Consider the following 72,089-nt stretch of genomic DNA (forward strand, 5'->3'; position numbering starts at 1 on the left):
AAGGATATTTGTTGTTGTTGTTGCTGTTGTTTATGTTGTTGCTGTTGGTTTTGGTTGTGTTTGTGCGTTGACTCTGTTTTATTGTGTTAGAGTGATCTGATTAGGTCATTTTCCATTGAGAGATTTAAAAATGTAACCTTTTTGTTTACCACTTAAACTTAATGAAATTAGAGTAATACTACAATATTTAAAGAGTTTAAATACAACAAGAATGGCAATTTTGCTGGTTATATCAATAAAATACCGAAAGATTACAGATTTTATATGATTTCACAGAAAACAATAGGCCCTCTCATAAGGAATAAAAGGCCATATTATTTTGTCACAATACAGTTTGTGGTTTCATAATTTGTTTTTATTCATAATATGCTCTGATTTTTATGTTTTTTTATATTATACCTCAAAAAAAAATACGAAATTATTTTTTGCCCAAAATCCAAGCACATGTCGTAGGCACCAAAATGCCCATGTACTTGCACTGCCATATAATATGAACTGATTCCTGACTTCACTGGTGCTTACCAAAAAGTGCTTACTTCTGAAAAGTGACAGTCCTTCTGTATAGCGAAATAGAGGTGGGATATCAAAAGCAGTAAAGTGTGACAGCAACCTTGAGTATTCTCTTTTTTTAAATCAAGCAGACACAATGTGGTCATATTAGTTAGTCAGAGGACTCAGTAGGGCAGACTCTATCTACAGTCTCTGTCTGATTTCGAGAAGCTTCTTTAGAATCTGTTGAAAATTTGATTCCGTTATATCAAAACTGAAATGTCTCCTTGAGTTCTGGTATTCACATATATTTAATAAGACGATAAAAACCTGTTATCTATTTATGAAATGGAAGGCCAGTCAGAAAGTAAATCTGACTTGCAAGTGGGTTGGCCTATTCAATTGCCAGGGCACGACCCCCACACCCCACCAGACATGAACGCACACTCAAACACACGCACCATTATACAAGAGGCTCTTGGGCCACTGAGTGCTGTGAAGCCCACCCCTGCACACCCTCCCCAAAACAGCCTCAGTAGATCAGGTGACCCCTTTCACCTTTGAAATCTAAGAAGTGATCAAAAGAGCTGCCATCTCTTAAGATTCAAGAGATTTAGCACAAAGCCTCTCCCTATAATGCAGAGCATGACCCTTGCTGAGTACAATGACTCTCATACAGCACATCATTATCTGTCTTATTCAGCAGAAAACAAAAGTATTGATCTGATCATCAGACGATGCTTCTGTAACCGTGGCCTTAGACTAACCTGTATGGCATTAAAGAAATACATACTGCATAAGTCTTTACAAAAAAGGATATAAGGCAGCACTGCTGTCATACTAAAACTGTTTAGCTTAGTTTTTATGTTTTTCACCAACAAAAATGGTCCATGAAGTACTTGAAATAAAGCCTTGTAATATTAATTTACATTAAAGCTGAGTACAATTTGTAGGTCCTATAAAGTTGCAGTTGACTGCTGATTGTGATCGTTATATAACTTCCTCTCAACAACAACAACAACAACAACAGGGAATTCCTTTATGAATCATTCACACAAGGGATGATATTATGATTGCATTGTTTTAATCAAATACATACAGTGGTTTCATTCTAGGCATCTGTATGGATAGTAATAATTCCAGGAGGTTCCTGTGGGACATCTGCAAATGTGTTGACCTATATCATCTCCAAACTCACCTCCCACGCTCTTCTCCACTCCTCTTCAATCTGTCCATCCAATCCTACCCCTGTCCTCCAGTGCTCTCCAACAGTGAGGGGATAGTGAGATACAAAGAGAACAAGTATTTCAAGGGTCCACAGAGGCAACAATAATGGCAAAGCAAGCCTCTTTTAAACTGTTACATTTAACTTGAAAACAGCTCAGGATACACTTAAATATAATGTCACTAGAAGACCCACTTTTGGTTCCATAAATAACCTTTCAACATGATTGCATGAAGAACCTTGTTTGAAAATGCAATGCGCAAACCATTTTAAAGTAAAGAGCTTTCTCACATATATAATGGTTTAATAGCAACCAGAGTTTTTCCCTAGAAATATATGACCAAGCCAAGAAACCTTTAGGAAGCTTTATTCTTAAGAGTACAGGGCCATGTGTTTGATTAAGGATTAGAGATTTTAAGACATGTTACAGCATTTGCCTCCCATGCCTTCACATTCCTTCAGTGTCCGCTTGGTGCACTGAGGGAGGAGGATCATGGGGTAATTTCACCATTTCTGATCTCGCCTACAGTATGTAGCAACTGAGTAGTTGGATTAGCTTTCTGAAAATACAGCAGCTGAGCTGCTAATCTATGCACTGGAGGTAAACATGCCTAGGCTACACCTGACGGACTGAGACAGGTCAGTAGTGCTCTGAGGTGTTCCACCCTACACTTCCACAGACGGTGTTATGAACACATGGTTGTTTACTGATAAACCTGTTTTTCATCATATTACATCATGTGCTTTTTTAACCATTTGTATTATTGTACTTTTTTTGCTTCTGAAATATTTTAACCCCATTAACATAATCATTATGATAAAATCTGAAACACATTATGAAAAATTGTGGGAGGTTTGCAGTTTTAAACAACAGCCATTTACATTTACTGCCTCCTGCTGGCACCAATCAGTATGAAACATCACTGAGCTCTTTTAAAATTTTAGGAATGCAATTTTTTATTAAAGGAAAATGCCTGATCAAAACATCCCAGGAAATTTTGACCAGACACTGTCCAGTAAGAATTAGCATGCATTCGATTTACTTGTACAAATGCAGTAACAAAATGAAATGGAAGTAAATGATTACATTACTTTTATCTATGTACATTGACTCTTTATCACACATTTACTTTCAGATGCAGTTATCTTATCCCAGCATTATAAGTAGCTTTAGGAAACATTTAGAGCTTCAGTGACAATGTATAAACTTCAATTCCAAAAACGCTGGGATAATGGTAATAAAAACAAATGCAATGGTTTGTTTGATCTGTATTAAATGTATGTATGAAAATAATACACAAAATTGTATGTTTTACCTTAAGAATTTTTTTCCAGTTTTTGCTCCTGCCAAGTTTGATGCCTGCAACATGTTCTAAAAGGTTGTGACAAGAGCATGATTTTATGTAACCAGAATGTTACATTTATGCTTATATTTTTTGTGTTACCCTTACTTCTAACAACATTTAATAATCATTTGAGGAGATTGAGGAGATAATCATTTGATCTGAAGAGACCAATCTATCCAATTGTACAAGCAGAATTTTTGTTTATTCTTACATTAAACATGTCTTTAGCTGTGCAGCAGTACAGTGCCTATGTTGCTGTATTTAACTCTTTATAATGCGTCCCATGTTTTCAAAAGGAGACAGATCTGGACTGCAAGCAGACCATTCTAGCAGGTCATCACACTCTAAATACATTGAAATACTTGCAGAATTGGCTTTAACATTATCGAGTTAAAAAAAAAGCATCGATATCTGTAAAAAAGACATCTAGAAGACAGCAAATGTTGCTCCAAAATATTTATATATTTTTCACCACAAATGGTGCCTTCAACTATGTGGAAGTTACTATGCCATGAGGCTATACCATTGTACACCCCAGCTTTTAAACTTTACACTATTAACAATCTGGATGATGCTTTTTTTTCTTTGACCCTTTGAGCTTCAGCCAGAGGTCCAGAGGTCAGTCATAGGTCCAGAGGAAGTTATGTTTCTAGATGTTGTGCATGGTGGAGTCTTAACTTGTATTTGTGGATTCAGCGACAAACTGTGTTTATTGACAACAGTTTGTCAAAGTTTTCCTGGGCCCATCTGTTTTAAAACATCACACAGCATGCTGATTTTTACTATCTGAGGAGTGGATGGCCACTGGCAGTCAGTTGTGGTTTTCAACCTTGCCCTGTATGCACAGAGATTTCTTTGGATTCCCTGATGCATTTTTGGCACAGTAGCAAACCTTGACTCATCCAACTTGACTCATCTTTCTTGGATGCTCATTGTATACCCAAGCATGATTGCATCCTGTTAAATGTTTTATTTTTTTTCCTTTCTTTTTTCTTTACTTTTCACAGCATCAACTTTTTTGCAATGTGCTGCAGGCATTTGTTTCAGAATGAATTAAGTTGATAAGCAGATTTTGTTTAAATACAGGACAGAACATATTGTCCCATCTATTGAAATGGTGTTTTTTAAATAAAATGATTACAGACATGGAACAAGTTCTTTTGTCTTAGTATTAGTTGGCTGATTAAAAGTTCTTTTTGTAAATTTTAACTATACCCAGGCCCATCTTTAAGCTTAGTGGTGGAATCTCATAGAGTGTATGTTCAGACACTCATGTTCAAACACTACAAATATGCATTCTCAAAACTGAACTTTATATGGCCACAAGAGGGCCATAATTGCCTTTGAAACATATAACCAGCCCAATTGCTTCCCTGACATTCACAATAGACTTTATCGTTCATCCTCGGTGCTCTATGGCTGTAAACCAGCCTGCTATTACAGCCAGCAACCCTCAGAAAACTGCTAGTGAGCATTAATGCACAGCCAGTCAAGTTCTGAGTTTAAATGGAAACTAGGCCTCTCAATCAAATCAGGTTCCAGGTTAAAGGATATTCTTTTTCAATTTCCCCAAGAAGATTTTTCCATAAAGATAGATATAACTAATGTTAAACATTATTATGTCTGTACCTTGTTTTTGATGTAAACCCTCAAGAGGGTGAGCAACGGCTGGTTGACCCACCAATGGCTTGTTAGTGAGGAGAGTAAATTAATTCTCACCGGAGATACTCACAGAAGATGCCAACAACAGATGCACACACCGGCTGCTAGAAGACTCAATTAATTAGTCAATTAAGCTTGAGCTTGTGATGAAGAAAGAGCACGAAAAGCCTAAAGTAAAGTGTGAAGTGGTGAAGCCCTAGCCGCTGGACATCAAACACACAGTGGTGCTCTAAGGTAGACATTAAAATGTATAGTAGTCATTCAGTTCACCAAGCATGCTTATGTAGATTATTCATTTATCTGTCTATTCTATCTATTACAACAGTCATATTAAAAACTTGTAACATTTGAAAACACTAACTACCTACTACCCTATGCACTGTGTGAATGTTTTATGATGGATGAACCAATGGAAAGGTTATAAAATCTCATATTTGTAATTATTAATGCATATTGAAGTTAAAATCACTTATTTATGTGTATTGTTTATTATATATACTGTGCAAAAGTTAAGTTAGACACCACCTGCATTTATTTAATTGCCAGTCACAATGGCCATCAAAATGTTTTGTTTTTCTGAAATCTGAAAAAAAAAAAAACTGAAAACATATAGTTGTCCAAAACAAAAACCATTATTATTGCCATGGTAACTTTACAAGACTTTACATTTAATTGAAATTTGAATAATAATATTTTTATCAAGCGTTTCTGTTGATTCATTCATGAAATGTTAATACAATGTAAATGATGGTGAAAATACACAGAAGCCTCAACAACTAATTTTTTTTACTTCATCTCCAAAATTCAATATTACAAGTTAGTTGTATTTTAGAGAGTCAGTTAACAGTAGAGTAATGTAGCTAAGAAATAACAGTGAGAGTGTCCAGTGCCACAGTATTTATTATTTAACCTTCTGAGAGCTGGAACAGAAAAATAACAGCCTTCTTACAAAGGCCCACACTTTAAAGAGTTTGGGTGGATTATGTAATAAAGCATGAGCATGACTTTAGTATATGACCTGTTACTGTTTTTGAACCAGGTTGCATCATTGCTTTGTCCTCATGCTTGCTTTAACAAGTGTGTGTGCACCCGGTCATATACAGCCCACGGCTGCCTGACTTGCAGCAGACAATGATCCTCATGGTGATTACTTTCATGTTATGGACTTTCATGTTATGGAACAGTAATCCTACCATAGGATCCTCAACAGAAGAGGAAAAAAACTGTGGTGTGAATGTGTTTAATTGGTATATTGGTATAGATTTTTTGCTTGGTTCACACATGTACACTGGTTACACATGAATAAAATAGACATGTCTATCAGTTGACTTGGTGGCAGTAATTCTGCTTATGTAATAGATTTTATTCATACAGAACCAACGTACACATTCAAGTCTAGTATGTTCAAAGGAGTATTCATTTTACAGGGCTTGCGAAGGTGCTTAGCTTTTTTTCATTCTCTTCAAATTGCTTCCTGGATTGAAATCATAAAGAACAGTGTTTATGGCCTCCTATAAAAGATTCCCACGGTGAAGGTGCCCTCCAGATATATCTAGATGAAGGGGTCCAGGTGTGAGGGTGCACAGCTCCATGTAAATTGCTCCCCTTCTGTGAAGTTAACATGCTGCATTCATACCTGGCGAACAGGGTCTTCATGTGATGGAGACACACCATAGATCACGACGATGGCTCGGGGGCCACAAGAGCAGCTGAAGCTACCCACCCCCCACCCCACCCCGCTGATGAACTGGAATATTTAAACCTCCCTCTCTTCCTCTCTCTCAGTCCCATCTGCGCCCAGATTGTTCTTCTTTTCATAAATCACTGGGTTAAGGCAATTGCACACAGGCACACTTGAATGAGATTTTTCTACGGTTAGGCAGTGAAAAAAAGAAGAAAAATCGAGGGCTCTTTATTTGTTGGTGTGAAGAGCATGCTAATGTGCAGGCCAGTATTTGTGAAGTTATGTCTAGACGTAGCACATCACATAAAACAACACATTCTGTGGGGCTATTCTGGGAACCAAGTGGCTTAAATAAAAAAAATAATAATAAAAAAAAAAAAACAGAATGAATAAAATAAAAAATTAAATCATAAAGTAGGCATGGCCCAGAATCTTTGAATATTCCGATAGACATGAAAAAATGCAGTAGTAAACTAGGGGATTCGGTTTTTTATATGGAAATAAGCTTCTCTATAACATATTGTGATATTATTCAAATGCTGCTCACACATTTGACTAAAGAACCATGAGACCGCCAGAGGGCAGTGTAGAGGCTGTGTCTTATGTTTTGGTGAGAGTTTCTTAACTGTTTATCTGTCCAAAGAAGGAATCAAAAGAAAGGCTAATGCAGCAGGCAGACCAGAAAACCTCCATATGTGCTGCTCTGAGGGTCTCTGGTGATGGGAGCAGACAGTAAAAAGTGCAGCTATACCACATAGCAGAGAACACAAACAAGAAGCTTGTGTTCGTTTAACAACAATTTAGTGAATTTGTTTTGTTTGGTATCAGTTAACTAACTCCTCACAGACTCACTGTTTTCAAGCCAAATATATGATATGATCTGACTAGGCGAGTAACATTAGCTGAGGTGACATGAGATTCTTAGCATTTGTCTGTTTAATTTACAAATTTTCAACAGACACCTTTCTCTGTGTAAATTTTGAGCCATATGTCATCCACATGTGGTCTAAGTCTAGGTTTAATGTAGTACAATAATAAGATATGAAGTGATGTCACTTTCGCTGGTGACATATTTTTTGGATAATACCTCACAAATAAATACAAATATTAAATTTGACTTAAAACCTATCTCCAGCTCAATGACTACTAATCTACTCTTAACCTCTCTCAGACTCAGACAGTGATATATAAACAAGCAAACAAACAGGATTACAAAGCCATCCTTCCAATTCTAACCAAACTTATGCAAGTGACTAATAAATAAATAAAATTTAGGGAAAGCAGATTGTAAAAAAAGTCTTTTTAAGGACTTGTCTCTTCTTCAGTAAAGACGTCCCAAAGATCGTTTCACCTTAGATGTCAGTTGGGCCGGGGAGCGGGGTGGCGTGGTGTGAGGAGGGCTGCGGGGGTTATTATGTCTGAAGTTCTGAGCTGGGAACGTGACTGTGCACTTTCAGTCCTCCGTCTAGTATTCAGTAATATCAGACATTGTTGTGGCTCTGCAAAGTCTACAGGGTCATCAACCACGAGCTCTCCTCCTCAACATCATCATCCTCTCCTTGAAGATGAAGGGCACAAATCCCAGTCCTAAATCTAAGAGCTTAGCATCTTATTTATACAACACAGTCTCTTTCTGCCACCAACATCTGCTCTCGCTCTCTCTCTCTCTCTCTCTCTCTCTCTCTCTCTCTAGTGCCAAAACAGAGCTAAGAAGCAGGTCAAAACGTGCAGACAAAACATATGCTTAAATTGCAGCTTACCCTAGCATAAGAATATTCAGTGTGTGTACTCTAGCCATCATAAGTCTTAAGAGATTTTAGTTTTTATAAGCATGTTGTGAAACCCATTACATAGGACAAAAGAAAACAGACTTGTGCTTCATTGTAATAATTATCTGGCAGCTTGCTGGTTTTCAAAATTCAGGAATTTGTTCTTTTAAAGCTCCTTTAAAAAACAACAAACTCATGTTTGCATTTGGCTGATATGTATAGCATTTTATTACTTTACAAACATAAACATCCTACGTTATCCATCTTTCTATCATTTCTGATCTAAGATGATCCCATGTTGCCTTCCTTTTGGGAGGTTCTCATTGACTTCTGATTCCCTGAAGTCACAAGTGTTCATTTTAAAACTCTTTTTAGCTGTTGTTTATGCCCTTCCCATGCCCTTACCAACCTCTTCTTGTCCTGTTCATTTTTATTAGAATGACATTTAAGTGGCATTTAACCAAGACAGAAATGACATTTCCATGCTTGACGACTTTCAAGGCTGCTAGTGTTTAACATGTTGATGCGGATTCTGCTTAAGATGGCTCTCTTGTGCAAGCTTTCACAGGCAAGATCACTGTTTTTGGAATGCTGCCTGAAAATGAAGCCCTCCTCATCACAGTGGTCCCTCAGCGAACATGCTCTATTCCCTCCTGCTCCTCCTGTCACTCAAACAGAGGCAGAAGAGGAGATGATTGCAATAATTAGCGTGTAGCAGTTGCTGTTCCATGGCTTGTTGTGAAAGATGATGTTGTGGGGGGAAAACAGCTGTAATCGAGTCAGCTGCTTTGGGTTTTGGGGTCTTTGTACTGACTAAGCTTTGCTCCAGAAAGACCAAATGATCTGAAGCTGAGTGTGGTGAGCAGACTTGTAGGATCAGAATGCTTTATCATTCACAGAAAATCAACATTTCTATCATGCATATTTAAAGTAGTATGCATATTGAGTGCATACTTTGAAAAAGTAGTATACCTGCTTTTTAAAATGCATAGGCATATTCTGTGGACACTTAAAAAGGTTAACATACACATAGTATGCATACTTAAGGATGTTATATGCATATTGAGTGCATACTTTTAAAATGAAACATGCAAAAAAGACACATCACATTTTAAACACATTGGTGTAAATATAATTGATTTAGGTATTGGTAGAGTTTGGTTGTAGATTTTTAATTCTCACATTATTTTGCTTATCCTAATGCCTAATTAGAATACCAGTACTGGCATACAGAGTACTGTGCAAAAATAAGAGAACACCCTCTATTTGTTGAATTTTCAGTTTGCAATACTGTTGCTGTTGTTTCTGGTTGCTATCTCAGTGACTCCTATGCTCATATATGCTAGGCCATCTGCTGTTATGTAACATTATGTTATAACCTGCTTTGCACAGCTCTACATATTCTCAGTACAGTGTACTGCCTGTGTTCTGTTTTTGATTTATTGCAAATTTTTCACATTTATTGCACTGTACTCTCTGCACTGTGTATTGTATTGTACTTGTGTTCCTGTGTTGCGCCATGTTGGTCCTGGTGGAATTTAGTTTCCTTTCACTGTATGCTTGTATGATACAAGTTGTTTATATTTCTAAAGACATTAGATATAAGATAATGTACTTTTATGATGCAGGCGAAAGTCAAAGAAAAATAAGTGAAAAAACAGAAGTTTCTGAAACTTAATTAAAAAGAGGCAAAGAAAATGTGAAAACACGAAAGACCTGTTAGATCACCAAAATGGGTGACCATTATATGAACAATAAATAAAAGATTTCATCTTTGGGAGACAAAATCAAGCTTCTGATCTGTAAAATATCCATGCACATTTCTGTCTATCGTTCCACTGTGAGAGACAACTCAACAATTTTCCTTCTCTGCCTTTACTCTCTCATGGCAGAAGGCTGGGTCTGTGCAGGCTTAAAGAAGGAAAGGGATTTAATAGTATTCAGCTTATGAAGACATATCTGTCAATTCGGGGTGTTTCAGGTCCATAGAGATGTAACCAAGTGAAGAATCTCCATTTCAGCGCAATTGCTCTCTTTTCTTTGCTTCATGATAAACACCCTACATGATTCATGCACCAAAAAAAAGACCCTTGTTGCCTGCAGAAGATGGAGACGACTCATGAGATCTAACCCACTTTCGCAGAGAGCAGAGCTGCTGGTGTTAACTGGATCAGGAGCATTAAGAATAAATATCTGAATAGATTATTCCAGAGATGCCAAGTATCAGCTGTGACTTGTGGAAGTGGGCTTTTCTCAGTGGAGGTGTGAAGCGGTGGTTCATGGCAAATTCTCACCCATTTTTTTACACCAACGTATGTTATTGTTGGAGCTCATAGAAGCATTTCATACATTATGGTGCTGCCTCAAAAGAACACAGTCAAGAGGCTTGCAGAGCTGTGCCTTTATGTTAAACTAATAATCAACTGAAAGCTTCATGAGCTATAGGACTGCATATGACTTTAGAAATGTTGCAGATCCAGCTCAGATGAGCAGTAGATGTTATTCCTGACTTTCCCAGAAATAGAAGCTTTCACTGTGGGCTTGGCTGTGGGTTTCTCATATCTATACGCCCATCTAAGTTTAAAAGTCTGTGAGCCTTAGAGTGATTTAATGGCTTATGGTTGAACTATGGAATATCACAGGCCATGCAATATGCCGGTGGAATATCATGCTACAGTTCTGCTCAGAAGTTTACATACCCTGGCTGAATTTATTTAGCATTTTGAGAAAATATGAGTGATCATACAAAATCGTGCATTTCTTTTGTAACAGTGTTCAGTTTAGGCTTTTTATCACCACAAAAAATTGTATGTTATAATGAGAATGATGGTTTAATTTCCACAAACCACCCTTGGTTGGTAAAATCACATGTTCCTTGCTTGAGTATCAGTGACAGCTTGTATCCTTTTGTGATAATTGTGTATGAGTGCTTTTCCCAGGGGGTAAACCTACTCTTCTTGCCTTCAGGTGCTAAAAAATCATTGATTGTCCTGCATGTACTGCACGCTTGAGCTCTCCCCAAAGTTGTTCAATAATGTTGTGGTCTGTGTCTTGCAAGGGCCACTCCAGAACCTTCACTTTTTCCATGGCTGCCACTAAAGCGTGAGCTTGGCTATTATTATGCCCCATGTGCAGCTTCTGGGCTGATGCATGCTAATTTGTTTTCAAATAATCTCCCGCATTCATCTATTTTCACCAACCTTCCTGTGCAGCGGTAGCTCACACACCTCCAATACAGCAGAAATCCAACTCCACTGTGGGCCTTGCTGACTCTTCTCCAAATATAACTTTTCTGGTTGTGACAATAAAGATCGATCTATTTCTCAGTACTCCAAGTTATTTAAATCACTCACTCTAGATGATGTTGAGGTCACTTTAGATGTTGTTTGGTGTAAAAAGTTTTTCGTTTTTTTAGGAGATATTTCTGAGTTGATTAGATAAAAGATAATTTACTTGCATGATAAAGGTGAAAGTCAAAATAAAATGAATGAAAACAAAACAGGGGTCTCCAACACCTGCAGTGTAAAAAAAATAACATAGACAGAGGAAGCAGAACTCCTACCAGCCAAGACCTTGTAGGTTCTGTCAACATCAGATAAACTGTTCTTAAAGCTTCCATCTTTGAGATAGTTGAGAAAATCAAGCTAAACTGTTGCTTCTGAAAAAATCTGAAAAGAATACAAGTTTCTGTCTATCCTTCCACTATATGAAGATAACATATTGTTATGAGTCTGAGCTGTCAAGAAGCTCTGAATTTTGGAGGTATGGAAAATATCCCCTGTGCGATGTTCCACTTACATCAAATGTTGTTCATCTGCCAAGATATGTTTGGTTTACTTCTGCAGCTAGTTAGAGCGTGCAGTGCTAATTGGTGTGACACAAGAAATACTTACGTCGTATACCTGTACATTTGAGTGGAGCTCCAGTACCTTCCCAAAAAAGAAATGAGCTCCAATATTCTAACTTGATTGAACTGTACATCATATTTGATACAATCTTTGTGAAATTCATTAAATTTCCAGTTCAATTTGCTGTTTCAGGTGTTTCAACAAGCCAAATAAATTTGTTCTTTGTGCTTGAAGCTTTAAGCATCATTTATTGTTGCTATTGTTTTTCCTGCTCTGATGTCATTTCAAAGAATCACATACGTATATCTAGTTTTGTTGTCAGATAAAACGGTCACCTCACAGGTAGCTAAACACAAACATGTCTTTTGTTAAATATTATAGCCAATTTGCCTACTGGATGATAGATAGATAGATAGATAGATAGATAGATAGATAGATAGATAGATAGATAGATAGATAGATAGATAGATAGATAGATAGATAGATACACTTTATTACATCCTGTAAGCAGCTTGACTATGTAGCTTATTTTTTTTTAAGATTAGTCATGCTAGATTTTATGTTCTGTCTTCAATTCCTTTTATTTCATATATTATGTTCCAATTACAAATGTGATTAACTTGTATTAGGCCTTGATGAGTGTATAAGGCAATTGCATCTGATCAAGTTACATCCTGCTGGTTTATGTAACGGGTCATCCCAGGACAGGTTGCTGGCAGCTATCACACTTCTTCTTTTGTCATTCACATCAGCTTTGTGAGGCTTGGAAATATGTAACAGTTTGCACTCAGCTGAACAAGACAGCCACAGGTTTTCAAATAAGTGTTAACAAAGAAAAACATCTACCTTGGAAGCTAATTTCCATGCTACCAAAAAATTTAAGAAATGCTTGTATAAATTCCTCACTCTGTTCTCATGATGTTGTTGCAGTTGTTGTCATTGTTTGGTCATTTCTGATGGATCTTCTTAATCTTTCAGTGCCTCTTACGCTGATTATCTTACCAGTTGCTGACATACAATAGCACCATAAGATCCCAGTAGAATAAGAATAAGATTCCAGTAGAGTCTAAACCTAAAATAGAAGCCCTGGATATTAAAGCATGCCTTGGTATCACAAATGAATTATTAACTAGTCCTCTCTCCATCCTCTCCCTCTCTCTCTCTCTCTCTCTCTCTCACTCTCACTCAGATTTACTGCTGTTCTTAATGAGTCATGTGTCAGATTAAGAAAAGTCCAAATGTCAGAAAGGGCTGCTGAAGGGGTTCATTTGAAAGGCCCTGATTAAAATTTAATTTATCCAAACTAAAAGCAGTTTTACACAATCACACAAGTCCTTGCATTATGGGTTTAATTGGGATGTATGCAGGCTTAAATTCATGCAAATACAGTATAAATGAATTCAGTCCTAATCCATGGTAAATAGATTCTGACTGCCTTACTGCTCCTCACTACTCTAATTTAGAAAAGACATGAGATGTCAAAACGTGTCACAAGATCGATGGATGTGCAAGTATACAATGAGCAATGCGTGGGGAACAGACTGTAAAAGCCGTCAATATTGAACCGCTCTGTAGCTTCCAATTTGACAAGGTACACACTCCTCCAGCAATGTTTGGCACCTCCTCGTCTTAAAGCATGCCAGTGAAATCTCTGAGGCTGTGTCCAGAGAGTGGCGCATAATCAGAGCCTATTCTGACCTTAGCCATCTCCCATGGCAACCAAGCAGAAGTTAGAAACCTTAACCAAAGGCTTTTAGAATTCAAACTGTCAGTACACCACAATGCACGCTCATGATTGCATATGATGTCTCCAGTAACAATATACTATGTGACCAGGCTCAAGAGGAGATCCTGCTGATGATGAACCAGAATAACACCTATCATTTTCCCCATAATCAACTCTTTATGGCTCAAGTCCATTTAAGGGATGAAATTACTCTACCAATTACCTGTCTCATTACATTTGACATTTGTGCAGCTAAATGGATTTTGTTTTGTGAGACTGTGTTTGCATCTGAGATGAATTGTAAAAGGTTGCAGTTTTCCTGCATGTCATCAAAAACACACTTTAACAATTACTGTAATTTTACAGTGATGTACAATATAATTAACAAGAACATACTGTTTTCTTACATTGCAGTATTTAATTGTACTTTTTACATCTGGAAATTAATGTCCTTTCTTAACAGTTTATCATATAATTTACAGTAAGTTCCTGCAAAAATGAGCTAATGTGGAATTCTCTGAAATGTCGACAAAAGTAAATGGGAAAACTTTCTTTCAAACAATTTTGCAAGAAACTAAGATTGAATTTGTGTGTTAAATTTACATGCATTGGACATACATAACTATAATATTGGTTAGCATACATTTTGTGGTCTATTTAGATGAGATGGAGTCAATGAATAAGCATTGCCCAGGCTCTGTGGGTAGATGCAAGTTCACTAGTTTGACCATGGTGGTTCATGCCAGTAAGTAAGCCTTACTTGTAGTTGTGTCTATAGAAGTCCACTGAACTGACCTTCTTAGTGTTACTTACTTTACATCTAGTTTGCTCTGTTGTAGTGTCACCACTGGGCCAGTTGGGAGAGGAGCATGTAGAAGACACCTAGAATTCCATGTGCCTCTCTGCAGCCATTGTTCAGTTTAGATTAATTGTTATAGTGTTGTTGTTCTACAGGTGAAATATGATGTATGTTATGGTTTGGTTTATGATGCACTTTTCAGCAATTAATATGTTTGGATGTGATTCACCATTATTGTGTGGTGCTTTGCTGTTAGTGAGCTTCCCCCATTCCCCCTATATGTCGGTTCCCCTCTATGCTGTTTCAAGTGAAGAGCATTTTCTTGACAGAAAGCCTGGATCTTTTCTGTACCGGCACCACAATATTTACAGTTCTTTACTGGGAACTAAGCCTCCTGTAACTTAATGTAGATTTTACAGCATGTTTTTACAGTGCATGGTATAACTTAAAATAGATTTTTATTAGACACCACATTTGTGTTTAGAAGTAAAAGAGAAGTTGATGTGTAATTTGATGTTGTATGTAAAAACATTGTTTACTATTTTGTCATATTTTTATCCATTTGACATTAAAACAAACTGAAAAGACTGTAGACCTAAAAGCAAGAACGTAAGCCAAATTTGTAGTGTGACTCTATGTAAGGACATCTGTATTACTTTTGAATGCTAGCAAAAGAAATATTATAACTCTACACTTTAAATGTGCTCATATTTGGAAGACTCTGTTGTAGCACAGTAAAAATCAGTCTACCAAGCGAAAATAATCCTTAGTAGGTCAATGAGTTTTATTAAATTTATCTCCAGTAAATTCCATTGTTTTATACTAGTACACAAAAGCAAAAGTAACAAGGCTAGCATGCCTGTGTTATGTAACATAGTATTGACTCTGTGTTAAAGGTGGGGGAGGAACAGTAAGAGAAGGTGTTTGGCTCGATATGTGAGGTGATCACCATACAATATATATAGACGCACGACTGTATACATGCATGTGAGCTACTCCCATACATGCCCACATATACATACATTTGTTTTGCACAGGTGAACTGTGGGTAAACGTGGTGTGCATAATGACTGAAGGCAAGTGGTTTGGCCCTGTGAGGCACAGATTCATCTACCTACGCACATAGTGTTTCCCCACAATGTAGTGTGGGAGAGTCAGATAGAGAGAGAGAGAGAGAGAGAGAGAGAGAGAGAGAGAGAAGGATGAGAGCTAGTGGAAGCTCTTTAATGCTGCACCTGGGGAAAACCCATGCGCTTTATGTTCTTCTAGTTGTGTGTAAGTGTGTGCTTGTGTGCTTGCTTTGATAAGTGAAGCATGTAGGGGGGCATGATGCATGTTCCAGCCTGCATGTGCCTCTCTCTCTCTCTCTCTCTCTCTCTCTCTCTCTCTGTCTATTCTCTCTCTTTCTCTGCCTGCTTTGCTTTATCAGCTCACACAGAGCCCATGGGTAGGGGGGGATTCCAATCATCCTGGAGCGTACACACTGGCTCGAGCACTTATACATTTCTCACAGACCCTCCCCAACCCAGATTTACTTCAATTTTATTGGCTGATGGGTTTTAAACTCTACTGTCTCTTGGTTTCCTCCATTCTGTTCTAGAATATTTTCCTCGTCACAGATGAAAAGAAGGGTAAAAAGAGAAAAGGAGAAGGATTCGAAAGCCTGGAACCCCCTGCATCCCTTCGCTGTGACCTTTACAGCTCATCTGTGTAGCTGTCAAATGCACCAAAGAATTGCCCATTCTTCTCCATGACATATGAAACTGGAGGGAGTTGACCACTCATATTTGTATTCAGCCCAGGACTTAGCAGAGAAGCCATGAAATATGCCCATTTTTCAAACAGCAACTACAAAACCACTGCCTTTTCTGTACTGTGAAGCATGTCCAAGCAGGCTCACAAACACATTGCAATGTGATAGCAATAGCTTTTGTAACAACACGACATTTCCAGCCAAAAGCTTGAATCAAACAGAAACAACAAACTCTTTGTTTTTAAGATCCATTCATTATTCATTCATAGAAGGCACCACCGTGTGAGACTGTCGATATTACTCCACTGTCATTTTTAAATGAGAAATGCGATGAAGGATTCATCTGCTGTGGGATCTAGAGCTCAGCCTCCTTAGAGAGAGTCACTAAAAGGCATCTGTTTGGAGAAAAAAAGAGCAAATTAATCTTTATTGGAGCTGGCGAATGACAGGGAAAGCCATCGCACTATTTGTTTATTACACTGACAGCTGCAAAATGGTGTTTTTGCTTTTCTCCATTACGGTGATTCATTGACATGCTCGCTTCCAGACTTACAGATGCTCTCCCTCGCTCGCTCTCTCTCTATCTCTCTCTCTTGATATTGTGACAGATGCTACCTTCATGTCAAACACTGGACAAACCCACACAATTTACAAAGCACAGCCTCAATATCAGAGAGACTGCAGCTACTTAGATGAAAAGAAGGAAACTCTTTGATAGGCTATCTGTGCAATTGTTTTTAATATTCTTTAAAGAGATTAGGTGGGTGGTATTATGTGGCAAAAGCACCATCAGGCCTTTCATTTCCATTGTAGGTGAATTGCCATTATAGTTGCATTCAGGTGTTGTACTGTTTCATAGGACATTTTCTGATTTTACAGAAGTCATTCAGAGAGATGGTTCAGGACATGAAGTATATATATATGCATGAATATATATATATGCGTCCTTAGTTTTGCCATGGAACTAAGATGCTAATTTATCAAACATGTAATATCCCACCAATTAGCACTGTGGAAACTGTATTCCTATATCACATACACTCATAAAATAAAGAGCCAAAATGATTCTTTTGAGTGACCTCATAGAGGAACCACTTTTGGTTTCATAAAGGACTTTGCAATTGGTCAGTTGAGTTTTTTTTCACTAGGGTGGTTATTGTGTTACCATGAAAGTAACAGCACAGTTTACCATGAAAGTAACAGTTTTGAAGCATATGACCAGGTCACAGCAAAAAGTAGCCAAGATAAAGTGCAGTTTCCACTTCATGCCTCTTTAAGTACACAATGGAAGAAATCCATTCTCCACAAATAAATGTTGGTTCATTTTTTTTTAATGTTTCTATTTATTTATTTATAAATTTATCAAAACCATTCTACAGGTGTCATGTAAATTTAAATTGCTTTGCACTTTATGGTTAGACATATTTACCATGTTTTATAAAGCCTCTTTTCACTAATTATACTGATGAATTGATGCAGGTATTTTAATGTATTCATATTGGAAAGCTTGTCTAGTTCAAATAACATACACTCAATGTACTAGAAAAGGTTCTTTGAGGAATAGCATAAAATAACTACTTTTGGTTCATTTAAGAACCCTTCCCTGGATATTTTTTTGTAAATGAGATCTGTGAGTGAAGTATGTTTTAAACGTTCCTGAAAGAACCCTTAAATAACTGTAAGTATATCAGTCTTAGCGATCTACAACCCCAATTCCAATGAAGATGGGACGTTATGTAAAACATAAATAAAAACAGACTATGATGATTTGCAAATCCTTTTCAACCTATATTCAATTGAATACAGCACAAAGACAAGATATTTAATGTTCAAACGGATAAACATTGTTGTTTTTTGTAAATATTCACTCATTTTGAATTTGATGCCTGCAACACATTCAAAAGAAGTTGGGACAGGGGCATGTTTACCACTGTGTTATATCAACTTTCCTTTTAACAACACTCAATAAGCTTTTGGGAACTGAGGACACTAATTGTTGAAGCTTTGTAGGTGGAATTCTTTCCCATTCCTGCTTGATGTACAACAAAGGTCTCCATTGTCATATTTTGCGCTTCATAATGCGTCACACATTTCCAATGGGAGACAGGTCTGGACTGCAGGCAGGACAGTCTAGTACCCACACTCTTTTACTACGAAGCCACACTGTTGTAACACGTGCAGAATGTGGCTTGGCATTGTCTTGTTGAAATAAGCAGGGATGTCCCTGAAAAAGACGTTGCTGGGATGGCAGCATATGTTGCTCCAAAACCTGTATGTACCTCTCAGCATTAATGGTGCCTTCACAGATGTGCAAGTTACCCATGCCATGGGCACTAACACATCCCCATACCATCAGAGATGCTGACTTTTGAACTTTGCACTGATAACAATCTGGACAGTCCTTTTCCTCTTTGGCCCAGAGGATGCAACGTCCATGATTTCCAAAACCAACTTGAAATGTGGACTCGTCAGACCACAGGACACTTTTCCACTTTGCGTCAGTCCATCTCAGATTAGCTCGGGCCCTGTCAAGCTGGCGTCGTTTCTGGGCGTTGATGATATCTGGCTTTCGCTTTGCATGGCAAAGTTTTAACTTGCACTTGTAGATGAAGCAACGAACTGTGTTCACTGACAAAGGTTTTCTGAAGTGTTCCTGAGCCCATGTGGTAATATCCGTTACAGAATGATGTGGGTTTTTAATGCACTGCTGCCTGAGGGATCAAAGGTCACGGGCATTCAATGTTGGTTTTCTGCATTATCGCTTACTTGCAGAGATTTCTCTAGATTCTCTGAATCTTTTGATGATATTATGGACTGTAGATGATGAAATCCCTAAATGTTGAGAAATGTTGTTCTTAAACTGTTCAACTATTTTCTCACGCAGTTGTTCACAAAGTGGTGAACCTCGCCCCATCCTTGCTTGTGAACGACTGAGCCTTTCAGGGATGCTCCCTTTATACCCAATTATGACACTCACCTGTTTCCAATTAACCTGTTCACCTGTGGAATATTCCAAACAGGTGTTTTTTGAGCATTCCTCAACTTTCCCAGTGTTTTGTTCTTTGGAATGTGTTGCAGGCATCAAATTGAAAGTGAGTGAATATTTGCAAAAAACAATAAAGTTTATCCATTTGAACATTAAATATCTTGTCTTTGTAGTGTATTCAATTGAATATAGGTTGAAAAGGATTTGCAAATCATCACATTCTGTTTTTATTTATGTTTTACCCAACGTCCCAACTTCATTGGAATTGGGGTTGTACCACACTGCAGAGCTTAGCTCTTACCGAAATCTAGCACACCTGATTCAGGTAACAAAGGCCTTCTGGGGCATCTGATTATTAGAGCCAAGCGTGATGGCTCTGAAATCTCCAGGGTGTTAGATCTCCAGGACCAGGAATGAGCACCTCTTTGTATTATGTAATGGTTCACACTCACATATCTAATTTACAGAATTGTTATTCCATGACAACCCTCAAAAAATGATTCTGTTCTCATTTATACCAGTTTATGTTCTGATCTGTACCAGTGATGTGTAGGTAAAGTTATGAATCTTGTCAAATTAAAAAAAAAGATTTATTAAAAATCCAAATGTGTTAGGTTATGCCCCGCTCTCTCACTAGCACACTGTGGCAGATACACCTCTACATCATTAATTGCCTTTAGATTCAGATGCTGTGCTGTTTTGTATGACACCTGTGTCATCAATGGAGGAGAACATAATTTGCTTCCAAGTCTCTAACATGCACTTTCCCCTCTCCAACCTCTCTTGCAAGGGGAGTCAGGTACACAACTCTGACCCAGTACCCAGGGGGTGGCTCTGAGCAGCTCAGCCAATCTGTTATACTGACAGGGAGACTAATCCATAGGGCTAGGACCTCCATTCATATCTCCACTATGACCTTCACATTTCATCTGTGTAGCTGTCAGACACACCAGTGTTTAAAATGCAGTGAGACCCCCCACAATCTCTCCAGAGCATATGGCCAACCTGCTCTATAGAATACTCAACTAGGGAATCTGTTAGTGCTTATGAGGGGTTTTCTGTCTTCCTCAGTGGGTCACGTGAAGGTTGATGAAATTATAGATGATACCAACAAGTTCTGACATTGGCTGAAAGGCTAGTGATGTCTAAATACATCTGAAGGACAGGGTGGTCCAGCAAGATCTCTCAAGCATATCTGACGTTCTTGTACTTACTCTGTTTATTTTTTTTTTTGAGTTACTGTAATGTAATCAGAATGTATAAAGTGTTGCTTGCTGTGTGTATGCGCCTGTGTGTGTGTTTGTTTGTAAGAGAGAGTTTCCTCTTCCGTGGTGGCAGTTGATGAAGTGTCAACTCCTATTCTCATGACGATGGGGATGCATGTCGTGTTTGTTTTTTTGGTTACCGTGGCAGCAGCTGTTCGCCTCTGAGTGGTGGCGTACCCTCATTAGTGGAGGTGATTATCAGAGAAACATCCGCCATGCCACACACTCATCTCCAGCAAATTTCATTCTACTGCCACATAAAGTAAATCTTCACTCTCATAATCACATAACATACATTTTAACTTTATATTAGTTACAGAATAATTCAAAATAGTGAATAATAGTCATAGTCACTGAATAATATATCCTAAAATTAACAACTGAAAAATAAAATGTAATTTCAGGGTTATATCTTGACATAAGGGCAATAGCAGCTTTCACAACAAGTGAACAATTTTTTTTGTAATCACATTTTTTTTCCTAGTGAGTTTATTTCTATTGGTTCACAGTCCTACTATATATATATATATATATATATATATATATATGTTCTTTCGTTGGGGGGTATTCAAACTTTTGCTTACTTGCATATATATATATATTCAACTTTGCCAACTATATATATATGCACACATATTAGCACAATAATATCGTCATAGTAGGGTTTGTACACTCTTAAGAATAAAGGTGCCAGAAATGTTTTTTGGAGTGATTTTGCAAATTATGGTTCTTCAGATGGTCTGTTATTTTGTATAGTATATTTTTAAGTAACATTTAACTAAACATCCATTAAACACAGCTAAATTTCAAGTTGAGTATTATTTGGATCATCCGCTGTAGATGCTAATTTGCAACTGCTGCTCAGATTTCTCCTCATGCACCTGGCTGCTGTAATTGTTAATATGTGTGAGTCACCAGCGAGTGACCTTGGCCAATGTGAGTGTGTAATGATTCTCTCCACCAACAAGCTGCTGATCAATGACCCCAAACCCACAACTCTATTGATTTCACCCTGTGTTTGCCAAAACTGCAAACAACACTGCGTGCTCGCACTCAACCGGCCAAGATATACATCGTTTTCCACATAGGAGGTATCAAAGTGATAGCTGCTGGAACTGATACTTTGCATACAGATGTGGAATTCTATCTATCTTCATAATAATATTCTCCAACATATATTATTATTATTATTATTATTAGTAGTAGTAGTAGTAGTAGTAGTAGTTATAAATACTGATGCCGTTCTGTTAATTACTTTTGAGCTTTTTTGTTGTTTTATTGTTGTAATGTGATTTCTTTTGCTGAACTACAGAAAAGGAAACCTGTAGTATTTGTTGTTGCTGTTATTGTTTATTGTTTGTTTGTATTTCTTATGCAAGACTAATAATACAAATAAAGAAAAAGTCCTTCCAGTTTGGTTGTGTGGAAGTTCTTTGACTGTGTGTCTGGCCAGTAACGAGTAAAAGCCCCGCTTACATTAAAACCTTATTAAAAATGCATCACTATGCAATATTGAGCGGTTGGGTCGGGGGGGCACAGTTAGAAATGCTCATTAATATTCAATTACTTGGTGCTCTTTTTGTGGTGGAAGATAAATCACTTGTGGGGTTTTTTAGTGATTGCTGCTGCCTAAATTACCTGTTTAATGTGTTGCTACACCCTGTGCTTACATGGTCCCTTACACTGATAGTGAGCTGGACATCGAACATCATCAGCACTGGAACTTAAAACATTTGTAAACTGAAATCCATCAAGAGGTCATGACAAAGTGGTCATCATACTTAAGTGTGAGTTATACATAGATCTGCTGTCAATATAATGATGCATTCTCAGTTGTTAACTCTCTAAATGATGTTGTACATCATGGCCAGGTGGTCAGCTTCTGCACTGTCAATAAAATTATGGCACCATTCTAACTGTGCAGGTCTTAAAGGGGAATTCCACAGAGTTTTCTGCGATGTCTTCTGCATAATTCTTAAACTGATGAGTTGTAAACAGTCTTCAGAGTGGTTTAATGTGAAATAAATCACTGTAGTGAATCTTATTGACTCTGATTTTGTTTACAGTGGAACTGATAGAAAGGTCAAACTTTATTTAGTGTCTGAAATAACCACTGAACTGGGGTGGGAATATTTTTTCCTTGCAACATATTCTATTATCAGTGTATTTATACATTAGGCTTAAATCTTATCTCAGAGCTATTGTAAAACAGTCCCAAACAGCAGGCTTTAAATGCATAAGCTTTTCATGTAATCACTGTCTATAGGAAGGTTTTAGAGACATTAAATTCTTCAAATGTCTGCCTCCCATCACTACAGCTGGGAGCAAAGCTAGCCTGAGTCTCTGTAGAACTGAGCATTTCAAACCAAACCACTCTAAATTGCTTTGTTTATATCTTACCAAATTAATTATGCAGAAACCTTGGAAAATCTTGGAATTCCTCATAGTGTAGAAGGTCTGAAGATCAGGAAGAGAGAAAATAATGTTTAGATGAAGTTATCCTATAGAAGTTGAATTTTATTTAATATCCCAAATAGAGCAACCATCATTTAATGAGTACAATCCAGCAGATTAAGACAGAGGCTAATATTATTTGATTTCATCTGATATCATTTGCTCAGCTGCTGGACATCTTAAATTCTCAGGCTTATTACACCTTAAGGCATATTATTCAGTAACTACAAGGAAAGCAATGCAAACCCAGTGATTATGTGTTGTTATTATTTGCTGAATTTAACACATTAAAAAAATAAGGTTCTGTTCCATTTTTTTCAAGATTTTTTTTCTAGGTCATTTTGAGCTTTGCTATTGGTCTATTTATCATGAACATTGTAAGACATTGTAAACGGTAGCTGGCATTATCAAAATTCATGTTTTGTTTAATTCAAAATGCAATGTGTATGTACATTCATTTATATATGCATACAGTTTTATAAATGTGGCAGTCCAAATGTTAATAAGCACCATAACAGACCTGCATTCTATGGAGCTTTATATGTATTCTCAGTGCATCCTCACTGCTCAGACTCAAAATCCATTTGTCATGCAAATCCTCTGCAAATATCCTTCTGAATCCACCTGGACTTTATCTATACTTTCATTCAAAGAAATAATCCTTTGGCAAATTGAAAATAAACTACAACTTTTTAAAATTCATATCATGTTTCCTGTTTCTCATTGTGATCTAATACTAATATCTATGTTAATAATATATTATATTAACATACCAATAGATGATTCAAATACAAATATTTCTACTTGTATTTTGGTTTGGGACCAGGGTCAGTTGCTTTGAAATTATGAACTGTTAGTTGAGGAACAGTGTTGTCTTTAAACTCTTAGAAATGTGAAGTGCTAAAAGATAAACATGAGAACATGGAAAAGAATGAAAACAACTTATGAAGGTGCTAAAGGGAAAGACTAAAATTAATCTCCTGTTGTGTTCCTGGAGGAGGAATATTGTTTATGATGAGAGAGACAGAGAGAGAGAGAGAGAGAGAGAGAGAGAGAGAGAGAGAGAAAGAGAGAGCATCTGATTTTATACGTATTGGAGGAACAGCGTGGGAGAAAGGTGTCACCTTAACAGCCCTGAAATTTCAAAGGATGATGGAAAATGTGTCTCCCCGTCTGGCTGTTGATTGGGCAGTTACATGATGAGTGCAACTGCGATATTCACTATTCATGTCATCATTTTTTTCAGAACTGAAGAACGGTAATTTATTATATGGAGAACTTTGCACTGTCCTTGGCAAAGTAAAGTGTTTTGCTCAAATTGTGTAACATGCTCAAGCTCGGCTTTTCTTTCACTTTTCAATAGTTTCACTTTCTAAAAAACAGATATGTGCCATTGAGATAGAAGAACATGGAAAGAAGTGCAGCTTGTGAAATCACTTTGGACAGATATGTGCTGAAGACATTGGGCCTCATTCACCAATATCAGGAAAAAGGTCCTTAGAAAAAACATTTGTCAGATTTATGACATGTTCTTAAACTACAGCATTGTTTGCACCTTTGTGTTCTTCAGTGTGCATAGATTATCTTCGACCTATGGACAAATCCCAGATCAGAAAACACTGGTGAATGTCAGAATCTTTGTGAAAACTGTGTAAATGAGTTTTGAGAAGACCCTTAAGAACAGTTGGTGAAAGAGGCCCATTGTTCATGTCATAGTTTGTGAAGTTCTTGAAAGCACTTCAAGATACAGGTTCCTAAATGGATCTTGTTTTGGTTTGATCGGTTTGATAGAATTTATGAATTTGTAACTATTTTGTGCTTTTATCCATCAATGTTTCTCACTACAATACAATCATACCTTTGGAAATCCATTGATGTACCTCTGACGTAGAGGCTAAGAAATAGACACACTATTCAGCTTTCTAGCTGTAACCTTAGCTATCTGAATTCCTCCTGTGTTAACCAGCTAGCGACAAAAAACCTACTTTCATGTGTCACCTATAGAGTGCCTGTAGTTCCACCTACCTTGAGATACACTAACAGAAGTGGAGTTTCCTAGTCTTAAAACCAGACAGAGAACCTCACTCTCAACACTACTGTGGCATTGCTGTAAGAGGTGAGTTGACGTGCTTGCAACGAATATTGTGATACTTGGGTATAGGTTTATAGGGACATGTCTCTGGCAATATTTTGGAGGACAGAATTGTCTTTACCTCAAACACAGGCAAATAATTGGGTCATTCAGATGACTTTCCTTGATTGCCTGCACTGCACCGCACACAAGGTAATTTAGTCTGTGCCAACATGGTTTGTACTTTGTAGATAGCATGTCACCAAAAAAAGAAGAGACACCAGGAGTTTTTTATCACCCAGAGCACCAGGGAGTAAACTAAGTAGCCAGGAGACATTGATTTAAAATGAAAACTTGCTAGCTACATAGCATCACCAGCCTTTCCATTGTGAACAATAATGTTAATTGATCTGAGTTAGCCAAGTTATCTTGCATATCTTGCAACTAGCAAGCTAACCCTGGCTTAAGTCATCTGTCAGCTAGCAGTCAGCTTGCTAGCAGAAGTAAACATAAAATGGGTGGATATTTTAATTATATGTTAAATTTTGGTCTAGAAATCCCATGAAAACATTACCATCAATATAGTAGTTTTCATGCACTGCAGAAAAATCAGCAGCAGACGAGAGAAGCAGAGCAGGGTGATGAGGAAACAGATGCATTGTTGAAACCAAACCTATGCCCTTGTTGTAATGGTCAAATTTTCATTTTGGCCAGAGCGCTTCTTTAAAGGCCATCAATTGATAGGTTCTTCAGGGAGCCCAAAATCTTTCTTCTTTTCCTCAAATCACCCTTTTTTAAAAAGAAAAAGGTGTGGACAAGTCCCTAAATCCCATTACTGACATGCAGTGACATGCAGTAAAATGTACTCGGACATTTGCGCTATACTTGTAATTAATATATGATGCTTACATTAAACAGAACATTCCAAGATTGTAACTTTCTTTATGGTAAAGTTCTTTCTTTCAAATTTTCTTGGTAGTCTTGCAGACTTACATTCAAAATGGCTTTGTACACTTCATGATACCCATTAATAAATGCAAGGTCAATGGCCATGTTTTACAGTGCTCTTAATGGAATCTGGTTGGAATTGGTCTTCAGGCTATCTCACCACAAAGAGTCTACCATTTCTTTAGAAACAACATATCATTTATAATTTACACCATTTACATATACAAATCTCCTTATTTTTGAAGTAACATATAGAACTTCATTCAGTGTTACCAATGGCCACTGTATATCAATGCACAGTATATAGAAATGTGTACTGTTTTCCATAAATGAAAATATACAAATATTTGGGCATGGAAATTAATTTGAAATTTTATTTACATGCAGTTCAGGTGAATTTTCAGTGTTTTGTATTTTATATAAGAATCAGGATCACATGTATTTGTGCCATGTAGGTGGAGTTCGTCTTGGGATTTATGATACTGCTCATCAAAAACACAATACAACTCACAGCATGGACTGTGGATAGCTGTTTATAAAATGTACAATCTATCGATATACAATGAAGTAGAGTAAAAAACACAATTTAAAAAGGAATCATCACACCATATACATCCTCTCACACCTCTGTGCAGTTCCATCCTTTTCACGCATTTAAACTCAATTTTTGTAATACAGTTATAATCTCTATCAACCAGACAAAGTGGAAACAAAGTGTGAAATAATCTTTGGGGTGGCAGGCTGCGTTACTTAAAGATTCACTGTACATGAGCATTTATAAGGCACGTTTTCCTAAAATGTGCAAATGCTTTCAGGCGTCCATGGAGGTTTCTGAAGGTTTAGATATTTTCAAACACTATAGATATAAAGCTCTACATAATAATACAAATAAATATACACATGTAAATCACGACTGGTTTTATGAATGACATTTTGTTAATGCATAAAATGTTAGTTTCTTATGTATATCCTTATTCCTCTGAACCATTATACCAAAGCTACACTCTCTGTCCACCTCCATTGGTTCGATTGTAGGTTAACGATGTTAAATAGACCATTTTATTTCCCATTACAGATGTTTCATCGAGGAATCTCACCATCAGTCAGTACCAATACGAGACTGATTTTCCTCCCGCTCCAAATCACGACTTGCCTGCAGTCACGATACAGCCAGCTGGGTTGATACAGCAGAGCAAACCCAACGTACCTGGGGCTTTTCCCGTTTCAGCACCATGGAGAGCGCCATCCTGTCTGTTCCCCCTTCAGACACGGAGAAAATCTCATTAATCTTAGTTTAATCACTCACTTACAAACTCCACACGGTTCTCTGTGCTCAAACATGCCATTTATTACGAATAAAAAATGAAAGTAATGATCTGTTTGGCTGAAAGACGATCCCCTGCGTCCCCCTTTGTCTTTCTCCACTTTGCTCGGCTGCCTGGTGCCTGTTGAACGCTTCAGTTGCAGACGAAATCAGCTGCAGCGTTTTCAACACGTGTCAATCTTTCTTTCTCTCTCTCTCTCGTAAGCCGATCTCATTTCATTGTCATTGAGAGAATTCGTAATGGATGCGCGACGGCGTTGTTGGATTGGTTGTCATTTCTGATGGTAAGGCTGACTGTTCTCCCGCGCGCGTCTGGTGGCCTTTTATTGGTCCTTTATTTACTCTCTCTATGAAACGGGCTTTGGCTCGACAGGCGTGCGGTAAACAAAAGGTGATCCTGAGCACCGTCGCCTCAACGTCACGTCACGTTTCATCTCCGATTGGGCGAGAGCAGCTCGGCGGCGTGGCGGGAAACGGTCGCGCGCGCGCCGTGGGCGGGAAAGAGCACCGAGCGCTCATAAAGCCCCGCGTGCGCCCCGCGCCGTCTACTGAGAGAGAGAGAGAGAAAGGAGGAGGACGCGATTAAAAAAAATAAGAGGGGGGAAAGGGAGGGGGGGAGAGACGCGACAAGAGCCTCTCGGTTTTTCACTCCGCAGCGAGGCGGGAGAGGCAGGCGCGCGCGCCTCTCCCTCTCTCTTTCTCTCTCTCTCTCTCTCCCTCTCACCTACTGTCTCCGGTGGACCCCCAGTCCTCCGGGCCGGGCTGGGCCGGGCTGGGCCGGGCCAGGCCGGGCCATCATCTCGGGCGCATGGACGACCACTTCAACCTGATCGACTCGCCGTCGGCGCGGCGGCGGGGAAGTGACGGAGACAGCCGCGGCTCCGATGTGGACGGGGGCGCACCGGCCGCGGCTACAGTGACGGTGGCGGTTGGTGAGCTGTTGGAAGAGACGGGCGCGCTGCCGGCGCACGTGTCGCTGGAGCGCTACGAGCCCGAACCGGGCTGCCGCGAGCGCGTGGTCATCAACATCTCGGGCCTGCGCTTCGAGACGCAGCTCAAGACGTTTAGTCAGTTCCCGGACACGCTGCTTGGCGACCCGCGCAAAAGGATGCGCTACTTCGACCCGTTGCGCAACGAGTACTTCTTCGACCGCAACCGACCGAGCTTTGACGCCATCCTCTACTACTACCAGTCTGGCGGGCGCATCCGCAGGCCCGTAAACGTGCCCATAGACGTCTTCTCCGAGGAAATTCGCTTCTACCAGCTGGGCGAGGAGGCCATGGAAAAGTTCCGCGAGGACGAGGGTTTCATCAAAGAGGAGGAGCGCCCGCTGCCCAGCCGTGAGTTCCAGCGACAGGTGTGGCTCCTCTTCGAGTACCCGGAGAGCTCGGGCCCTGCGCGCGGCATCGCCATCGTCTCCGTGCTCGTCATCCTCATCTCCATCGTCATCTTCTGCCTGGAGACGCTGCCCGAGTTCCGCGACGACCGTGAGGCGGCGGCGGCCGCGGCTGCTGCGGCGGCGGCGGTGCCAATGGGCAACGGCACGGCGCCTTTCGGCCCGGGTTCCTTCACCGACCCGTTCTTCGTGATCGAGACGCTGTGCATCGTGTGGTTCTCCTTCGAGCTGCTCGTGCGCTTCTTCGCGTGCCCAAGCAAGGCCACGTTCTCCAAGAACATCATGAACATCATAGACATCGTGGCCATCATCCCGTACTTCATCACTCTGGGCACGGAGCTTGCCGAGCGCCAGGGCAACGGACAGCAGGCAATGTCGCTGGCCATCCTGCGCGTCATCCGCCTCGTGCGCGTATTTCGCATCTTCAAGCTCTCGCGCCACTCTAAGGGTTTGCAGATCCTCGGCCAGACGCTCAAGGCCAGCATGCGCGAGCTGGGCCTCCTTATCTTCTTTCTTTTCATCGGGGTCATACTCTTCTCCAGCGCCGTGTACTTCGCTGAGGCGGACGATCCGGCCTCGAGCTTCGGCAGCATCCCGGACGCCTTCTGGTGGGCCGTGGTCACCATGACCACAGTGGGCTACGGCGACATGCACCCGGTCACCATCGGCGGCAAGATCGTGGGCTCTCTGTGCGCCATCGCCGGCGTGCTGACCATCGCGCTGCCTGTGCCCGTCATTGTATCCAACTTCAACTACTTCTACCACCGCGAGACGGATGGCGAGGAACACGCTCAGTGCTTGCACGCGGGCAGCCGCGAGCGCGTGGACTCGGCGCAGGGCGAGCTGCTGGAGCGCGCGCGCAGCGCCTCGTCGCTCGGCAAGCCGGAGTACGTGGCTATCGAGGAAGCGCTGCACGGCGCCTTCAGGCAGCCCAGCTACCCCAACCAGAACAGCCAGAACTGCGTGAGCGTCAAGAAAATCTTCACCGACGTGTAGCTGGGGCACAAAAGCGCAGCGCGCGAGCGTGAGTGCGTGCCACTGAGTGAGCTTTATCTCCACGCACGGAGACACGCGCAAAACCCCCGAAAACAGACCCAGGACGGAAGACTAAAGCTGCTGGTGCGCAGCCCGTTCAGCCTTTGGGATTCTTTTACCCCGAAGCGCTTTAACAGGGCAGGCGGGGGACTGTGGAATAAAACGCGGACTAACCATGTCGTGATCGTCGCTGTGCGTTTTTGCTCTCAATGTTTATCTGTGCTCGTCATAACGCGTTCAGTGTTCGCGGTGTGTCCCGTTTCGTGGCAAAGCTGAACGGCCCGCTGGAAGGTCTGTTGATGCGGGCCACGAACTGCTCTCGGAGGTCGTGTGTTAGAATGTCACCATGTATTTTGTTCAGTATATACAAGTGCAGATTCTATTTTAACACAATGAAAGTCTGTGGAAAAAACATTAAGATGTTAAAAATAGTCTGATATATATATATATATATATATATATATATATATATATATATATATATATATATATATATATATATATATATATATATATATATATAGGTTGCTGTATGTCTTTATTAAGCATATTGCCTTTACATATACCAAATGACATTGTGAAATAACCGAATGAAAGAATAGATTGTTTTGTTTAAAAATAATCTTTAATTTTGTAGGGGGGGGTCTTCTTCCCCTTGTAGGTAGAGAGAGAGTGTGTGTGTGTGTGAGAGAGAGAGAGAGAGAGAGAGAGAGAGAGAGAGAGATGCTAAGGGATGAGGCGTAAAAAAAGAAAAACAGACATGCTGGACTCATCTCGTCTCTGGCATGCGAAACAGAAACAAGATCAGCGAGCGAGGATGCGCCTCCCAGTCGAAGCCCCTGAGTCCGCCTCGTGATGCAGTCTCCATAGCGACTACAGTTTCCTGGGTAACCCCAGTTAACGTTGCCATGGCATCCTTCGCCGTTGCTACAGCAACGCTCCAGATGGTTCACAAAGCTTGACTGGCAAAACAGAGCGAGAGACAGAGCTGGTTATAGTAGGGGGGAGGGAAGGGGGGTGAAATGGTTTAATTTGATCAATTGCCTTCTGTTTGCCAGTTTTCCTAAATAAAAGTCATAAAGCATAAGGCAATACTGAAACAGAGAAATTGGCGTACACACATATAGTACAATCTGTTTTGTACTTGTGTTGGCATGTTTATGTGATTAAAGCTCTCTGATTTAAGGAAAATTATTGAACAATATTTCACATGTTGGTACACTGACCATTCGTCCGGTCTGTATAAGTTATGTCAACATCTTGGCCAACATAAATAGTCCATTTATAGTAAAATACAAGCTTGCAAATTAGGTCTTACTACCAAATTCTGCTGTTGTGCCACATCATACTTAGGAGACTCACGCCAGTTCCAGTAATGCTTCTGTTATCAGAATATCTTGCAATGGTCTATTTCCTGCAGCTGTCAGTTTGAAGGCACTGCGTGACTGTGCAAGCTGATTACACCTGTCTCCTCCACTGACCAGTGTTAAAGGGCACCAATACACCGCCCAGGAGCATTCAAACTGTCATTCAGAGCATTGTGAACCATTCATGGAAGTGTCTATGTGTAAAACTGTTTGCATGGCTGTGCATTTATGTAATCATATATGTAAAAAAAAACATTTTATTTTAGACATTTCATTTTAGTTCTTGAATCGCTTTCTCTACTTTTAGAAGACAGACTGTTACTTTTATTAGACGTGTCACATGAGTAGCTTGTAGAATGCAATCTGTTTGGCTTGCAATGGACTGAAGCAAGGGAGTGAAGTGAAAACATTGTCTTATTTCTTTATTCTATTTTATTTGTGTTTATTCTGTCTGAATGCAGTACTCAAAATATGCTCAGTGCTGCCATCCAGTGATCTGCTTAGGGCCATGCAATGGAAAAAAATCTGTTCTATTGACAAAAAGTTTTAAAACATTGAATGAGTTGTTCCTAAAATCAGCTCTAGGCATGCCAGAAACTGTCATAAAAAGTTTTGTTATTCTAGATTCAATCTGGCATTTGATACACCATCAAGTGTCCCATTAAATGTAATTGTTAATCTGAGAAATCATATAAAACCTCAGACCTTAGGGTTTTATAGTAGCATATTTATGAAAATCTATACATTATTTTGTTGCATTGCAGTCCTGTAACAAAATAACTGCATACTTCAAAGTAGTGATCACCACATTTGCCTTTCCAGCTTTCTGATTTCTCTTCTGAGTAAGACACAGTGGTCCTGGATGAGCTTGAGAGCATTAGCATGCATTTGGCTCCTGCACTGACAGTCGCAGGCCCCAGCTGCTGCATGACGTTTCATGGCAGAGAGCTAAGATGTGTGAGGTGTGAAGTGAGCTGTCTGACGTCTCTGGAAATTCAAGCTGTCAGCTGATAACGTGTGATATAAGCTGCTGCTTCCATGCTGCCTTCAAGGCCCTTGGACTCATAAGCCCCTGTTCGCTCATAATTGAAGGCTTTTCTTTTCTTTGCTTTGATAATAACCGTGAGCACTGAATTCTTCTCTGTTTGTCTTTCTTTTTACACCAGGAAGGAAGGAACTCATAGAGGTTTCCGCTGATGGGCGTCAATATCACACAATCAGCTGAGCTGTGGCCCTATTCCAAACAGTGAAAGCAACACAGTTTTAAAGGTAATGAGTTTGAATGGTATTTATGTAATGAGCAATATGTCATTAAATGTTTTGCCATATTACCTATGTGAACAAACATATCAGAGCTATATTAACCTCTTAAAATCACAGACTTATTGCATATTAAGGATTATTATTTAGTAAATATAGGGACTTCAACGCAAACTGCTTGAGTGTGCAATAAAACTTCGGGCCGGCTGGTGGGCCCTGGCCATTTAAGGGTTAACAAAAAACTTATTTACAAAAGTTGTCATGGTCATTTTATTGAAGAAAGAAAAATAGCAACTTTAATGTGCATTAATGTAGCAAGATTTTATTAGTAAATGAAAGCTTTAATTACTGGTTAAACTTTAGTAGAAATGGCCCAGTCAGTTCATAATGAAATGCTTACACAGTGTAGTGTAAAGGGCAACTGGTGGCTTTAAGGGGTGCAAAAGATTAAAAGATTCATTGTCTTTCAAGATGTTTTGTGACAATATTTAAAGGCAATCATGAACTGTCCTCTTAGATGTAATGGGGAGCGAGGAGGCGGACGCACGTACTGAGATAGGCGAGATTTATTAAGGGCAAAACCAGGGTCATAGTCTGAACGGTCCAGGTTCAAATAGCCAATACGGACAGCAGAAGAGACAGACATGACAAAATAACACAGGCATAAACATCCAAACACAGACAGAGATACAAACAAAGACCAGTAACCAGACAGGCGAAAACACAGGGCATAAATACATAAGGGTAATGAGGGACAGGAGCAAACACAGGTGGAGACAATCGGGGCAGAGTCATGAAACAAGGCGGGTAAACCAAAACAAATGAACAAATGGACAGGACTGGGAGGGGCCAATCGTGACATTAGATGGCAATTAATTCTACATAATCATTACTATGCTAACTAAATGTAACACCTAAAGCATCCAAACTATTTATTTACACAAAAAAAAAATATTTCATTTAAAAGTGCAAATAACTCTTACATTGACACAGTTTTGTCTTTCACTTTTGCCAATGATTGAGCTGATCTGAAATTATATACACATTTGAAACAAGTACATTTAAAGCACTTTCTTCAGTGTATGACAGTTTTCTCTAAACCCAAATGCAAGAATAGATGTAGTTAATAGCCATAGAAATGGGTCAAACCTTCCACCTGAAGCAAATTGATGTTACTGACCCAGTATTCCACATGACCTGTTTGTGTGTGTGCCTGTGCCTGTGCCTGTGTGTGTGTGTGTGTGTGTGTGTGTGTGTGTGTGTGTGTGTGTGTGTGTGTGTGTGTGTGTGTGTGTGTGTGTGTGTGAGAGAGAGAGAGAGACAGTGTATTATCACATGATCCATCTGAGCACTCCCCCTCCGGCTGAAGATACACCTATTATAAAGCCTCTCACACAGCATAGTTGGTTTCATGGCTAATTAGGTACAGAAATAATTCAAAGATATGACCATACAATAAATATCTGTGTTTATAATAATAACAATATCAACAACAATAATAATAATAATAATACATGTTATTATTATTATTGCTGTTATTATCATATTTATTATTAGTAGTATTTTTATGTCTTCCAAAGTCACTGAATTCTAGTCGCTTTTATATGCTGTCACAGTTACAGCTGAAAATAGGGATGAACCCACAGCTGATGTTTATAGGATAAACTATAAGTCACTTTAATTTCAAATTTTGTCAATGGAAAGTACATTGTTTCAAAGAAGAAATGCACTCTTATCAGCCCCTAATGTATCTACTTGGGAATGAGTTTGTATCTCATCTGACAGATGTTACAAAAGTTACATTTCACAAGATCTGTAAGTGCTGTGATCACTAGGAAAGAGTTGTGTGGAAGTCAGAGAACACCCTTCATTCATGTAATTTCTGTAGCTGTTTAGTACAGTTTGTTTAATTTCAGGAGCTATTGCTGAGAGGATCATACTGTATATAAGATAATCCATGTGCATAAGGAAGAGGAAAGTAAAAAAAAAAACAAGCAAAAAAAACAGGTGTTTCCAAAACATATTAAAATATACATAGAAAACGGAACTCCTAAAAAATGAGCAAAAGCTGACAGACCACCAAAAGTGTCTCCAACAAATAAACAGCACTTAAAGCTTTCATCTCTGGGAGAGACGAGAAAATCAAGCCCTTGCTTCAGATCAGAAAAAAAATCCACAGGTGTCCATATTCCCGCTGGGAGAAGACAACTCCATCTGAAAGGATGTGTTGGATCTGTAATCATCAAAAAGACTTTACTGCGAAAAGGAGACAAAAGAAGCAGCTGGTGTTCTCAGAATGATGAACTGATCACCCCAACATCACTGAATGTGTTTGGGATAACTTGGATCTTGACAAGCAGAAAATACAACCAACCTCTAAGACTGAACTTTGGACATGCGGATGTGAAATGTCCCTGCAGATTTATTTATTTTGTTAACTAAAAGCAGCTCCCTCTAAAAGAATGGAAGCTGTAATAAAGCCAAACAGTGTGTTTTCTGCTTGTTTCTTCATGCTGAAAAATGAATAACTTGCACCTGATGGCTGTTTTGACTGGAATTGAGATAAATAATGGGTGGTCTCTGACTTTTGCACAGTTCTGTAAAAGTATTTTGTGTAATTTGTATTGTGCCAGCTAGTGTGAGAGAGGTAGAAATAGTAAAGTGGGCCACCTTTGTTCCTGTCAGTACAGAAACTATGTATGAATCAGAGATATACAAGCTCATATTTAAACAACTAATTATTGGGGCAATAAAGTTTTTGTTTGTGTTTAACCCTGGAGCTGAAGGGAGCTGGAGCACATCGCATTGTTTTAGCTTGAATGATTTTTCTTTGCTGGGTTACCACCAATATCCTGGTATTCAAGGACATGCATGTGTGTGTTTATCTTTCCTACTGTACGTGTGTGTTAAGTTAGTTTGTGTGCATATGTGGGTGTTTATGTATATATCTGTTCATGTATGTGTGTATTTGTGTGCTCTCATCTGTTTGTGCCTTTGTGTGTGTTCCACCACTAGGGGCCTCAGCGTGTTGATAGACTCTGGTAGTCATTTCACACTCACTCGGGGTGTTATGGCACTGGAGGTGCTGTATCTGCTTTAGTTCATTAATTAAACAGAGACTGTATGAGGAGAGAGGGAGAGTGAGAGAAGGCGAGAAATATTTTGGTGAAAGAGGCATAGAAGAGCACTGCCTTGAGGTTGCGTCTCAAACTGCTGATCTGAACTTGTACGATTTTATAAAGAACTTGAAAGTAGTTAAAGGGCCCATATATACTTGTAAATGCATGAATGTGTGATATCATAAAAACAATGAATTCAGAACTGGGCAGTAAATGTACTGAATGAATCTGTATAATTGTTTACATAAAACATCAAACTTTTATTTTATAAGGAAATGAGGAAAATTTGGTTTCCCATGATTGGGACCCTTTACACACTTACATCACCTCCAAACTACTCCAAAGATGTGGATATTTACTAACATTTCTAAGTTTAACTAAATTATACAGGTTCAAGACATTAACAGAGGAAGTGTGGGGTATGATAACCATAGTGCTGTGTGATTATTTTGTGTTTTACCAAGACAGACTAACTAAGTTCTAGGTATCAAGCTGATAAAATACATAGTAAAATAGTTCTTTGAGATTATATTTGCCACCTTGTTTGGGATAACAAGGTGTTAAGTACAATTGAATACACTACAAAGACAAGATATTTAATGTTCAAATGGATAAACGTTACTGTTTTTTGCAAATATTCAAATATTTTTAATTTGATGCCTGCAACACGTTCCAAAGAAGTTGGGACAGGGACATGTTTACCACTGTGTTACATCACCTTTCCTTTTAACATCACTCAATAAGCGTTTGGGAACTGAGGACACTAATTGTTGAAGCTTTGTAGGTGGAATTCTTTCCAATTCTTGCTTGATGTACAACTTCAGTTGCTCAACAGTCCGGGGTCTCTGTTGTCATATTTTGCACTTCATAATGTGCCACACATTTTCAATGGGAGACAGGTCTGGACTGCAGGCAGGACAGTCTAGTACCCACACTCTTTTACTACGAAGCCACACTGTTGTAACACGTACAGAATGTGGCTTGGCATTGTCTTGCTGAAATAAGCAGGGATGTACCTGAAAAAGACGTTGCTTGGATGGCAGCATATGTTGCTCCAAAACCTGTATGTACCTTTCAGCATTAACAGATGTGCAAGTTACCCATGCCATGGGCACTAACAGACCCCTATACCACCAGTGATGCTGGCTTTTGAACTTTGCGCTGATAACAATCCGGACAGTCCTTTTCTTCTTTGGCCTGGAGGACACGACGTCCATGATTTCCAAAAACAATTTGAAATGTGGACTCATCAGACCACAAGACACTTTTCCACTTTGCGTCAGTCCATCTCAGATGAGCTTGGGCCCAGAGAAGCTGGCGGCGTATCTGGGTGTTGTTTCGCTTTGCATGGCAAAGTTTTAACTTGCAATTGTAGATGGAGCGACGAACTGTGTTCACTGTGTTTTCTGAAGTGTTCCTGAGCTCATGTGGTAATATCTGTTACAGAATGATGTCGGTTTTTAATGCACTGCTGCCTGAGGGATCAAAGGTCATGGGCATTCAATGTTGGTTTTCTGCCTTGTCACTTACTTGCAGAAATTTCTCCTGATTCTCTGAATCGTTTGATGATATTATGGATATTATGGATATTATGGATATTATGGGTAAATGATGAAATCCCTAAATTCCTTGCAATTGCACATTGAGAAACGCAGTTGTTCACAAAGTGGTGAACCTCGCCCCATCTTTGCTTGTGAACGGCTGAGCCTTTCATTGATGCTCCCTTTATACCCAATCATGACACTCACCTGTTTTCAATTAACCTGTTCACCTGTGGAATGTTCCAAACAGGTGTTTTTTGAGCATTCCTCAACTTCCCCAGTCTTTTGTTGCCCCTGTCCCAACTTCTTTGGAATGTGTTGCAGGCATCAAATTCAAAATGAGTGAATATTTGAAAAAAACAATAAAGTTTATCCATTTGAATATTAAATATCTTGTCTTTGTAGTGTATTCAATTGAATATAGGTTGAAAAGGATTTGCAAATCATTGTATTCTGTTTTTATTTATTATTAACACAACATCCCAACTTCATTGGAATTGGGGTTTTATAAACACAGTTACATTAAATTTAGTGTGATGTCACATGTGTATAGTACCGGGTAAATGATTGTGTTTTGCTTGCATATAATCTTTTTGACTCCATATAACTACCTGTTGCTTTTTGCCTAACATAATTACACAGTACCACATTCATATTACGTAATTGCATGCTTAATTCCTTATTGTGTTACACAATTAATTGCGTATGTGAACTGTGAATACGGTGTTGACTAAAAGATTAGAATTTGCATCCCCATCTGCTCCCTAATCTTTTTGTTTCAGCAGCAAAAACTGCAGAGTTAAAAGTATAATACAATATATGTTTTAATATGCAATGTAATAGGAGGACTCTGAGACCTTAACATCATTATTGCTGTCATATAATAATGATTATTACTGTAATCTCCTATGTGCATGTTGTAGCCATTCTGTGCTGCCTGGCTTTTCTTGCTCCAGAACAGTCTTGCACTGGCTTTTCAAGTAGTACCTTTATGGAGCTGGGAAAGCCAAGAAGTGGAGAACATAGAAAAGATACACCCGCATAGAAATCTAATGAAACAAAACTACCATCTGTGAAACAAAATCAATTTTTTGCTAGCTTTGTTTTCTTATTTCACCTGTCCTATTTTAACTGCAGTCGCTGCTTTTCAAGGCCCAGATTCAACTACTCAAAATGTGTTTTGTTTCTGCAGATCTTTCAAATAGATCCACGCCGTGCCTAGGACTGTTCATCAACCATTCCACTGAAAAGGAGGCTTTCAAAGCACAGGAACAAGCCCATATGAGGACAGAGCGATGAAGTCCACATCACTCTGTATTGTCCTCTCTGCCAGATCAACATTCTAGAAGTGGCCTTTTTCTCTGGATATACTGCCAGGCCGAATCTAGATTACCAGTGAGAAGATATCTTTGTACCACTCAAGATGGCAGCTGTGAACCTTTGAAATAGTTGGACAGAAGCTGACCATCTTTGTAACTGTCCACTGCTGTAGGACATATATACTGAGGATTTTGATGTGTCCTTCATGTATTCAGAGTTTGTGATGTTATCAAACCAGATGTCTGCGTATGAATTTGTCATCATTAAGACACTGCCTACTTACTGGCTATATAATTCACTGCCTATTTATTGACTATATTAGACATTCCAATCACTGAAAATATTAAACTTTATGATGCGCTGCACTAATAAAAGAAATGGGTTGTCAGAGCAACGCGAAGAGAAAAAACATCCTGTTTTGTGCTCTTGCTCTCTTTCTCTCCTCTACTTTGACTGTGAGAAAATCAGTCATTACGGTATTGAGCACACTAAGATTGGATCTATACCTCTGGTGCTGCCAAAGTAGACTGCTCGGCATCAAGGTAGGTATCACTCCATAAAAAGATCCCCTGAGTTTTCACTAAGGTCATTAGGAACCTCATTAATCAGTGTTTTATTTACCTTTTAACAAAGTCCTTACACGAAGGTCTGTCCACTCAGCGGCAAACTCATTCCAAAAACTGCCCAGGCTGAAACATTCCTTATAAGTTCAGTGTGGATGGGCAGATTGAGAATGTCACAAGTATTTTCTTTTTTACAACATCAAACTTTTATTTCAGGAAAATGAAGGTTTCACTTCAGGTGGGAAGTGAAAAAAATCCATAGTTGTAAACTGAAGTTTCAGCAAGAGAACTTTTCCTGCTTATCCTTTACCAACTAGGCAAATGGTTCTTTTAACTGAAAGGTGAGACTTCCTGTAATACAGTTGCCATGTTTAGTGTGACAAGATATTCCATTCAGATTATAACCAGCAATCTGTCTCCTCCTCCTGTTATAAGATAAATCAGTCCAAACTGCATTGCATTACTTTACAGGTGGAGTTTTGTATGTCATATAGTTTTGTTGTCAGCTTAGATCCTGGAGGGCTGGTGTGGTTTGGTAATGCTCCTACTCAGACACACTCACAAAACCTGGATGGGTTGAATTAGGGAAATCATGAAATCAGTGATGTTTGTAGACTACTATTGTAGTTAAACAGCCACTTATTTGGTTATCTGAGGGTATTTATCCTCTTACTTTGTCTGTCATAAGGACACAACAGTCTGTATTTAAATAAATAAATAAAAACTCCATCTTTTTGGACTGAAAAATCTAAGCAGAAAAGGCTGTCCCATTTATATGAAAATTAAATATAAATATTAAAAAAAAAATTAAATGTTGTTGATGCAGTAATTTTATTTAGACTACATGTAGGAGACAAGTGGTTAGCCTTAAGATAGGCATTGACATTTTGTTAAAAATAGATAAAATAAAAAAAATAGATAAACATAAAAAAATGTTTAAAAAAAACACTTGTCAGACACATAGTCATATATAAAAGTTCAAATGACACAGACAAATTGCATGTTTTGTTGATTTTCCAAGTTAAAATAAGTAAACACTGTCTTTAGAGGGAACACTTTTAAATATGAATTTTTCCTGCACATTTTAGTGCACAATTTTTTTGCAGAGCTTAATGTATTTTAAAAAAACATACAAAATATCAATATATTTAAAATATGTATTTTATCTGTGCTATATAAAATGTATTAGAGGTTATATTTATACATTCTAATCTAATACATTCTTAGAAAAAAGAGATTCGAAACTGTCACTGAGGCGGTACCTCTTTTGTCATTGGGGTGGTACCCTAAATGGTACATTTTCTAAGTTTTATTGACTGCACACATCTCGTCTCTTCTCCAGGCTCGACTTTCCGCCTGTGATTATAGCAGGGCAAGTGACCCAGTAAATTGGTTCTAATGACGTCCCTGCATGAATCTGTGCTAGACACTAGCCCTCCAGTACCAGAGCTAAATATCCCTGACAAATATGGTAGAGCAGCGCTGCCCAACACAGCTCTACCTATAACATTCATCTGTGGACTTTATTTGATTAGATGGATTAGATGGATCGGTTGAGATAGTTTAAGACTGGAACTAAACTCAGAGTGATTAAATCACCACGAGCAGGCCTCAGCCTCCCTGCTGCTGAGTGCTGCTGATGCTACACGCAACCAATTAGCATATGGCAATGAAATGACCGCAGAAAACCTCCTGCACCTTGCTGCACCTGTATGGCCTAGGTGTCACCTAAAAGTAGGGACCAGATGTTTGAACTTTTTGATCCCCAGCAGGTGTTACTTAAACTGCTGAGTCACCCTGCTCCCCATTAGTCTCAGTGCAAGATGCAAGACTTCCTGAACCCAGATCATTCTAGCATATATCCCAGCATGCTATTCTTAGTCTTGCCAGAAAGAAAAGCCAGATTGAGAATGTCACAAGCAACACAGCCTCCTATGCACAGCAACCTGGATGCCGTAACTAATACGCCCTACAGGTGCTGAGAAAGGTCATTTTAGGTGGTTAGACACTTTGTCTCACTGTTTCTGACTCCCCAGTAGCCATAATGCAAACTGAAATGTGTCTATACTGCCTTGCATTAATCATTTTCAAAAAGAGTGAGCAGATTTGGTTTTAAATGGCCTAAAGCACTAAGTTTCTTACATAACATATACATGATCAGTGCAGTAATGAGCAATTTGTTACACATGGTTGTCTCAATGCAGAGCAACACAGGATTTTATCATATGCATGCTCATGTGCAGAAATACGCATCTGTCAAGTGTATATGCTTCACATAGTCTGAATAAGGCCCTAGTTTGTGCATCTTACTGACTCCATGTAATGCAAATGTGCTTGGCCCCATGCTCTAAGCTGATTAAACAGCTCATTTTGAATCCATTGTTTGTGTAATGTCACGAAAACCAACATATTTGTACATATCCACCTATTCAACTTAGAGCATTAGGCTGTAGCCCACTCACACTGAAGTTATAAGGAGCATTTTAGCCTGGACTGCCTGTTGAACAATGTCCAGTATGGGCCTGCCAGTATATCAGTCTTAGAGGAACAATAACCAAAACATCTTGTTTAATTTTAAGTTGGAAAGAAAGGTCAAATATTTTTTGGTACAAAAAAGGAGACAAATGTTATGAGTGTATCTCAGGGGGAAAAAGAAAAGACAAATAAAGGTCATATGTCCTTTAAGTGTGAACCAAAGATTTACTTGACTGTACTCTGACAAAGATTAATGGCTTGTTCGATAGTGCTTCCGTAAGTGGTGTAATACAAGCCATTATCGCAGTGTATATTTGGCCTGGTCCCAGGAGATGCTCTGGCAGAGCAGAGAGAATGAGAGACAAGGGACCTATAGCTCCATGTGTGTGCGTGCGCATGTGATAATGAGGAACCCCTCTGCTGCTTGGTCGGAACAGCTGAGCCCAGTACAGCTCATTGGACATGAGCACGCCATGCGTGTCTGCATGTGTGTGTGCGTGTTTTGATCCTGTGCGCTGCTGTAGGACTCCCATGAAGGACCAGGGTTTCCCCCCCCTCTCTCTCTCTCTCTCTCTCTCTCTCTCTCAGGATGAAGCTCAGAAGACCACACAAACCAAAGCCATCCCAGCACACAGTAATGCTGCTGCTGCTATGGCGATTACTGAGAAGCTGTGAAGCTGAGGGAGAGATAAATCAACGTGATGCTCACTTCAACTAGCAAGGATTTCCCAGTATAATAACCAAACAAAGGCCAAACATGTTTTGTGATAACTGTGATATAAAGCTAACACAAATGGATGGGAATTGATGGAAGAATTAATAAATTTTTTAATAATTAATTAATTATTAATTTAGAATTAATAAATATTTGTGATTAGTTAACAGCTGTGAATAAGGCAGTTCAGTCAGTCCAGATACTTTTTGCAAAGGCAGTATTCAGAATAGAGCTACTTGTGATTATTTAGAACACTGTAAAAATATTTACCCACTAAATAAATAAAATACAATATTTAAAAGAAACTTTGTTAATGTTTGTTCATTAGTTAGTTAAAATCAGCACCCAGCATGTAGTAAACACATTCCTTGGACAGAGTCTAACTCAAAAAACAGCTTCTTTTTTAAGCACTGAAGGTCCTGAGTAGACTGAGAAAATGTGATGAACCAGTTATTTATCTCAGTATGATTGAGCTCCTCTGAGGGATCACAGCTGACATGTTCTTCAGTGCTAAGTGTAGCATTTGTGTTGAATTGGATTTACCTTTAATTGACTGAAATGGACATATCACTCTAAAAAATGTTGAGATTGCACAAGGAAATAAACCTTAGTGCCAATTTCCATCAGCTTGTTCTTGTTTACTCAATTTGTAAACAATTAGTTACAGTGGCTGGCATCCTGCTGCCAGCACTACAGGAGATATTTAGTCGAGCTAACATGATATTTGTTGTCCTTGGAAACAGTCAAAATCGTAGAACTCTATTCATTAGTTAGCGACTTAGCTATGTACTTATTAATTAATTATTATTCTAAAACAACCTTCATATGAACATTTCATGATAAATGTAGCTGCAGTGAAGTTACATTCTTTTCTTTTTGTTGCTTTTACAAAATTACCATTTTCGCAATTTACTGGGTTTTCTTATGATATTGTCCTTTCACTCTCATAATGTTATCTCTGAAAAAGCAAATGTCCTTTACCTTAGTAATACTGTACTTTTCCAATTATGGTTTCCCCTGTGAGGGCACTGGAAGGGCTTGTTTGAGTCATAGCACATGGCCATAACAAATCAGCCTGTGAATCAGTCACTGAACACCTCAGTGCAATAAAATACACAATGCCACTAATATTCTATGCGGCAGTTAAAGAGGGTTGTTTCCCTGCCATTTTTCCAACCTGTGACTCACAGATTAGCTTTAGCTTAGGTTAATGATATGTTTTCTTTAGATACTTCTAAAATAGATCTCTTTCACTACTGTTGCGTTGCACTGTTCCATGCTTCATATTTCTGCAGCTCCATAGGAAATGAAGTGTGAAATTGAAGGCTCAGCCAGTACACTGCAGGAATCATTCTTATAGACACATCCAGAGGACAAGCAGAGAGCTGGAGATTTTGCCCTTGAAGCCACAGAGGCACTATTATCTACATGGATACTGTAGCATTCAAGTAAGCTGAGTAGGGTGACCTGATGCTTTGAAATAAGAATGTATTCTTGTAGTGTCACAGTCACAGAAGGTTAAAGCTGATGAAAGCAATTATGCAAAAGTAGAGAAGGTGTAGTCAAATAACAGCTGCACCAAATCCTAAAGTACACTGCATAGCAAAAAAAAACAACAGTAGAAACCTGCACTTTGTCTATACTTTGGTCCATTTTATGAATAACAGTATGTCATTCAGTGTGAGAGACCACAGAAAACAACAGCCATATTTTTATTGATTTTCTCTTCTCTTGCATCCATACTGCAGTCTAAAACTGTGTTAGCCAGCATGGCAGGCCTCAGGCCCAAGACAAATGCTTTTGAAATAATTTTTATATTTTATTCAGCTTCAAATGGATATTAACTATCAGCTGTTTATAATACTTGAAATACATAAATATTGAAAGATAAAGCTGAATATAATATAATAATAGTTCATCAAATCTGTTTGACTCTGAGCTGAGGCTGTTTTATTAGAACAAACCCAATCATCCTTACTGGAACACAGACCACACAACCTAACAGGTTGATAAGGGAAGTATGAAAAGATATAGGCATGACGTTTTACAGGGGGAAAATTGGTTAAACTTTTTTTTATTGCTTTAAGTGTCGAGTGACATAAGCATTACAGAAGTCATTAAGTGTGACGTGACAGTTGCACCAGTTTTTTAATTAGTGCATACCAAACCAAGCCTCTATGAAAAAATGGTACCGATCAAAACAAAGAATAAGGTTAAAATTGTGAGGCTATGAGAGTTTTGAGAATATGAGAATTTGCATAGTCACACATTTTTCTCACCAATTTACAAACTGTCAGTCATTTTGTAGAGCACAGTGGACTGATTTGGAACATCAAATAAAAATGTATCAAGCAAAAGTGTATTAAGGCAGCACCCAGGAAAAGAGAAGATCTCTGGAATCTCTCCTCAGAGAGCAGCTGTCTTCTCTGAGGTTGCCATTTATTATAAGGTACTCATGTTAACATTGTCGCTAAGATCATAATTGTAAAATTAAAAACTCCTGTAATACATTTTAACGGTGCACAAACCAGCACTAACTCTTCCATGTAGCAGTCAAACCATAATGTGAAAAGATCATTTATATATCTTTGTGAACCATGCAGCATGTCTTCCCTTAAAGAAGAAGCATAAAATGCTGACTCAAGGTGTTTTCCCTCCACCTCAGTGATGGATCTGTCAGAAAAAGCTGCAGACATGACACAGCATCTTGGGCTCAGTGCCAGTGTTTCCTTGTCCTGTGTGATGTCATCAGTGCACTCTCTCCCTTCACACTGCCTGCAGAAGGACTCCTGGTGCTTGTCACCATAGTAACAAGGCAAGCACCATCCAATGACAACAGCAGTCTGTCTACCTGGCCTCAGCTTAAGTTTATTTAGAGGATAAAATCATATAGAGTGATATAATGTATAAGTACTAATATAATGACAACAAAGATAGTGAGGTTTCACTACGTGGCACAAGTTAAGCACCATATAATTACTGGCATCTTTCACAGTAAAAGCAAGACAAAGAGGAAATGCTTGTTTTAGTCTGTTGCTCTGAAAACTGGAGCAGCATCTGGTTTGTTTTTAGAAGAGCACACAACTCAGAGCTGTCATCATGTGTTGATCAAAGGACAAACAGACTTTTAGCCCTCTTAAGCTAATATATAATGGTACATAGCTGTTACATAAGTAATAATATAGCTGTGATATAAGCAGTTTTTCATAGAAATCTGCAGGGATTTTTTCCACACCTCCAAGCTTCAGGCTTATAATTTGGTTGCATCTTCTGCTTCTCATGATCCAAGTAATCCCAAACACATTCAGTAATGTTGAGGTCTGGATTCTGGGGTGGTCAGTCTATTGTTCAGCTTCTCTGTTGGTGTTCTTTTTCTGTTTCCTTTCTCAGTAACAGCTTCATGACAGCTACACATCCTTTTAGACCCACAGCGTTGAGTTGTGGATTTTTCAAGACACAGTTGTTAGGAGTGACATTTTCTCTAGATAATTCAATACATTTTTAACTCCATTTTTGGAATTTTCTGGTTTTACTTTGGCTATCGCATAATTATCTAATCTAATTATCACATAGTTATCTAATTATCATAAGAGTGACACTGATACTTGTTGTGTACTCAGTGGACTGTATTTGTGTCTGGGTGCAGGAGGAGCTTGTGTCTGTCCTTCATTACGTCTACAGGTTCTGCTGGTGCAAGTGCTGCAGCAGTGGGTGGATAAGTGACCTTGAGTATCTCCTGGGGCCTGGCATAATGCCAGTGTCTGCACCTTCCTCACTCTCTCTCAAACTGAAGACAGAACAAATCTAGACTGAACAGCATGAACAAATCCAGAATACAGTCTTTCCTAGAACTCCACTTGAGATGATTCTCATGATTCAGAGCCATTCTGGCATGTTCAACCCTGAGCACGAGAGATTTATTCATATTATATAGCATGAAGAGGAAAAATAATGTAACATTTCAATAGCACTGTTTTTGGAAAAACATTGTATTTTTATTCATGTAGAATTTAATTGATAGATATTTAGAAGGATATATGATTGCTGTAGAATAATATTGGAATTTTAGGACAGTCCTTATTCTAAAGTGATATAACTTCTATTTTGGTTGAGGTCCTTTAATGACATTGAATCAAAATCATTCGCTTCATATTTTCATTGTACCTCTTCCACCACATTACAACAGGTAGTCCTGCCTTCCATCACACTGTACACTTCGCTCATTGTGTGCTGGTTTAAGCCTTTCCATTTTAATTAAAGTATAAAGGCTAATGCAGTGTGAGCCTATGCTTTGTTACCGTATTAACAAGCTTTTAATAGCCATCATTCTTATAAATAATGGCTTGGCTGTCAGGCCCATGTAAGACATGTATATCAGTGGAGACTAGAAGACAAACTGGAGGAAGCAAAGGAATCTGAATCACAAATCACAAAAAACTGGTTAAGAAGTCAACCTCTCATGTTACTTTTGTCTAAGAGAAAAGGAGATGATGGACAACAAATGAGCTCTCAGTTTAAATAAAGGTTCATAGTGACATAAAACATTTCTAATTACATGAAGCAGGCCATTGTACTACATTCTGTCCTTTATTCTGTTCATCGGTGAAACAAGCTGCAGCTGTCTCACATCCATCCATCAATTCTAAGTTGATTAATAAAAGGCTTAATGAGTTTCTAATGAACAAAATCAGGGATGCCAGCACAAGTTGAAATCTAAGGAAGATGTACAACAGCAGCCAGTCCCAGAGTAATAAGTTTGGGTAAAACTATTATGTGTGACTCATCAGCTGGAGGGAATTTTGGCAGGTTGTCTAGAGAACAAGCGTGTTTTGCTGCTAAGTATCAGACAAGTGGATGAGTGGACAAGCGCTGCTAACATTGTGAATGAAACGGAACAATGTTTGCTCATTCTGAATTAGCTCTGTCTGGGTCTTTACTACAGCGCCAATATGCATATGCAGTCCACAAGCAGATTGAACCATCTAGAAGCATCTCAACTGTTTGAGAAAGTCTACAACTGAGTCAGATAGAGTGATGGAAATGGTCCAAAGTTAAATGGAAAAAATCTTTGAACATTAACTTTCATTAGAAGTTGAGAAGGTTTTTTTCTATCTCCTGAAAATTTTACATTTTGGAGATGTGACATGCATGTCCAACAGTGATATGTACATCTCACTGACATCTCACAGTGTTCACAGTATATGGCTAAAAAGTCCATAATGCTGAAATATAGAAAAGAGGTTTGCCCACCACCTTCCCTGTGCTGTTTTCCACCTAGGTAAATAAATTAACAGTTTAGCCTAATTCATTTGGAAGAACGCAGTGAGCTTACAGGCAGCGCACTTGTTCTTTAGGCAGTTCTTAATGGAGAATCATTATTTAGGTTGGAAGAACAAAAATACTGAAGACAAAGCAAGTTATGAGCAGGTCTCAAACAGGTTATGAGGACACACTGCTCACACACTTGAAGCACGTCCCCTTTAAAACTGCCCACTCTGCGGAAAAGTAAGGAGTGGTATAGTGGCGTGTTTTTTTCGCACCAGTATTGCGACTCGCCCCGCCTTCTGCGCTAGGATAGGCTAGAAGTGGACTATATGTGGACGGACTGTTTGTAAACGCGAACCACCAGCCCAGAATGCGAAACACTACCAGCCAATCCTGGAGAAAGAGGTGGAGGGGGTTCCTGAATATGGGTGGGTTGAAAAATAACGCGGTACAGTGCGGTTGAAAAGCGTGTATCTTCAACCCAACCGTCTGCGCCCTGGTCCTTGTTGGTATGCACAGCAATGCTTGACTGCAGATTCGATTGAACGCGTTAACTAACTGCCTAATGGCTCTTCGTGATAAGCCAGAGTCGTCATATTGCGACAAAGACTGAAAAAAAAGATCTAGGCCTTTCTTTACAAAATCGCTGCGATTTACCTGGAGGGTAGACAGGTAGGGGACAGGGAGCTGAGACGCAATGCTGAAAACTGATGCATTGTATGTTGAGGCTTTACAGACGCTCCTTGATGCATGCTGCTTTCGATTCTGTGGCTTTGCTGGTTTGCGCGAGCACTCACTTTGTTTTCTGCATGGATGACTGTCACTTGTGTTCGATGATGAGCTCGAGAGCGCTCCGTTCTCAAATGACTTTGCTCTGGCATCCGTGAAGTTGCTATGAATCACCTTACCGGCAAACAGGCTGCATCATTTTGCTGCGTAAAGCCACTATTTCCAGTAAACTAGCTAATCACGATCAGAGAGAGTTCCGCTTTCCTATAGAGACAATACACAACATGCATCCTTGACGGGGCTACCTTTGCTATTTCAAGCTATTGTCGGCCACCTGAAGCTCGTGCACGCGTCCGTATTATGTGAGACGCGCGCTCCTCATTTGCCCCCTTATTTTCCCGCTCTGCGCTCTTCACGCCCCCTGCGCGCGCCCCCCTCCCCATACCCACTCTTCAGACAAACCTGCCGTGCGGAGTGTAGAGCGAGCCGCTCTGGAGGGAGGTGAGGACACACCTCTGCTGCCCCTCTCTTTTCCTCATCCTCCTCCTCCCCTCCCTCTGCACCACGCGCCCACAACCCGGGCATTGCCTGGATTGACGCCGCCGCACGAGCGTTTGGCGTTTCGCGTCTCGGAGCCTCGCGCCGCCGTCCTCGTGCAGAAGAAGCGGGCACGCGGCGGTAGAAGTTTATCCACAGAGGTACAGTACAAACCCTGACGAGCCATGCAGCGCTTTTTAGATACTGAATGGAGTTTAGAAGTCTTGTAGAGTTCAGGGCTGCAGCAAGGCGCTCTTTTCATAACAGCATGTACAGTTACCAAACCGAAGCACGGAGCATAACGTAGCCTATGCATGTAAGAGGTGGGGTGGAGGGTTGGCGGTGGTGGGGGTGGTGGGTGCAACGACTTGCTTGAAATCTATTTTCCTCCAGTTTAATATTTCATCGCCTGCTGCTGCTGAATATTTCAAAGCCCACTAGCACCATTTGGGACCCACATCCATGAAAACAGCCCCAACGCATATATGCATGAACATTTTTCGCTCTGTTGGGTCTTCTCAACATTTTGAGTAATTCATAAAAACTAAGGAAAGAGAGAAATCAGCAGAGCTGGATTTGGGTTTGGGGGGGGGGCATGACTGAGTGTGTCATAGAGATGGGCCTCTTTCGCATGACTGCGCTGTGACAGCCGCAGTGTTATATGAATGGATATCATCCAGTGCAGAACAGCAGACGATAAACTGACAAGGCTCGGTTAAAAGACACACTCTCGCTTACACGAGTGATGATCCGCGCTTTTCTCTTGCATGAGCCAAGCATTGATTTCCACACGTTTCTCACTTTTGTGGATTTGAGCTTTGCTAATTGATTTGAAACCTTGGTCACATTATCATATCATTTAGGGGAGTAACAATGCACTCAGCCCATGATTTAATAAATCTCAGTACTGGGTTCTTAAGATATTTTGCAGCTTCAGATATTGATGACGGTCATGGTGTGGCACAACTTGATAATGAAACTAGAGGCAGTGGCATAACTACACTGTAAAATTGATTTGTCTATTCAGCCTAAAATAATGACTTAATATAATAAGAATCTAGCTGGTTTTATTTAACCCAAATTAAAACTGAATGACACAATGCAAAGTAAAATTTTAGATTAGGTGAACAAAAAGGCGTCAATGGAAACTTCAAAAACACTTATAATAAACTTTTGTACTGTTACATTTTTGCAGTATATGATATTGTGGGCCCCAGTGCACCTACACATAAGAAAATAACTTAAATAAAATAAATGGCTGTAATTTGCTTGTTTTCTTGCTATTGTTAGGTTTCAAACTAGTTGATTCTCTCAAGGTGTGCTCCACCCATTAGCACATAACAAAAAACTATTTGTTCCTGTTAGGCAACCTATTTAAGATTTCAGATTTATAAATAATGAAGATATGAGGTTGCAGGTGCCACAACTAGAGCAGTTGCAGACTGTTCGCAAACCTTCCTGTTCAAACAGTGCAATTGCAATAGGAAGCATAATTAATCAACTGTTCACTCTACAGTATTTCAGCTTTACACTTGTCACAGTTTTTCATTGCAAGGACACAGTGCACTGTTACACCCCTATTAACATAGCAAGCTTTCACATCCTTTCAGAGGACTGAATGCCTTTGTTGCAGTTCCTTATCTTTCACATGTGTAAGACAGGAAAAATCAGTTTGAATGTAAGATGAATCAACATCAGTCATAAGTTCTGTAAAATATGATCAGAAAGTACATTTTATGTTCCATACAGATTTCTTTCATTTTAAATAACTATTGCATTGTACAGTGTAGGTTTTCAATGTCTCTCTGCTTGCTGTATTTCAGTGAATCCTGTGGTGGCACGCTGTGGCCCTCAGCTCTGTACAGCGTTGAGCCCCCTCCCTCTCAGATTCCCTCCCTCCATTTCCCCACCCTGTGGTGCCTGACTCAGGTGAAAAGTGCAGGCCTCACCCTCCTGCATAATGACAGTGGCCACGGGCGACCCCTCAGATGAGGCGGCAGCACACCCGGGCCACCCTCAGGACTATGACGCAGAGGCAGAACAGGAGTGCTGCGAGAGAGTTGTCATTAACATTTCGGGGCTACGCTTTGAGACGCAGCTCAAGACCCTCTCGCAGTTTCCAGAGACTTTGCTTGGAGACCCCAAAAAGCGCATGAAATATTTTGACCCTTTAAGGAATGAGTACTTCTTTGACAGAAACCGGCCAAGCTTTGATGCCATCCTCTACTACTACCAGTCTGGAGGAAGGCTACGGCGCCCTGTAAATGTGACTCTGGATATATTCTCAGAAGAAATTCGTTTTTATGAGCTTGGAGAGGAGGCTATTGAGATGTTTCGAGAGGACGAAGGTTTCATCAAAGAAGAGGAGAGGCCTCTACCTGATAATGAGTTCCAGAAGCAGGTATGGCTGCTGTTCGAGTATCCAGAAAGTTCAGGACCAGCAAGGATTATAGCCATTATATCTGTCATGGTGATTCTTATATCTATAGTCAGCTTCTGCTTAGAGACTTTACCTATCTTCCGTAGTGATGAGGAAGAACATAACGTCAACAATTACAATACCAATTCCACCACCAACTACTCGTCTACCTATTTCACAGACCCTTTCTTCATCCTGGAGACGCTCTGCATAATCTGGTTTACCTTTGAATTCCTGGTTCGTTTCTTCGCCTGTCCCAGCAAAGCCAGCTTCTTTGTGAATATAATGAATATGATTGATGTGGTGGCCATCATTCCCTATTTCATCACACTAGGAACAGAACTGGCAGAAAAAGCAGAGGATGGTCAGCAAGGGCAGCAGGCCATGTCTTTAGCCATCTTGCGAGTCATCAGGCTGGTGAGGGTCTTCAGAATCTTCAAGCTCTCTCGACACTCCAAGGGACTCCAGATTTTGGGCCAGACCCTGAAGGCCAGTATGAGGGAGCTTGGCTTGCTCATCTTCTTCCTCTTCATTGGAGTCATCCTCTTCTCCAGCGCTGTCTACTTTGCTGAGGCAGACGAACCAGAATCCCAGTTCTACAGCATCCCTGATGCCTTCTGGTGGGCTGTGGTTACCATGACGACAGTTGGCTATGGAGACATGGTACCGACCACTATCGGTGGGAAGATTGTTGGTTCGCTTTGTGCCATTGCTGGTGTGCTGACCATTGCCTTGCCTGTTCCTGTCATTGTCTCAAATTTCAATTATTTCTACCATCGTGAGACAGAGGGCGAGGAGCAGGCCCAGTATCTCCAGGTTAATGTCCCCAAAGCTGATTCCCAAGAAGAGCTAAAAAGAAGTAGAAGTGGTTCCACCATCAGCAAGTCTGACTATATGGAAATCCAGGAAGGGGTGAACAACAGCAATGAGGATTTTCAGGAGGAGGACCTCAAAAAAGGCAATTGCACTCTAGCCAACACAAACTATGTCAATATCAAAAAAATGCTCACAGATGTGTAATCAACTGGGATTACATTAATGATCAGTGAGATGGCCGTCTCAGGCTATAAAAGTTTTTGAAACTGTAAAGCAATGCACTAAAGATGATCCAGAAGTGTCAGAACTTCTGCTATTGACATGAGATTAACAATTTCACTCAGAGACCTCAACAACAGACCAGCCCTCCATAAGATCCATATCCAAATGTTGATCCGAGTCTGCATGCAATTAGCTTTCGTCTTTGCGACTCTTATTCAAAAAATCCAAACATCTCACAATAATAGCCAAACAGTAGAAACTACAGGAGGATGAAGAGATAACCTCGTCACAAGAGTTCCAGACTGTGTACCTCCAATGTACCATATATGCATCAACACTCAAGTATCCTTCCCTCAAAGTCCAGCTACATCTCCTTGCTTCTCCAAAGAAAATGTTATTTGTGTGCTTCTTCTGCTGTAAGGAACGTGAGGCCTCACAGGGGGTATAATAATAATGAAACAAAAATATACAAACAGGAACTTCCTCCATTACTGCTGCTGTTTATTATAGATGTCTGACAAAAATTATAACTGAAAATGATAACCCTCACAATGCACTCATATAGTAGTTGATTTAGCTCTGAGCAACTGGTTTTCTATTATTCCATCATTACAGTACTTGCCTCCAGACTGAGAATGTCCTTTATAAGTGTCTGCTTATGGTTTTAAATTATTGTCTTCAGACTCACAGTAGCCTCAATGGACCACATTAACATTTATGCTCTCACGAATGCAGGTCTTACTGAAAAGCTTTTTAGACAGGCTGAATGTTTCAATGCCATCACTTATGCTCATGGTGATGTAGTTTGTTTGCCACAAACTGAACAAATGCAGTTAGCTTTCACCTTTTTTGTTAATGGCACAATCCAGCTAGATTACACTGTTGTCAAGACCTTATTCTTACTTGCTAATCATTGTCACCTTTTAACATTGTTTGAAGAAACATTAACCTAGACAATGCGAATGCAGCAATGTGAAAGATGTTTAGGAGAGATGACACAACTGTTCCATTTCATGCCCAGCACATGTGTTCATTACTTTTGCCTGGGGGCTACAGAGTTATGGATATGATTGACATTGAGATTATCTTGCAGCTAAACAAGCCATAAGTAGTTTACATTGTGCTCTACCCTAAATTATTAGCTAATCCATACAATAGAATTGTAGCATTTGTATTGTTTTTATGTACTGACTGTGCTTTTTGGCTATGCCTATCATCTTGAAAATATTGCCAGATGTTGAAATAGCTTTGGTGGAGTTTATACGACGCTACGCCTCCCATTTTCTGGCTTTAAACAAGAAAAAGTGATTAATGCTAATACTATAGTGTTGCATGAGCAGCATGGAATTTCTATTGAAAAAAACAATAAGTAGATATAACAGATATATCTTCCTATATCTTCATATACACATATACATACATACATACATATATATATATATATATATATATATATATATATATATATATATATCTGCATTACATGGCTACTGTATGTACTGTAAATTATGAACCTAAGCACTGGTGCTGAGTTCGTTTTTTAACTTATTTATTTAGTTATGGTTTTGTCTTTGGGTGCCAAAGACATAAAGACACGCACAGTAACCTAGGCAGTGGCAGAGCAACAGTACACAGCTGCAGTGAGTTAATGGTGCATACTGCAGTAGCTGCAACTGCAGGGTGCAGGTCTTTCTAGCATTGGTTGACCTTCGCACTGCTTCTGCAGATGAGCGATATCCTTTTTGCTGCAGGTGGCTTCATGTTTTTTTGAAGTTTTATAACAGACTGGATGTGCTGACAATTCAGAAAAAGACAAATTCCTCACAGCTGTTAGCTGTCAGCAAATGTTTTTTAACTCTCGCCAGAAGGGCACTGCTGTTAACTTAGTTTTTGTCTCTCGTTATTTGGCCATTTACATCAAGCCCATAGGTGGAGGTCAGAGGCCAGATTTACTGAAACTGTTGCCCGCGCTGTGCATCGCCAGTGCCTATAGACAGAAATGAGATATAATAACTTAAATGCAAGCAGACAGGGAGCTTTATTCTATGCATAGAAATGTGTACATGAGAAGGGTGTATCATATTTTGCACACTTGCACTCACTGCATATTTTATTTATTCTGTTATTTCAGAATTCACATGTAACTGAGTTTGATCCTGGAAGCATCGTGTACCAGAATTAACGATGGAAAATTTACCTCTGTGAACTTTTTTTTATTGCATATTTAGCACTTTTATAAATGGAAGATTCACAAAACAGTGTCATCACATTGATTGCAGGTGCTTCTTTTAATTTTGTAGGTTTATTTATTTATTTATTTATTGGTATTAAACTGTCCATTTAGCCATTTCAAGGTTTTCATTGGAGCACTGAATGTCTTAAGGCATTGTTGTAAGCATCTTATGATCATTCCATTGCCAAGGACTGGAAGGATGCCTATCAACACTTATTGTCCTGTTGTGTATTTATGTGTACAGGACTGGGTGTTAATATAATACAGCCATTCTACTGTTTGATATCTGCATGTGCGATGTTGTTAGAGATCTGTTCTCTCTGAAATTGCCTGAATGCCCCATCTTTTTGAACCAATTTTCTTTCTGTAGCCTGTAGGGCTGGCCGAATAATTTGAATGCTCCATTAATAATTTTTTAGGTTTATGTATGTTTAGTGTAGAAAAAAAAACTGGCCTTTTTTTAAACCACCAGAAATGTACCCTAAAATACATTTGATCAGGAAAAGACTTTAGATAGAACAGTTATTGTTAATATGGGAAATGTTAAAAATTCATTATAGCTGGTCTATTTTGAATATATCACAAATCCATGGCAAGCATTCACCTCCCATCACCTCAGAGCGTAACAACCTGCACCACTTTCCTAAAATGAACAATATTTGTGATAAGAGGTTGGTATACCACAGAGGCACATGAGTTTGATGTATTATCCAGTCTACACTGCCTTCAACTCAGCTGCCTCAGGCAGAAATATTTGCTCTTTTTTCTTTTCTAATGAAACAACTTTACAACACTGTTAAAACTTTATAGCACAAACAGCAGATCTGTTTATTTTCATCAAACCACAATCACAAGTTCCCTCCGTATTGAAGAGTAGCCTCCAAGCACCATTAGTACAGCGCAGGAGCTGCTCTGAAAGTACCACATCAACAACACCATCATATTATTTTAAGTAGAGTTTTGAGCACTATAGAAAGTGGGAGTGTGTGATTTGACTGGATCTCTATGGAGAGTCTGCCAGTGTGGACTAAAACACTGATTAAAATGGAAGTGAATTTATTTCATCAGATGAATGACTAAAAACTTTTTTTTTGCGAATGAGTAGTTGGGTAGAGTTTATATATAGTTTAGAAATATCAACGAGTATTCAAATCCTGTAAAATACTTTTCGGACCAGCCCTAAAACTAAAGCACATCACCAAAACTGATTGTTGGCAGCAGAAAACCTATATAAATGTTAATTGTCATAACAATGCATCAGTTTGAGATTTAAGAGCAGGCTTTGATTAAATAAGTGTTAAAGACAAGCTTTGATTGAACACAAGCTGCCAATGTTGGCAAATAATCACTTGCTTTGGCCCTGAGTGTATTTAAGATGTTTTTTCTTTGTTTGTTTGTTTTGTTTTTGTTCTTTGAAGTGACATCCTTCACACAGTGCTAGCAGAACCTACAAGGTTAAAAGAAATGAATCCCATTGCTCAGTTATGCACAGTGTGCTTTGTGTGTGTGTGTGTGTGTTCAGCATGCGTTGTAACCTGTGTATCTGTGTAGTGCTCCACTGTTCGACTGAAGAGTGTCAGAACTCTTAGCCAACTGTGTTCCCAAAGCAACACAAGCAGCTTAGGTTTCTGCAACTCTAGCCTTGATGTATGTTCAAAATACTGCAGATTTTAGCAGATCCCTACACAACATATATGCAGCATTACCTGCAAATCTGCACAGATCTGTGTTACTCAAGCACACACTTAGACTGGCTTCAGAGAATAGGTTTAGGCCATAAGCATAGGCATCCTATGACATGGAGCTTCCATCCTTCCCATCTGATAGAACTAGTCCCTATAGTATATTCTACAGTACAGCCATTTCTTTTTTTCTACAAAAGGGAAAAACCTTTGGAGTGTGGAGGACAAAATAAGAAATTCAATACTTTCTATGTTTCTGAATGAGATGCACTTTAATAGTACAATAAGAGGACAATCTAATGACTGAAAGCTCTACGCATATAACCTTTCCAAATATTCATTGCTGTCTTAAAGCAACATCAATAATGAAAATGAAAAAAACAACCTCAAAACTGTGTTTGCATTTCTTTTTCTATTGTTCTTGCCATCTTTAGACAGTGTATGTGTGTGCGTGTGTGTGTGTGTGTGTGTGTGTGTGTGTGTGTGTGTGTGTGTGTGTGTGTAGGGTGGGGATGGCGATGGGGGGTTTGTACATGTTCAGGACCAAAATGTCCTGACTTTGTAGGAAAACCAGAGAAAAACAATGCAAAGCTATAATTTCAGGACAACAAAACAATTTTGTCATTGTAAAGTGCTTTTTATTCTTACTGGTTAAGGCAATTTCTTTTTGGGTAATAAGATTAAAATAATGATTAACTTTAGGATTTGGCTTAAAAAAATGATTATTACATATAGATAGTTGCCAGTGGAGAACCCTCAAGGCCTTCTAGGACCCCAAAGAAGGCCTAGTGATTTCCAGGATAAAAAAATATTAGTATGACCATGATCATTGTTGTCTGCAAATACTGAGGTAATGGTTTTACTTCATTGTTACTTCATTTACTTCATTCGTTTACATTGGAAACAAATGGTTTAAGATTTTGACATGCACAAAGGAAAATCATCCAATCATTTTTTTCTTTTGTGGTGTCTAGGTAGAAAAAAGCAAGCACTCCTAGACCTTCAGGAGATGGATAGAAGGCCATATATGTTAAATTAACTGCCAACACAGTTAGTTAACTGACAGTGGAATTAACCAACCATGCTTTGATTTAAATTGGGTGGGACCAATTTCAAGAGAAGAAATGTGTCTCTAGGCCTTCTGGACATTGTAGAAGCACCATTGACCGTGAAAATGAATGACGGCCTAACCAGATTTCAGTCAATTGTTAGAAATGGAAGACAGCAAAACTAAAACTGCAACATACAAGGTATCATATTTTATTATCTGTTGCAAGATTCAAACACAAATTTTACAAGCGTCAAATGTGTTTAATCTAAAATGGAAAAAAAGTCATGTGCACTGGCATTTGTTTAGCACTACCATACAAAGAGAAACCCCATAGAGGCAGAAATTAGCGTTATACCAAGGTTTGACATTTATGGCATGAACTGAAGGCATAGCTCTGGTAGTCATTGCCCAACACTGTTACTTGGTCTGTGTTTATATATACAAAAACATGGGAAATAGTCTTAGTACATGGTAGATACATGTAGGCCTTTTTAATATGAACGACTCATGTGTATGTTCTGACAAACTTGCATGTGAATGTGAGAGTGAGAGAGTGTGAAAGTGTGTGCTAAACACCCAGCAGAACATCTTCCCTCTGTATTGTTGTGCATTGTCTGAATGTCAGAGCGGTGCTCAGAGCAAGCTTTGAACTATCATTTGGATAATTTTAGAAAAGGAATCATGGTCCAACTGCACTGTTTCATGGCACCGCCAGACAATCCAGAGAGCTTCTCCACTGCCGTTATTATTAGTGCATCCAGTAGGAAGCTTTTGTAGTGGCTGATCTGTTCAGGAGAAGAAGCCTGTTAAAAGCCTTTCGGCATCTTTTGCAGCTTTAAGTGCGCAGTATGTGTCCCTGTGTACTTTCATAAGGGTGAACAGTGAGTGCTATAAATAGATCCTTCATTGAGCAGAACAAGAAAGACAGAGGGAAGGGAAAGGGGGTGTGTAGAGGAGGAAGAGAGAGAGAGTGATGTTCAAAGGCATGCTTTGAGGAGATGAGAGAGGGGAGAAAAAGAGAGAGAGTGGCAGAGAGGGGTGTTGATGGAATATTCAGGGAAGACAGGAATAGATGAAAGAGTGAGACGGGGGAGGGAGAGAGGTGTGGAAACGAATATGACACCTCAGTGCAACATTCATCATGAGACACGGTTTGCACCATGCTATAAATTTTTGTTAACACCACACTATACATTTTGTTCACCAGTCAACGTTCTCCACGTCCACCTCCATTGAACAGTGATTGGCCAAACTCGTTTTTGTGTTATGTATGTACCACAAATGGCTACTCATGATTGAATGATGCTTTAAGCTTTGGACTGGCTGAATTATGTTTTGTAGCTTGTGTTGAGAACCTAGAGGAGGTGAAAGTGGAAGATTTCAAGTAAAGGATTTTATTAGGAGGTGAAGGAATCTTAAGGTAACACTGGCATTTTTAACCTAATCTCCTTCTGCCACATACGTGACATAGGGTCAGTTACTATGGACAAAAATTTTAACACATTTCCCTGTGATTAGTAAAAGAATGGAAAACCAGTTGACCCCTTTGAAACACAAATAAATAGAATCAATAGAATGGTGGTGAAGCAGCTGCCCATAGGCTTTCATCATAATTGCTTTGTGAGTCACTACGTTTACTGTTCCTTTCTGGCTAAGTGCGTTGAAATTATTGTCAGTGTTAATTCAGAAATGCTGGCATGTTCCTTTAAGATTCGTTCAATGTTTTCAACCTAATCTCTGTGAAGATTTTAATAGGAGGTAAAATCTTCACAGAGATTAGGTTGAAAACATTGTAGCATTGCTATTCACATAGCTATTTTTACATTGCAAAGCTCCAGCAGTGCATATATTAGGCTACAGATTCCAGCATGTTCTCTGAACTGCTTTTCATACAGTGTAGAGGGAGTAGTACTGCTGGAGGATGCTGGAGGAAGGAGAATCTATTGGCTCGCCTTTAGTGCCCTCTAGAGGTGTTCCAAAGTATAATATATTCCGGTCTCTTTGATCTCTTCTGTGAGGAACACAGAGCAATTCTCTTTCTAATAGAGGTCAGTTTTCAAATTACCATAACATTTGTAAACAATTTTTGCAGTGTAAATCTCTAATAGGCTGCATTTTAGCTGTATACTGTAAGGTGAAACTGGAGCTGTGAGGCTATAAGCTTTCAGTGATCTCCTCTGCCCTTGTGACGCCCGAAGCGCCATATGGTCAGGTTTTGGATCCAAGAACACAGACTCCACACACCACACCTTCCTCACTCAGTGATGGGTGTGGTGGAAAATAATGAGCTGGGGAAACTCAGTGCACACACACACACACACACACACACACATTTCTTAAAGAAGAAACCCACCAAAACAGACAAAAATATTTTAGCTCCTTGCATTATTGTGATATCTACTACATTTTAAAAAATGAGAAAAAATAAAAGCATACTTTCAAGCCAATAATTATTTAGGACTATTTAGACCTATTTAAAGAAAGACTCATGTAAAAAAATCGAATTAGAACAGTTTTCCACTTGCCCCTGATATAGTCAATCAGCCAATAAACGTCTCCAAATTTTGCTTTAGTTTAGCCCTAAGATTGCTGACAAACACTAGATGACAATAGTCATCGAAATCTTTTCCATAAATATATCCCTTAAACTTCTCTCAACTGACTTAAACCACATCCAGGTCCTGATTAAGGTTGTGCAGACATGTCACTGTGGTTTAGGACCTGGTCTGACTACTGTAAACTGTAGTCTTAACGCTGCAGGCAGACACTTTAGACAACAGGTGTTGGTCGAAATTCAACTGTCTGTTGCATCTACATGTCACTTAGGCATATGGATGATATGGATAACCATCAGAATTTCTTTTTTTTATATAAATAGCTGAAGATATGTGTTTATAAATAAAATCACAGAAATAGAATAAATTGGCTACTTCTGTTGTTTTTACCAATAAACATATATCTTCAGCAAACGAAGGTGAGTAGGATTCTGTGATGCCATCAGAATTTGATACAAAACCTGCATTCAGCTACATGCCCTAAACCCTAAACCATGTTGACAAGTCTGAGTACCCTCAATGAAGAGACAGATGCAGTCTGAGTGGGTTGAGAGGTTTTGGGGATGTACTTATGGACTATTATCTTCTAATGTTTGTTAACAATGTAAAGTCTTGTAGCTCCATTAATAAATAAGGTTATTTAAAGTGTATTCAAAGGTTCTTTAGAGAGACCTAAAAGTGGTTCTTCTAAAGGCCAGGGCACACTTCACATATTCTACAACAAACCCAGACATTCTAATGTTTGCAGTTTAGAAAGTCCATAATAGAACTATGGCATGAGGCAATAAAAGTCTAGATTCTCCCAACAATCACGCACAGGTACACTCCTAAAAATAAGGTGCCAAAATGTTCCAGAAAAAATTCCAGGAAGAACCTTTAAAACCGGTGAACATTTACATTATGTAAAGTTTGTTTAAACCTTTAATAGGGTCTTCACACTCATAGATATATAGATGTTCTGGGCTTCAAGCTTGTTTGTGTCTCTCCATTTTTCCATTTCTATGGCCCGTCTTTGCTTTCTGTATGTAGATTAAAACCATTCATCATTCATATACTCTGATTAGTGTATTATGTGTAATAAACATGCTGTGTACCAACATGTACCAACAAGATAATAAAGCCAGTGCTGGCTCACATGCCTCTGGGTGGCTGAGTGCATATCCCTTGCACTAGAAATGAAATATAAGATACTGATGTAACGAGCAGCACCATAACTACATTCCAAGCTGTGCGACAAGGAGGCTTAACATATCCCACATGAATTAATTTTTCATCACTAACCACAAGCTCCGCTTCGCCATCTCGTTTAGTGCACAGCGTGAGAAATTGGGCCAATATGAAAGAAATGGAGAGAATACGTCAAACTTTTCTCATCATCATCAAACACAGCAGATGTGCAGTGTGCATGCAGGCCTATAGAGGGCTCAAACAGAGCACTGTTGGCTTATCATAGAGTATAACCCCACCTGAGAGAGAGAGCGGGAGAGAGCGAGAAAGAGAGAGAGAGAGAGAGAGAGGGAGGGAGGGAGGGAGGGAAAGAGAGAATTTGAGAGATGGTGCGAGGTGTGAGATGAGAAGGGGTGAGAAATGAGCTGCTTGGATGTATGACAGGCTTCTGAGGCTGTCTTTCATGTTAATGCATAATGCAGAGTTCTCGAAAAAGGGCAGGACTGCTGGTCACACACACATGCACACTAAATTCTACAGTAGTGCGTGTGTGTGTGTGTGTGTGTGTGTGTGTGTGTGTGTGTGTGTGTGTGTGTGTGTGTGTGTGTGTGTGTGTGTGTGCGTGTCTGTTTCATTTTTTACATATTCAGTCCTGACTTTGTAGAAATACTTGAAAAATGTGACTAATATATATTGTAAAGAGCTTATTATTATGAATGCCACATGTCAAGGTTAGGGTTTTACTTAGCAAGTCTTATTACATACAGGTAATTATAGAGTACTGTATAGAATTAATAGATTAATTTCAGCCATTAAGCAGTAGGTATTCATTTTCCTGGAGGAGACTATACATAAGATAATCCACCTGCATAATGAAGGGGGGAAATCTAATTAACATGAGTGAAAAAACAGGAGTTTCCAAAACTACAGTTAAAAAAATAATTAAAGCATTTAGAGAAGATGAGATTCTTAACAACCATGCAAGACTGGTTAGACAAGCAAACCTGTCACGACCAAACAGTATTTCAAACTTTGAGAGATATGAGAACATGAAGCTCCGTGTTACTGATGAAAGAGACAGACAAAAAAAAGGAAAATTAGCAAATTAAACAGCTGCTGGGTTCTTGTGAACAAGGGACTGACCTTCCCAGAGTTCAGACCTCAACATCACTGAATGTTGTGGATTAGTTGGATTGTGAGAAGCAGAACGTGCAACCATCTTGTTGAAAACTGAACTTTGAAAGTGTGAAAAAAAATTCCCTGCAGGCGTTTTGGAAAACTCAAAGCAAGGCTCCTGAAGAGAAGGTGTAATAAAGGCAAAGAGCATCAGATAAACTAAATATTGAAATAATTGATAATACAGTGGGGTCCAAAAGTCTGAGACCTCTTTTATTTTGCATTCCTGTCTAATTTAATAGAAAAAATTGGCTAAATCATAACAATTTTCATAAAAAGCAGAATCTTTGAAACTTTAACATGAATTTCAAATGTTTGTGGTATTTGTTATGGATTTCTTTTGCTTTAATGACAGCATGCGCTTAAGCTGGCAACGGACTGCACAAGGTTATACTAAAGCATCTGATGAGTAGATCAAAGAATCGTGTGAAGGAGATCAGCAGAAGAGATTAAAAAATATGACCTGTTTGTACAATAGCCTCAACAAGGTCAGAAATTTGAGTAGTGATCTAGAAATAGTGCAGAATCTTGAACGTTTCTTCTTCATTTCAATTCACTTTAAGTTTTTCAAAATTCTAAAATGTGCTATTGTTTATTTTCAAGTTTAAATGAAAAAAATCACAGATTTTCAATATGGTCTTAAGCTTTTGAACCCCACTGTATATTTAGCTTTGGAGGCGTGTGTGATATAGTATATGAGCTCTTATATTGAGATGTGCTGTGTGTGTGTGTGTGTGTGTGTGTGTGTGTGTGTGTGTGTGTGTGTGTGTGTGTGTGTGTGTGTGTGTGTGAACAGAATAAGGGAAGTCTGAATTCATTTATTATTAAACCCCTATCACAAGTACCTTTCTGCATGTGTGAGAGGGAGAAACAGAGAAGAAGAAGAAGAAGAAGAAGAAGGAAGGAGAAGAGGCAGAAGATCTCTAGCTATATTTAGTCCCACAAGCACCAGGACCAACCCAGAAATGTGTATTTATTAATCATTGTTTTTGGTGAGACAGCCTCAGTGCATCTTATGCTGAGAATAGCCTGTGAAGTGTCAGCACCACACTACCAATTCTATCCTTCACAACAGTGATGTCATGAGTGTAAACCAATCATAAGCCTTGTCATTGTGGTTTTACAGACTCCTTTTTGGCCCTCAGTGCATTATACACTATTTTGTTCCATTGCATTGCTAAAAAATTATATATAAATACCAGCTGCTGTTAATATCGTGTCAAAATACTGATGAATTTACCAACAGAGATAGGCCAAAATAGCTTAAAGTAAATTCATGTTACATCAGCTTATATCAAAAGTTACAGAGGTTCACGCATTTACCCGTAGCATTGCTTTTTTTTGGGGGAGATGTTGCAACAACAATGACTTGCTCTCTTGTCCTGTAGTGAGGCTGAAGCCCAGCTGCAAGAACTGTGCCTTATAATAATGTTTATTTATATAGCACCTTTCATACATTAAAAATGCAGCTTAAAGTGCTTCATAATACAGAGTAAAAACAACTGAGGAAGAAAAGTAAAAAGATAATAAAAATAAAAAATTATAATAATGAACAAATAATAAATAGCAGAAAAGGGATATATTACTAATTACAATTAAAAAGCACGAGTGTAATGGGAAGCGAGGAGGCGGACGCATATGCGGAGATACGCAAGATTTATTAAGGGCAAATCCAGGGTCATGGTCAAAACGGTCCAGGGTCATACAGCCAATATGGATAGAACGATGTACAGACATGACATAAACCAAAACAACCAACAAAGCAGATAACACCAACAACAACGGAGACCAATACAAAGATCAGCACAAAGACCAGTAAACACAAGGGGTAAACACAGGGCTTAAATACACATGGAAAACAAGGGACAGGTGGAAAACAGGTAGAGACAATCAGGGGTGGAGTCACGAAACTAAGGGGTTAAACCAAAACAAACGCACATGGACAGGACTGGGAGGGGGCAATCATGACACAAGATAAAAGTATAAATAAAAAAGAAAAAAAATACAATAAAAATGCAACTAACAAGAAAAAAGGAATAGTAATATTCTGGTGAAAAAAGGAAACAATAAGAAAAATGCTAAAGTAAAGAAATATGTTTTTAAATGTTTTTTTAGAAACATTGACAGAAGGAGCCTGATGGTGCCTTTCCATTCTTTTTAAGTTTCATACATGCAATATGGAAAAGCAGCACTAGATGATCTTAAAGCTCGATTTGGAACATAATCTATCAGCACTCAGAAATACATGAAGGTGCTAAACCATTAAGCAATTTAAAAACTAATGGTAAAACTTTAGTCGATTCTAAAAGAGACAGGCAGCCAGTGGAGTGATGTTTTCTAGTCCATGTTAATATTCTTGCTGATGCATCTTGTACAAGTTGTAGTTTGTTGTTTGTACTTGCAGGACATCCTATGAACAAAGCATTACAGTAGTCAAGTTGAGAAAACACAAAAGCATGGACCAATTTCTTAGCATCTCGAAGACAGAGATATGGTCGAACTTGTGCTATATTACTTAAAAGATAAAAAGTAGTAATATTACTAATATGTGGTTTAAAAGTTCAATCAGAGAGTCTAGAGTTACATCAAGATCACTGACTTCAGTTTGTATTTGTAGAGCCTTTTTCCTCTTTGCTTCTCTACCAATTATAATTATGCCTGTCTTTTCTTCATTAAGCTTCAGAAAATTGCTATTTATCCAACTAACTATGCTGGAAATACATGTAGCAAGCTTGTCTACTCAACTGACATTGTCTGGAGCCACAGATATATACAGTCATGTACCATCTGCTTAAGTATGAACATTAATGCCATGTTTCCTAATAATCTGACCCAGGGGCAGCATATAGAAAGAAAACAGAAGAGGACGAAGTACAGAGCCTTGAGGCAAATCACAGAGACTATCATGCTTATCATGCTTATATCTTATTTGAGTCCCTTTTTAATTAGTTTATCTGTTTATCTGTGCCATTTTTATGGTCAAGGACTTTGTTTTTTTCTGGTGAAATGGTATCTAAAATAGAACGAGCTTACAGTTAAAATTGCTGACAATGTCATGCACCGTTGAGTTAATTGGCTGAGAAGGTTTGCAATGTCGCCGCTATTGATGTGTTAAAATACCAATTTCTTCATTTTCGTTAATCTGTCTGTCATGTCAACAGAAACAGACATGCTAATAAACACACAAAAGTGATCAGAGATAGCAATATCAAGGATTTCATTTATTTCAATAAATAAACATTGTGACATGACTAAATTTAATGTGTGACCAGGAGTAAGTGTCAGACTAGTTATATGCTGAGTAAAATCAAATGTGTATAAAAGTTGCATGAATTCAGTAGGGTTTTTTGTCTTTTTTGCTTCATCAACATGAAGATAAAAATACCAAAAGTAGAAAACAAAAAAAAGTGCAAATGAAATGTTTTTGCAATTAAACATACTAAAAAAAGCTGGACCACCTCCCTTCTTACCTTCCTGTACAATGTAAATAAAATCATACTTCTGAACTAAGCAAGGCTGCAGTACCTGTTCAGAATCAGATCATTGACAGTGTTGGTTTTGTTAGCTGGTGCTCGTATATTCAGCAGTGCCATTCTAAATTTTCTGACTTTGTTAAGGTGCAGTACTTTTGGCTTTTTTATTTATTTATTTTAGTTACTGTAGCATGTACTGCATTGTGATTGCTTACTAAAGTTTGAATATAGAAATTTAGCATCAGATGAGACGCTGTTTGTTTTGTTTAGTTCTGAATTGTCAATGAAATCCAAGTCATTGTCCTGAGACACTCGTTTAGCCCGTGGAGTCCACTAAAAATCTCCTTTCCTCTTCTAATTGTTGACAGATGGCCACACACTACAACTCTGGCTGTTTGTTCCTGTATGCTATGCAGTGGTGGACAGTAACTAAGTAAATGTAATTAGTTTCTGTACTTAAGCAGTTTTTTTAGTGTATCTGTACTTTACTTAAGTATTTCCATTTTGGGCGACTTTTTCCTTTCCCTACACTACATTTCAAAGTCAAATATCTTACTTTTTACTCTTCTACATTTTGAGAAATCTGTCGTTCCTTTTGGTTTATGTGTGTATAAAAACGTAACATGTAAAAACAAAAGAAGCACAAAAAGCAAGAACACCAATCATAGCACAGTGGTCACTTTCTTCTGAGCTTGTTTTGACCTGTTGGTCATACTGACCCAGTGCAAGCACACTGTTCAACATCAGTACAGCAGTGTAAAAATTTGGGAGCACATACATCACCTCAATGATGAACTAACCTAACTTTGTGTAAATAGACCACAATGTAGAAATATGTAGACATCATGTTTGCAGTCGTGACTGACATGTTTCTTTTTTTCTGAATTCATACAAACACTTTCATTTTACAGTGAATTAATTTAGGTTATTTTATGTTTATGAACAGAGACCTACAGATCAATACAGTAAAGGAAAACCTATTTGTGATCCTGAGTATAAAGCAAGTTTTTATTCAGCTTGTAACTAATTTACAAACTAATCTTAAACTGAAGCTTGTGTGTAAAAAGTGATTTCAGAGCCACTCGGTTCTACCTGATGGAAACTGTTTGCCTTTAGTGTTTTGTGCTTATGATCATTTTAATAGATGTCAGTACCACTAATTAATGACGTTCTATTAAAAGACTGGTTTACCAAGAGAGACACTGGAGGATTTTCACCTAAAATGAGTTCATGAAGCGAGTCTTGTTATAAAAATGATACCAGGACATCAGAGCCATAATTAATCTTTTAGTACTTTTACTTTTGATACTTAAGTACATTTGGCAAATACTTTTGTACTTTTACTCAAGTTGAGGTCTAGAGTAAGGACTTCTACTTTTACTGGAGTAATATTTTACCTTGGGTATCTCTACTTTAACTCAAGTACATGATTTGTGTACTTCATCCATTACTGATGCTATGCAACGTCGTCACAAAGCGGTCTTTTAAAACTTCGCTCTTCTGATCTTGTATGGCGTATGCACAGTGACAGTACCAATAACCTTATTCTAACTAAAAACAGTGGGCAGAGAGGGATAACAGAGACGTTTTAACTAAAACGTTGGTTGAGGGAAGTGCAGGGGAGGAGAGAAAGAATGTTGCTGGTGGTGACGCTGAGACAGTGGTGGGGATCCATGCCGTCTTCCCAGAGACGGGGTGCGGGGTTACTACGACAGTCCCCGGCTTTCAGAGTGGACTCTGAGGTTTCATAGGCAGTTGTTGCTTAGCGCATGACCCTCCACAGGTCTGGGTAAACTGGCCACTCCAGCCCCATGGGAGGCCTCGCGGGCCGCCTCGAGGCGAGTTTTCCGAGCGTGGAGTTAAGTCTGATGGTCATCAGTGCCTTAATTCCAGCCTCCAACAACTTCAGCTCTTAATCGTCTCGATTCCCCAGTCCTCCTCACTTAGCTTTTCACAAAAATATAAAGTAAAAATAGTTTTAAAAAGAATAGTACAATGAAAATAATTAAAAAACATTAAAAAGTAAAAGAAAAAAGGTACAAGTATAAAAAAGTAAAAAGTATAAAAATGGGAATAAAAATAAAAATTATATGTACATGTATATATAAAGATGGTTAGACAGCCAGTCCAGGCATAAAGCTGGCTAAACTAGGCTGCATGCTGTCACTCGCTGTGACGTGTTGGAGGCCTGGCCATAGCAAAAACAGCTTTTAAATGCCTTTTAAAGCTGTTCGTTCAGCATTTTCAGCTGACTGTGCTGAACAGTGCTTGCAGACGACCTATGGATTCACTGAGGTGAAAACTAAAAAAACACAGCAAAGAGGAAAAGTACAGATTCCTGGTGAAGGAGAGCCAGAGGCTAGGATCACAGAGGAGCTGAAACCGTTGAATGTATACATCATATGCAAATGTTTATGCAAATTTATGAAAATTATGTTTTATTGATTTTCTAAGTGCAAATAAGTTCACATCCTCTATAGAGAACAGCACAGTTTCTATTTATTTGGAAAAACTATAACATATTGGGAAAAAACAACATATTAAATGTCCCATAACCTTCATACAATAGAACATGCAGCAACTGTTGATCACTAGATGCTGGTGATAGAAATTGGAAACTATGTTCGCTTAATGGAAATCACATGATCTTTATGTAAATCACATCTCGCTGCTGTTGGAACAAAACCTCATGTTGCCAAAAAAGGAAATTTAAAGGAGAAGAGAAAAACTTCTTTGCTTATAATGTCATTTTGGACCATTGATTATGAAATTTTGACATAGTATAAATGGAAGCTAGCATTTTTCATCCTCTATAGAGAACAGCTTGTTTCAGCTTGTGTCAACTCAGAAAATCACCAAAGCATGCAATTTGACCATAGGTATTCATGCAAGGTTTTCTTCCAACAACAGCAGTATATACATATGTGTGTGTGTCTTTGTGTGTGTGTGTGTGTGTGTGTGTGTGTGTGTGTGTGTGTGTGTGTGTGTGTGTGTGTGTGTGTGTGTGTGTATATGTACATATATAGAAATATATAGATGTAGATATAGATACAAAGAAATATAGTAAATTATTACACATGATTGATGGCTTTGAGTCAAACTACAGCTTATAAGTAAATCCCACCTTACTGTGCAGTTCCTTTCTTCTCCACACACATGCACTGTTACTGCGGCCCTTCTCTGCTTCAGATCAAGTTTCCTTACTACACCAGTCTGTGTGTGTATGTGTGTGTGCGTGTGTGTGCGTGTGTGTGCGTGTGTGTGTGTGTGTGCGTGTGTGTGTGTGTGTGTGTGTAGGTGTGTGTGTGTGTGTGTGTGTGTGTGTGTCATGTCTGCTGCAGTAGGAACCAGAATCCTCACTGGGGACAAAGTGAGTGATGAGGGCAGAAATATTTTATAAGCCAATAAAAGAGAAGGTGTCACAGAGGTCAGCCGGGGCTGTGAAGGGCAAAAGATACAAGAGATATTCCCATGGCAGCCAACCACTTAACTGCCGTATTCATGTCTAAATATTAGACAATACAGAGCTTTGCAGGACAGTAACATATACAATTTAAAATAACAATAGTCATTAAAAAACAAATTGGCAAAGTCATTTTTTATTAATTTATGTCTTATCCATGGATAGTAATCAGCATTTGAAAAATGATCCAGTTCTTAATCCTGCTCCAAGGGACCCACTGGCCTGCACAGCTCCTGGCCCAACACATCTGATCCAGCTCATCAGCTGATTATCAAGCCCTCCATGAACTGGATCAGGTGTGTTGGGGCAGGAAAATGTTGAGTGCAGGGCAGTGGGTCCCCAGGAGCAGGATTAAGAAACACTGACCTAAAGAAATGGGAAAGGATTGATTCTGTGGCTGCCCTGGCAATTTGAATTTGTGCAGTCTCAGGTTTAGAAAGTTAATTCAATTTAAATACCACTTTAATTTTCATTTTAATGAATTATGCATTTAATTCTTATTTATGTTAATCTGGTTGAATTAATTAAATGAATTCTGCACAATCCAATAAACAAGTACCTTTGGAGCTGTTTTACAGTGTTTTACTATACCTCAAGAAATGTAGCAATAAGCTGTTTAAACTGCTGGCAACGTGACCTTGAGTTTTCCTTTTTGACCATGAAACCACACCACTTGACATAGTTAACATGAAAAATGTGCAATGTAAAATTCTCATAGTCATTTGTTTATATAGTGCTTTCCCCTTCAGCATGTCAACTGGCCTGGAAGAAATCAATACTCCATTTTATTACCTTCAGCACTAGTCAGCCCTATCAACTGTGCAGCAGAGAAGGGAAGGATGGTCCAGGTTAAATGGAGAGTCCCTAAGCCCCTTAACACATAGCTGAGGTGCTAGGCAGGTGAAATACTATAGACACACACTACGGTTCAATATACTATAACTTGTATGAGTAAGATGTCACAACACAGAAAATTAGCTATTCTCATCAATAATTTATCCTTTAAGGATCCATATCATGTTGAAACAAATATTCTCTAAAAGTAAAAGGGCTTGATGTTCTATATGAGCTTTGTAAATTCACTCCCCAGCCCATAGAGAGGCCAAGATACAAAAAGAAGCTGTTTTGTCAAGTCATATCCATTTGCATATGATGCTTATTCACCTGACAGCAGTTTAACTCTTCCATTTAGACTGAACTGATAAGGACCGCTGTTACAGTCCATCTTTAGCGGAGTTATTTGAGTGGGACATGTTGGGAATATAATTATACGTTGTGCTGTTCCTGTCAGGAAGCAAATGTACATCTGTAGCCTTCCAAAGCACCCAGACACCTGAAAGACGTGGCTGAAGTGTACTTCTCAGGTCCCTTAGGATTTTAGTCCAAACTTAACAGTTTGTTCTCTACATTTCTGCTTTTAGAATGCTGTGTGCTTTATTTCATTTGTGAAGGAGTCAGAAAAATGAAAAGTGGTTATTTACATACATCGATCTAAAAAGCAGAGTAACCAAAACAGCCAGTTCAATTCCAAGGGATAAAAGAGAGCTTGGAAAATGGTCATGTAAAATTATTTTGTTTTGTGTGTGTTTTTGGTACATAAAAGCAATAGGTGGAGTATATGGGCTCTTTAAATGTTCAGCTTCAAACATAGTTAGTCTCTAAACTCAGAGAAAAGTACATGTGTCTGCAATAAAGTTGTTTGAAGAAAAAAAAGAAAAAGGCCTTTGTGCTGCTGGCAGCAACAGCTGGTGTGAAACAGCTTGCTGCTTTGTGAAACTGTGCCTAAGAATATCAGCATATATTCACACACTGGAAACAGCCCACCAGGAAGAGGGGTATAACTGCAGCTCCAGCTCCAATTAGACCCCTCCTATACCCCAACCTGCGGATCGATTCTACCAGGGACTTTCCATGCGTCTCATGCTCGACTTCGTTTACCCAACACACACAGCATGGGTGTGCACATCCCATAGAGTCATGCTGGACCATAGGTGAGACAGATGGTGCCACAGTGGGAGGCAGGTATGGAGGTGGAGAGGCTGGGGCGAGTTGCCCAGTGCCTGTGAGAGGTGCTGTGGGATTGGCTGTGCTGTGTGGAACACTAATTAAGAACGGTAGGAGGAGGAATGGAGCTGCCAGACTTCTCAGTAGTCTGACTTGTGTCTGTCACTCTGAGGCAGCATTTGTTTCTTTCATAACTAAACCTTATATCTTCAAAATGGTATCCTTGTAGGAGATAGAAATCGCATTCCAAAATTTAGTATGCAAGCAAGACATGATTCCTGCTACTTTTTGATTGCTTTTATTGGTCCATTTGTCAGTGAATACACAATGTAAATATAACTGACATTTTCAAATGATGTTAAAAAGGTGGGGGAAGTATGAGGTTTTGGGGTTTTGGTATGGCAGTAAAACACCTGATAGGATGATAGGATGAAACGTTCAGTAAGTTCAATTCACTTGTGAGGTATATATTTTATAACATCAAGGTTGAGAAAAAACTATATACTCTATATAGACTATATGCTCACTCTTATGGCTGTTAATACAGAGTTGCAAGGGAAAATGTGTACACCTCTGGCTAAATTACATGCTTTATTAATTTTCTAGATGAAAATAAGTTAACAACCTATCTACAGTATCTACAGGGAACTTAAATAGGGCATGTTTCTGCACACTTTTGCACACGGCACAATTTCTGTTTAAGCACTTAGTTTAACATATTGGGGGGAAAAAAAATCAAAACCATCCAATAGAAATTGTGTTTAACCTTTGCACACGCCACATTTTATTTTCTGTCATATGATATGTTGGCTTCTTTTCACTTAGAAAATCAATAAAAAACATCATTTGACTAGGGATGCCCAAACTTTTGCATACAGCCATGTGATTTCATTTGTACTTTGTTATTGACTCCTAACTTTCTCATGTGTCAATATTTCTTGAATCTCGTTTCATGGTTTAATTACTGTCAGTTCAAGTACACTTACTGTAGTGTTGGCAATTTTAATCTAGCAAATATATCATTTTTTTATCATAGCAGAAAATGTGAAACATAATAGCTCCAAAAAAAGAAGCGATCTATTTTCAAAAACAATAACTCACAGTACTCAAGCATGTCCTGTGCTGCTTTTTAAATAGCCCTGGATCTATTATCAAAA

The 72,089-nt window shown here is 39.0% G+C and overlaps 2 protein-coding genes and 1 long non-coding RNA gene across 4 annotated transcripts; all 3 read left to right on the plus strand.

The window, feature by feature from the left end:
* The first annotated feature begins 27,896 nt into the window (after window positions 1–27,896).
* Window positions 27,897–30,233, plus strand: LOC108427600 (potassium voltage-gated channel subfamily A member 3). Its single transcript, XM_017697860.2, has one exon. The coding sequence runs from the start codon at window positions 28,158–28,160 to the stop codon at window positions 29,739–29,741; it is 1,584 nt and encodes a 527-aa protein (XP_017553349.1). The 5' UTR covers window positions 27,897–28,157; the 3' UTR covers window positions 29,742–30,233.
* Window positions 30,234–30,288: 55 nt separating this feature from the next.
* Window positions 30,289–38,798, plus strand: LOC108427601. Its single transcript, XR_001857869.2, has 3 exons — window positions 30,289–30,667; window positions 32,314–32,416; window positions 38,260–38,798. It is a non-coding gene; the product is annotated as an uncharacterized LOC108427601 (long non-coding RNA).
* An 8,901-nt stretch (window positions 38,799–47,699) lies between these two features.
* Window positions 47,700–52,612, plus strand: LOC108427602 (potassium voltage-gated channel subfamily A member 2). 2 transcript variants are annotated; one of them, XM_017697862.2, is made up of 2 exons: window positions 47,700–48,832; window positions 50,495–52,612. In XM_017697862.2, the coding sequence occupies exon 2, from the start codon at window positions 50,632–50,634 to the stop codon at window positions 52,108–52,110; it is 1,479 nt and encodes a 492-aa protein (XP_017553351.1). In that variant the 5' UTR covers window positions 47,700–48,832; window positions 50,495–50,631; the 3' UTR covers window positions 52,111–52,612. The 2 variants fall into 2 exon arrangements, with proteins under 2 accessions (XP_017553351.1, XP_037390752.1); XM_037534855.1 differs by having other exon boundaries at window positions 47,700–48,077.
* The last annotated feature ends 19,477 nt before the right edge of the window (window positions 52,613–72,089 follow it).

This window comes from Pygocentrus nattereri, chromosome 26, assembly GCF_015220715.1.
Source record: "Pygocentrus nattereri isolate fPygNat1 chromosome 26, fPygNat1.pri, whole genome shotgun sequence".
Classification (NCBI taxonomy): domain Eukaryota; kingdom Metazoa; phylum Chordata; class Actinopteri; order Characiformes; family Serrasalmidae; genus Pygocentrus; species Pygocentrus nattereri.

Excerpts from the sequence above, each read along its gene's own strand:
- LOC108427600 (XM_017697860.2), top strand. The coding sequence starts at position 28,158 with ATGGACGACCACTTCAACCTGATCGACTCGCCGTCGGCGCGGCGGCGG.
- LOC108427602 (XM_017697862.2), top strand. The coding sequence starts at position 50,632 with ATGACAGTGGCCACGGGCGACCCCTCAGATGAGGCGGCAGCACACCCG.